Here is a 72,089-nt window from a genome sequence, read left to right as displayed (position 1 = left end):
CTAACTCAACAGTAAAAAAATATTTTTGCTAACGGAAAGTAACAGCGAAATTTTGCTAAGTGGAGCCCCGAAAGTTTTGTGTGTATACACCCAAAATAATCTGCACGTAGCGGCTACGTGAAAAACTACATAGTTTTTATCCAATTGATTTTCACGTAAATGCTACGAGATGATTATGTAAACGCACCCCTATAGGAATTGATGCTTGATGAAAATCACCTACAACTTACGTGAATTCCTAGTGAATTCAACTTGATGTGACAGTGGAACCTGTGTGAAACAAGGTTGCGAAATCTCATGAGATTGAGATTTTTTTGAGTGAGATTTTCCCTTTTTGAATCTCAGTGTGATGCTAGGTAATCTCATCGTGAGTATCACACACGGTTCTTGTCTTGAATGTCAACGCTTTCTCAGACTGAGAATCACGAGCAGAAAAACTACTTTTTGGAAGAGAGATGCCATGGAATAATATTTGTGCAAACTCTTGAACAATGAAACAAGTTTTATAGTTCAGAAAAAGCTGAACATACTACGACTTTTTAAAATCTGTCAGTTATACTTGATGAATGTTAAAGGCCAGTTATACTTTTTTTAAACATTTTTATAGAGAACATACTATTAATAGCTCAGTACAATCAGGTTGATAATAAGAATTTGTTTTATTTTATTTATGTCTTAAGCAAAGTTGCGAAATCTCGTTCAGTTAATATTTTATCGAGTGAGGTCCTTCTTTTTGAATCTCAGTGTGAAACGTTAACGTTGATTGTGAATTAAAGTTTTGATTTTAAAACATCTTTCTGAAGAATGTATTATCATGACTTGTAAGAATCTGATTATAATGTTTATGTCTTAGTTTAATGAAAGTTTTATAGAATGAGCAAAAAGTTTTTATGACCAAATATGTTGATGAGTCTCGCTCGTATTCAGAGGATATAAAATATGCAAGTTATGGAATCGCATTTCCTACAGTAATGTACTTTTAAATCTCTTAAAAACGTTGATGCAAAGTTTTGCAATCATGGAAAAGAACCGCAAACATTGAAATGCCCAGGCTCAAAATTCTTCAAAAAACCCCCAATGGCTTAATCTGCTTGCCAGAAAAAAACATCTCAAATCTTCTGGACATTACAAGAAACTATAAAAAATATAGCAAAATCTGAATAGCTAAATATTTGATTATTAAAAATATTAACACAAAAAGTACCGCAAAGACAACTAAGCTGGGAAACACTAAAATTCAGAATTAAAATTATAAGGATCCACCGGGCCTAATTTTACAAATTTAGTATCTTTAAATTACCGAAACTTTTTTTTGTCAATTTTGCAGAAAAAAGTTTGATGATTTTATTTATAGCATTCGAGCTATGCTTTTACTTGTAGCGGCAGCCTTAAAAACGAAGTTGAAATTTATAGGTAGCTTTGTAGAGTTTTAATATAAATGAAGCAAACAGTTTCCTAATCTTCCAAACAAATTAAATTTTAAAATATAAAAATTAAAAAAAGATTGTTACCAACGAAAAACCATTCCAATTAAAACGCATGGCATCCCAGCTTATGCAACCGGCTGGAATCGACCACATATGAAAAGCATTTATGAACCAAATAAAAAGTAATAAAGAAATATCAAAGTTTTCCCTTTCAAATGAAAGCGGCGGTTTGAAGCTTCTATCCCAATGGCTAATCTTTTTTATTTCAATTTAAAAAAGACATTTTAATGATTTTTTATGCATTTTAACGATTTTCTTTTTCAAGAGAAGGAAAGCCGGTTTTATTTGCACCGGCTCACAGATCTTTTTCAAATATTATCTCGACTCGCGTGATGTTTGAAATTCCCTGTGGGAAATTTCTGAGTAGAAAACATGATCGTTGCACCAAAAAGTAGGATATGATTCATACCAGCCTATCTAATGTCCGATAAATTCACTTATTCTATTAAGAGCGTTTCCAGAAGATTTATAGAATTCTAAATAGAAAAAAGAATATGACAGAAATAATAATGTGCCATTGAATATTAAGATTGATCAAATATTATTGTACTACCATTTGGAGTAATTGTAAAATCGCTTCTTTTGTTAAGCGGTCTTACTTCTAATTTTTTGATTATTATCTTATGACCTTTTAGACACATGCATCAGAAATGAATAGTTCCTTAATTATCATAGCTGGATTTTTTAACGATTTTTGAGTACGTTTAAAAATGCCCTTTAAAAGAGATTCGTGAAACCCTTGAAAAAAACACTGTTCAATTTTATTAAAATGGCTAATTTAGACTGTTAATTGATCATTCACAGCCTAGTAGATAATTTTGAAGTGGTTTTTGTGAAATCGGGAATGTGAGAGATTGGTTTCGAAAATTGGATTTCTCTACGGTTGTTCCGGATCTTTTACAGTATCCAAGTGACTATTACTGTCAAAAATTCGGCAGAAAATTGCACTACCAATGAGCAGTTTGGAACAGAGAAGGGATGTCAAGGACCAAGGACGTTTAAAAAAAGATCGTTTGAAAAAAAAATTAAATAAAAGTTGAAACAGAGGACAGCTTATCACTGACATCACGGCTTCTATTTTTGCATTTAGTTGATATAAAAAAGTCGGTTTTAATTCTGAATGTATAGATGCATATTTGTTAGAATACATGATCTTTATTAATATTTCCAAATTTAGATATCCTTCACTCGTACACAACATGCTCTGAAGAAGGGACCGCATGAAATTCGATGACTGTGATCATATTACAGTTCAACATATGTTTTTTTTTGTATGTCAACAGCCGAGAAAATACAAAAAAAAACCTAAAAAAATCTGAGTTTTGACCTTTTTTTGTAAAAATTTCAGCCCTTGAGAGTTAAAACAAATATCGATTTTTCTACTAATGTATTCTATGCTTAGCTAACTAAGCATATTTTATTGATTTCAAATAGCCAGAAAATCGATTAAAAATGTTGCTTTTAATCCCATATTATGTTGTTGCTTTTAATTTAAAAAAAAACCAACAAAACGTCAACGACTGAATTCTATATTTTTTTATTTAAGTCGTCTTGACTATGAAATTATGTTATAAATTATTTAGTACCAAAGCGCCGTATTTGCAAATAATATTATAAAATTAAAGTGTTGTTCTCAACATTTATAAGGTAGTGTGTTGTGTACATAGACACTTTTTAAAACATAGGTACAACGAGCTTTAACACTTTCGTTATTAAAAAGTTTCAATAAACTCCAATCATTAAAGCGCTCTTATTTTTTTTATATCAAAGCGTTTGGAGTCGTTCAACTTGGCGTGTCGCTAGTTTGAAAAGCTAATCACATTATATGATAAATTCAAATATTCCATAGATTCGTTACAAATGTAACTGTCGTCAAAAAATAGTAGGGGAAAAAGTGGGGAATAAAGCTGAAGATTTCTCTAATGGGATTCTGGATTTCTGATTTTTTTTCTAGATGTGATGCTCAGTGAATTTCGTTTGACATCGAAAGCTTTGAGCATCACAACGAAATTCATTGTGCTGCTTAATTGATACTCATCACGGTGAGTATCCATTTCAAATGATTATCTGAAATCTTGCAACTCTGGTGTGAAATATTGATCGATTTAAATTTTTCTTTTCCCTTTAGTTGTTTTATCAATAAAAATAAGACAATTTAGAAAAAAAAAAAGCAATTTTATTATACAATCAATCACACCACTACTTTAATCACTATCACTGGATAAATCACTTGAATTATAATCTAGAATAAAATAAATATGATTCCGGGTGGTTTAACGGCGCACTTAAGTTTTTACGATCCTGTAGAAATTAGAAAATATTAATTAATTACAATTCAATAGTTTAGTGATCAACAATTTACCTTGTCTGTAGACAGCTTGTTCCTTGTTGCGGGGAAGGTTCAGAACGAGAGAAAACATTCTTCTGCCTTTCATATTGTTTTAGTCGTGGTGTAGCACTCACTCGTAGCCTACCGGGCGTCCCTGCGGGATCATAAGTTCGACCCAGTTAACACTTTTAGCTTGCTTTTTAGTAACGGTCACCTTGCCTGAAAAATTATCATCAAATTAGAACACATTGAACAGATTTCAAAGATACTATTTTAAATTAATCTCACCAGAACGGAAAAACTTGATCAGTTTGCTCTCCAGCTCTCCAGAATTTCAGTTGATTAGGGCCACTCTTGGTGTGCCGGAACTTGTTGAATAGTACTTTTTCCGACTGGTGTGGAAGAATTGATTTTCTTTCTTCCGCGCAATACTCGGGTACATTTTAAATTTTAAACATCAAAACAGACACCGCGACCTCAAAAATCTTCACAGCAGCAAACAAAACCAGCTGATTGACTGCCAACTCCCTTTTCTTATAAGAATTTGCGAATGATGCGACAAAACGGATTTTGAGTCATCCACCGTGAATTTACGTGAAATTCATGCGCAAGTTATTTGGAAGTAAAATACTTACCACCGGGCGTTCTTGAAACACTGCGTGGTTACTACAGAATTCACGTAGAATCGATATCATGCAACTAAATCTAGTTTTACGTGAAAAATCCCGTAGAAAAAATTTCTAAATTATTTTGGGTGTACAGAACCAGAAATTACTGCAATTGGTGTTTTTATGCGTAATGGCCTCAATGGCATCACCTTTCATTCCATCCCAGTCGCTTGGCAAGTGCGGATGTATTTTCGTTTCGCTACATATCGGTGCTTAATACACGCAGAAGTGAAAAAAAGTTTTAAGTTCCCACAAGCAGTTATCCTGCATCATTCGGTCGTCAATTGCCGAATCCATTCAGCAACGGAAGTGACAAGCTGTGTTTCCCCCGGCAGCGCTGGTGCGCAATCCCCACATCTGGCTGGAACATCAGGCTGCCTTGTCGTCACCATCAGCACCAGGACCATCAGCAGAGGAGTGCAAATAGTTTCCTCCCAATCCAGGTTTGATTACTGTATGGGCGGTTGTCCGATAATCCGGTATTAATTGCCGTGTTCGGATAACGGAAGCATTGCACAAGTCTGAATTCGATTGGTCATTCCCTCCCGCTGAATCGAATCATCATCAATCAACCGAGGAAAAAAACATCATTGCCGTCGTCATCGCCAGGGCCAGCTGCGATCGACAGAAGAACACGTGGTTGTGTACCAGGAAAAAAACACTCAAGAAAATTAGCTTACTAAGAAGTGCTTGAAAAAAATTGTAAGTTCTTTTTCATTCTTTTTCACTTTTTCTTTTTACTATCTATTTCTCTTTATTTCGACCATTGTTTGCTTCGTTCATATTTTTAACATTGGACATTCGTGTTCGTGTGAAGAAATATGAGCGAAGGCGGGGGGTTGATCCCCTCAACTGAGGATGACGAAGACAGCGTCTATGAGGATGAGGAGCATTTAGAGGATTCGGTTGTTGCGGGTCCTTCTAATGATTTTCATTCTCCAATGGATGATAATTCTGAGTCATCCTCAGTTGAAAGTAAAGCATCCCGACTCCGTCTACACAGTCTACACAGAGAGCACAACTTTCACTGGTCCTTGGGTGGTTTTCATCCGGCCCAAAAAGAATGGTAAGCAATTAAATGTGGTTCAGATCACAAGAGATCTGGCAAGGTGGTCCTCCGTAACCTGCATTAAAAAGGTGAGACCAAACAAATTGCGAGTTGAAGTGGCCAACCGGAAAGCCGCAAATGAAATCGCTATCAGCAATTTTATAAACTTAGAGTACCACGTGTACATTCCGTCTCGAGACGTAGAGATCGAGGGCGTGATTACAGAAATGAGTTTGAAGGCAGATTACGTGAAATCCAACGGCGTTGGTAAGTTTAAGAGCCTCGATTCGGCTTCGGTCGAAATCTTGGATTGCCGCCAACTCAGAACTGCCACCGTCGTAAATGGAGTCAAAGGGTACTCACCTTCAGGCTCATTTCGAGTGACCTTTGCGGGAACCGCCCTCCCTCATTACGTCTTGATTGACGGAATTTTGAGGCTGCCTGTGCGACTCTTTGTTCCTCGCCCCATGGATTGCAAGAATTGCAATAAGTTGGGACACACTGCGTCGCACTGCTGTAACAAGCCACGGTGTCCCAAATGCGGGGAGAATCATGGGGCTGGAGCGTGCTCAGCAATAGAGCAGAAATGTGTCTATTGCGGGGGCTCACCCCATGAAATCTCCTCGTGCGAGGCATATAAGAGTCGCTGGGATAGCCAAAAGCGCTCTTTGAAGGAACGCTCAAAACGGTCTTATGCCGCCATTTTGAAGAGCGCGGCGCCTCCGATCCAACCTCATTCAAGTAACATTTTTACTGCGCTGTCAGTTGTAGACAATGTAGAAGCAGATTCTACCGACGAAGAACACCCGGTCATCTTTGTAGCCAACTCGCGAAAACGCTCAAAACCAGCACCGAAGACCCCCAAAATTCCAGCGAAAATCCCAACATTTAGTCCCTCAATTGGTATTAAGCAAAAACCGACACCTATAGTGAAAGAAAAACAAGTCCCTCCTGGATTCCGTATGAATATGACATCTCAGAATACACCACACATTGCGGAAACTGCTAAGTCTTTCGTTCCTAACGTTGTTTCGCCAGAATCAACTTCACAATCTGGAATTTTTAAATTGTCCGACATTTTAAATGGGGTCTTTACTTTTTTTAACGTCTCGGAATCGATCAGGAGTATTGTTACCTCTATGCTTCCTGTAGTAAAGACATTTTTGAAGCAATTGATGCAAACTTGGCCCCTTCTTTCAGTGTTTATCTCTCTCGATGGCTAATTTAAGCCGAGAGGTCGGAGATATCACTGTGTTACAGTGGAATTGTCGTAGCCTAATCCCTAAACTGGATCCGTTCAAATTTCTTCTTCATGAAACTAGTTGCGATATTTTTGCCCTTTCTGAAACATGGCTTTCTTCTCAATCAAACATCTCATTCCACGATTTTAACATCATTCGTTTCGATCGCAATGATTCTTATGGAGGGGTGCTTTTAGGGATCAATAAGCGCCACTCTTTCTATAGAATCCACCTCCCTTTGTCAGGAGGAATTGAAGCTGTTGCTTGTCATACAACTATAAGGGGTAAGGACTTATGTGTTGTCAGTTTGTACTGGCCTCAGAGAGTTGCAGTGAACCAAAGCCACCTAGAGGACCTGTGCTCAGTGCTACCTGAACCAAGGTTGATCCTGGGTGACTTTAATTCACATGGGACTGTCTGGGGGGAGCAAACTGACGATAGTCGTTCTACTCTTATCTATGACATTTGCGACAGTTTCAATTTAACAGTTTTGAACACGGGTGATAAAACACGGGTACCTAAACCTCCTGCTAGACAAAGTGCAATTGACCTCTCACTCTGCTCAAACTCACTATCATTGGATTGCCAGTGGAAGGTAATCCCTGATCCCAATGGTAGTGATCACCTGCCTATCAAAATTACAATCACCAATGGGGTGAACGCTTCAAATTCAACAAATATGGTATATGACCTCACAAGACACATCGACTGGAAAAAGTACTCGGACGCAATTGTTTCAGCCATCCATTCTGTGGAAGTGTTACCTCCGTTGGAGGAATATACCTTCCTTGCTTGCTTGATCCATGATAGCGCAGTTAAATCTCAAACGAAACCCATCCCAGATCCATCTGTTCGCCGAAGGCCTCCCAATCCATGGTGGGACAGTCAGTGTACTAAACTTTACGTGGACAAATCGAACGCTTTTAAAGTTTTTCGGAAACACGGAACCCTGGATAACTTCAACGCGTATTTTTCTCTTGAGCAGCAATTTAAAAATCTGATCAAGGGGAAAAAACGTGCGCATTGGCGTAATTTTGTGGGAGGTTTGTCGCGGGAAACATCCTTAAGCACTTTGTGGAATGTGGCACGCAGCATGCGTAATCGTTCTCACACGAACGAAAGTGAAGAACATTCGCATAAATGGATTTTCAATTTCGCACGGAAAATCTGTCCAGATTCCACACCAGTGCAAAAAATCATCCGAAGTGTGTCTCCGAACAGATGCGATCTGGATTCCAGCTTTTCAATGATGGAACTCTCACTTGCTCTCCTCTCTTGTAACAATTCAGCTCCGGGAGTTGATAAAATCAAATTTAACTTGTTGAAAAACCTTCCGGATGCCGCCAAATTTCGCTTGTTGAATTTATTTAATCAATTCTTGGAGCATAACATTGTTCCCGAAGATTGGAGACAAGTGAGAGTTATTGCCATCCAAAAGCCTGGGAAACCAGCTTCCGATTTTAATTCGTACCGTCCAATAGCGATGTTGTCTTGCATTCGGAAATTGATGGAGAAAATGATTTTGTTCCGATTGGATAAATGGGTGGAAACAAATGGTCTCCTTTCAGATACTCAATTTGGGTTTCGAAGGGGCAAAGGGACAAACGATTGTCTTGCTTTGCTGTCTTCAGAGATACAAATGGCGTACGCAAAACGTGAGCAAATGGCTTCGGTGTTTCTAGACATAAAGGGAGCTTTTGATGCAGTCTCAATAGAGGTTTTGTCTGACAAGTTGCACTCCCGGGGTCTGCCTCCCCTATTGAACAACATCTTATACAGCTTGCTTTGTGAGAAACATCTGAACTTTGCTCATGGAGATATTTCAATTAGAAGGACCTCTTACATGGGCCTCCCGCAAGGTTCATGTTTGAGTCCTCTTTTGTACAACTTTTACGTAAGTGACATCGACAGTTGTATCTCCGAAGGTTGCACACTAAGACAACTTGCAGATGACGGTGTAGTGTCTGTCACAGGATCTACTGAGTCTCATCTGCACAGACCTTTACAAGATACTTTAGACAGATTGTCAACCTGGGCTTTGGGGCTTGGGATTGAGTTTTCTCCACAGAAAACGGAGATGGTTGTTTTCTCTAAGAAGCGTAGACCTGCTCAACCTAAGCTTCATCTCCTAGGCAGAACGATCACTCAATCGAGGTGTTTTAAGTATCTTGGGGTTTGGTTTGATTCCAAATGTACCTGGAGAGCCCACATTGAGTATCTGAAAGGAAAATGCCAACAAAGAATCAATTTTCTCCGATCAATCACTGGCACTTGGTGGGGAGCTCACCCAGAAGATCTTTTAAAATTGTATCGAACAACAATTCTCTCAGTTATGGAATATGGTAGCTTCTGTTTCCAGTCAGCTGCTAAAACTCATCTCATCAAACTCGAGCGTATCCAATATCGTTGTCTCCGCATCGCTTTGGGCTGTATGCCTTCTACGCATAATATGAGTCTTGAAGTTTTGGCAGGCATACTCCCATTAAAAGATCGATTCAATTTGTTATCACTCCGGTTCCTCATCAGGTGTGAGGTCATGAACCCATTGGTGACCGCAAATTTTGAAAGGCTTCTTGAGCAAAATCTTCAAACCAGATTTATGTCTATATACCATGTCTTCATGTCCATGCAGGTTAATCCTTCTTCATATTCTCCAACTCGTGTTTACATCCCAGACTACGACAACTCTTCTGTCCAGTTTGATTTGTCTATGCAGCAAGAAATTCGTGGAATCCCTGATTCGCACCGTCCACTTCTGATTCCAAGAATTTTCGATGCTAAATATAGACACGTCGATGCTGACAAAATGTACTTTACAGATGGGTCGCTTATAGAGGAATCAACGGGATTTGCAGTTTTTAACGAAATAGCTACTGCCTCATATAACCTCCATCCACCATGCTCGGTATACATCCCAGAATTAGGAGCCATTTACTGGGCGTTGGACAGCGTCGTTTCAAGGCCAGTAGGACACTACTATATTATAACGGACAGCCTCAGTTCTGTTGAAGCAATCCGTTCAATAAAACCAGGAAAGAACTCACCGTATTTCCTCGGGAAGATACGGGAGACTCTGAGTGCTTTATCAAGACGTTGCTTTGCCATCACCTTCGTTTGGGTCCCCTCACATTGCTCGATATTGGGTAATGAGAGGGCGGACTCTCTGGCAAAGGTGGGGGCGATGGAAGGCGTCACATATCACCGTGAAATCGTCTTCAACGAATTTTACTTCATAGTTCGAAGGAACTCTCTTGTCAACTGGCAGCGCAAATGGGACGAGGATGAGTTGGGTCGATGGCTCCACTCGATTATCCCAAAGGTAAGCCTCAAACCCTGGTTTAATAGATTGGACCTGAGTCGAGATTTTATTCGTATATTTTCCCGTCTCATGTCCAATCATTATTCCTTAGACGCGGTACTCTATCGTTTGAATATTGCTAGCAGCAATTTGTGTAGTTGCGGCCAAGGTTACCACGACATCGAGCATATTGTTTGGTCGTGCGAGGTCCATCTTGTCGCTAGAACGAATTTGATAGACTCCCTTCGGGCCCGAGTAAAACCACCCTATGTTCCAGTGAGAGATGTGCTGGGTGTGAGAGACTTGGACTACATGTTCGAAATATATCTTTTCCTAAAAGCTATTGATCTTCGTCTATAATTTCTTCTTATTTTCATATTTCCCTATCTATCTTCTTTTTTCTTTAAAAGTGAACTAGATATAAGCACACAATTGTTATCAAACAAAACGAGTTTGGCTCCTTAAAGCCTAAAGGTATGAGCCGTTTCAAATAAAGAATTTACAAAAAAAAAAAAAAGGCATCACCTTTTTCTAAATATAGTCAAAATCGCATGTTTTTATAAAACAAAAAATAGCTGAAGAAACCTATATTTTTTTCTGACTACGTCAATTTGATGTCCAAATAATCTTAAAACTTTTGATGATTAAAGGGTTTGTTTATCTGTGGACGTGAGTTTTCTAGAAGCCATTGAAGTTGAAATGTATTTCTATTTTGTTCATTTCATGCATTTTTCAGTCATTTACAGCATTTTAAGTTAAGCGGAAGCCGCCATCTTGGATTTCAAAATGGTGTCGGACAGCGAAACTTTACTGCTACACGTCGAGCCCTTTCACCAAATTTCCACATTGTGTGGGTTTCATACATTGCATTGAACTTCGGAGTTCCATCTTTAAGTAAAAACGCGACTTTTGGTTGCTTGGGTAGTGAGCTTTCATTACGTCGCATCGTATGGAACATCTTAAAAATTCACAGAAAACTGCTGCAAAAGTTATCAAAACAATTTTAAATTTGTGTTCCACTTATAGAACATGTTGTCCAGACTACAAATGGAAAGATTTCGCGACAAGTCAGTTTTTGTATTTTTTCGCAAAAATACTGTTTGTTTACATTTTGTTTCATACGAACGTAATGAAAGCTCACGCGAGATTGTTAAGTCATTTACAGCATTTCGAAGTGAAGCGGAAGCCGCCATTTTAGATTTCAAGAAGACGTCGGACAGTGAAATTTGACTGCTACTCGTTGCGCCCTTCCACACAATATCCATCATACCATACGTTGCTTACACACAAAACTTTCGGGGCTCCACTTAGCAAAATTTCGCTGTTACTTTCCGTTAGCAAAAATATTTTTTTACTGTTGAGTTAGTAAAAAGCTAAATTTAATTGATTTTAGCAATTACAAAGTTTATTTTGCTTGATTTTAGCAAAACGAAGGTTTTCTAGCCGCTTTGTGCACAGACAACAGCCGCCGCGGGTTGGAAGAAAAAAAAACAAACAGACATGATTGTGCGCGGTTCCGAAAGTTCGATGCTAGTGGTTCTAGTGGTGGCTAAGTCAACAACAAAATACTAGCCAAATCGATACCGGATGCGTACAGGTAAGGGCCGATTATAAATTGTACAAATTTTCCGATTTTTAAATCCAAAATTGTTTGTTTTTCTTTCAGGTTACAACTGCAACACGAAACCCCCATCAGACCGGAAATAAAGGGGGACCACAGCTGGAATTTCAACGAGCTGCATCCGGCACACACTCTGGTACATTCGTCGATGAAGATGGCTTGGAATTTCGCCCGCTGGAACCGGAATTTCCGTTAAACGAAAAGTGTGAAATTAAATTTAATAAAAAATTTAAAAATTATATTGAAAGTGAAGTAAATTTGTGAATTCTATTTCATATTCAAACGTTCTCCCTGATTCTCCAGCGAAAAAACAATAAATTTTGAAATTTCAGATCCGGGCTATCTTTTCCTCCGGTTTTTGCTAGAAAAGTGAGCAAAAACTGCGGCGGCTAAATTTTCTCTCGTTTGCTAAAATTTTAGTTCGAAAAAATTGCTAAATTGATTGCTAAGATTTTAGCTGGTCAAATTTGAGCAAAATTTTGCTAATTTCCGGCCTCGAAAGTTTTGTGTGTAGACATTCACACTCTGCTCAAGAATGATTCGGAATAGTTTTCGTTTTGATCCAGTCGGGCATCTAGCTAGCGACTCGATGTTTAACCTCTTAGTCAAAATTATTAGTCAAAAAGTCAATTTCCTGCAAACACCGTCCTAACTAAGGGTTTTATTTTTTGTTTATACTTTTTAGGATGCGACCAACCCCCTGGCAACTTGACGTTTCCCATACAAATCGCGTGTGCCAGTTTTTTCTGGTTCTCTGGTTCTGTCAAATCGAAAATCGAGCTACTCAACATGTCGGAAGGACCCATATTGAAATATGTTTTCTGTTACTGGTTCAATAACTAAAAAACAGTTTTGAATTTGGAACTTTTTGTTATGTTTTATGTGAATTAAGTGAATCTGTTTTCAAAAGTTTAGTCTAAGAAAACGAGTAGAGCGTTAATTTGTGTGTCCTACATAAGGTATAAAATTTCTGGACTGCTTCAAAATAAATTACTGATATCCAGTAGTTTTTTGGGACAAGTTTACCTTCCACCGAAACTGTTGAAGACACTCAAGCACAGTAAATGTAAAATACAACATAACCCTATCAATCATTAAGAGATTGCCATAAGTTGCGATGCATATGAACATTTTAAAATAACAAAACAATCACATTATAGCAGAACTTTTGCCATTTTATAGAAAAACTGTTTTTACACAATATATAAATCGGTAGAATATTGAACAAGATTAACAATTTTGGTTAAAACTTTTTTTTATTCCTTCGAAAGTTATGAATTTGCCTGATTCGCACTACATTTAATAGTGTGCCCTTTCCATATGCATGACTCGGAAAGTATGTTAGCAAGCGACACACATGCGACATCTGCGATTTTGAAACAGACACACGAAACTCGACCGAACTGTCAAGTTGCCAGGGGGTTGGATGCGACTGAATGCGATATGATCGTGAAAAAGCACACTTTTGTATAGATATTCGTTAACCTCAAGATAAAAACAGCTTTTCACTTTCGGAGCATTCGGATGAATCACAAGGCACTCACTCGAGAGTATCGTCCATTTCCGGCGATTGGACAGTCTAGAATGCGGTTCGCATTTTCGCTTTGAACTTATTTCGCTGTGAAGCGAAACATTCATTCCCAAAATTACGGAGAAATCTGAATACTAGTTTTTTATTCTAAATTCTGATCTTGAGCCCCATCATGAACTCTAAAAATATTGTTTTACAAATCTCATTTTTCGTTAATTTTGGCTTGAAGCGAAGATGTTGAAAAACATGGAAAGCGGTTGATCGAATAAAATGTTAGTATATTTGGAACATGAAACTCGTTAATCGAATATATCTTAAACTTTAATGAATATCTAAACTGCTAAATTTCAACTGCAATCTTATCGGAAAAAGGTTATTGGCCGTTTCTCAGATAGATAAATCGTGGAAAGTTTCTATTTACGAGGCCTTAAAATATTTATTTACAGTCATCTACGTAAATGACATTTTTTATTATTCTATAGTGAACGGTACGAATCAAACTCAAACCCTTCTGCTTTTTCATTTTTCTTTGTCCTTCGTAAGAGTCGGATTTCCAACCTAGGGTCTAATGAAGCCATTTAAGCTGTTCACACATTCACCATTGAGACTCGGGATTTGGCCGGATAAACATTTCATTGGAACATCTACGACGTTTGCCTTAAAAAAACATGAATTTTAAAGTGAAAATTGAATTTAAAAATTCCAAGCTTACCGGAGCAAGGCCCGCCAGAGGTTCGATTCTGTTTTTAATTTCTGCGGCCATGTTGAAACGATCTTGGTCATTGTCAGCGTCTTTCGGGCGTGCTTCAATCAAGACCGCAAGCAGCACCAAGCTAAGGAAACGGAACCAGAAACTCATGTTGTTAAAAAAATTTCTTCGGTAGACACACTGAATGTTCAAAGGGTAATTGTTGACTTCTCCAATCGAACGTTGGACTATTAATCGTGTCCGCTTATTGCCCGCTGGAAAAAGGTTTAACCAAAAGTCATGTTCTAACAGAAGTCATGTGGAGTAAGTGTAGATAGCATAATGTATTTCTCATATGGTTCACTGAATTCGAACCGACAAGTTCCAAATTTTTAACTACAATTCTTATATTACATTTCCTTTCCTTAAAAATTATCGGCCAAATGGCCACCTAGTCTCCGGGTTTTAAAATTTAAATCAAAACATTTGTTTAGTAGATAATTTTTCGAAACATGCTGACTGATCGCATTTATTTAATTATCAATAGTTTGTGATATTTGCATTTTTTTAAATGTGAATAGATTCTGGGAAATGTTTTCTGTCTTAGGGTATGATTTTTCTATACTTAACTGAACTCTTCTTTCATGTAAAGGAGAGAAAATGTTCAAACAAACGAAAATTCCACCAGAACACTAAAAGTGTCGAAGAAACGAAGCGGAAAAAATAAGTGATCCTCAATTCTAATATTATTCTTATTTGGTTTTAAAAGTGAAAGATATGGACATTAGACAGCTACAAAAAAATATTTTCTGCTCCCATCGTGTTTTTTGATACCTTTTGGATCACCAAGCATCAGTGTAATGTTTGAGATGATTTGGTTGATTCCTGAGTTAGCGCAACGCGTTTCAATTTTGTATGGAAATTTGTATGCCAGGAGAAATTTTTGCACATTAAATCATCCAGAAAATTTAAATAAGCTCGGAATGAAGTTGGTCTGTAATTTTTGGTTTTGACTATTATTAAGCTTCATTTTTTGCCAACATGACAAGCAGCTAAGCATTTGACTGAAAAAGTTATAAAAAAATAAAAAAATAAAAAATCTGAATCTATTGAAAAGTATTTGAAAATGGAAGACTTTGCTTGCTAGAGCTTTTAATTTCATGAAATGTGTTTCAAAAGTTACCAATCAATCAATTTTATGGCAATGCAAAGTAGTTTTTTGAGATTTTTTATTCTCATCCTACGGTTACACAGCTTTCAAATAAGCACTGAACGCAAAAATTGAAAAAAATAATGAAAAATAATTATTAAAAAATTATGAAAAAAAATTAAATAACATCGAATATCTTTTCAGAATCAAGGAATATTTTTCATCCCCAGTTAAATTTCTTGAAACTTTCAGTACATTTCTGGCGATTTTTAAATGAAAATTTTTATGGATTTAATGAATATATTCATACATTATATTCTTTTTTTTGGACAAGACAAGAACATCATATAAAATTTTGAACAAGAGCACTTAAGTGATTAATTATAATATATCCTTAATTTTTACTAATAATTGGAAATAAGCATACTTAGTCCAATCATTTTATCATCTTTTATTATAGAAAACTTATTTTTTTAAATTTTTGGTTTATTTCCTCAAGCATATGTGTCTGCTGAATTCACACATTATAAAAATTTATGTATTTTCAGTCCGAATAGATTATTTAATTTATTGCATTCAATGGATTAAAAAAATTCAACACATGGCCCATTATTCCTTCATTTATTCCTTTATATCTTCTGCAACTGAGAATAGAAAAATATCGGGTTTTAATAAAAATAAATCTGTTATTCTGGTAAGTTCGTGAATTTAGTAGAGAATACGAAGCGAATGATAAATGATGATTACGTCCAAAGTATTAAGCTGGCATGATTAGTATTTGGACATTTTCCTAAATCAAGGACCACAATGAAAGATGGAAGAATTCAGAAAGAGTTAATAAAAAAGATGATAAAAGAAATATGAGTTAATTTGAGACATGAAATAAATACATAATTTGTTAAGTCCGTGACTATACTTTATTCAAATTGTTTGTGATTTTGATAATTTTTGCTACGGGATCAAACTCAAAACCCAAATAAAAAAAATTCAATATTTTGTAATAAGATTTTAAAAAATTAAAAAAAAAACCAGCCTCTATTTTAGAGAAATCAATTGATTTTCGAAAACTAATAATAACGGATTTAGCATTTAAAATGGTTTTGATATTTCTTTTGTTTTCGAATATCAAGTTCATCACGTAAAACGGATTTCCAACGATCACTATCATTATGTTCTGTTATAAAAAGAATGTTAATTAATTAATATTTTTATTTAAGCTGATTCTGTTCTAAACTCAGAATTTGAAGCTTATTTACATTCCAGTTACAGTTCATTTCTCTTAATGCAATTCAAAGATATATTTAACTGGATCATTTCTCCAGTCGTTCTTGTATCTTCGCATTCTTATTTGTTAAATTTGAGCATTTAAAAAACACTTTATTTTATAAAATCAATTTTTTTTTATTTGACAACATGAATTTAAATTTCAATTTTTCATTAAAATTGCACAATTTTAAAAAGTTTATCTTTATTTGAAAATCCGTCAAAAAATGTTAATTATGAATCTTTAATTTTAATTAAATTGTTTCTCTCGTGAAATGAATTTGGTTTTATTCATTTCATGAGTTGAATTAAAGTAACTTATTTTTTCACAATATTTGTATGATATTTATAAATGATTATATCAAGTTCTGTTAAAATAACACAATAGAATATAATTGAGGTCATAATCATCCGTTTAAAAGCCATTGATCGTCAAAGTTCAAAAAACTATTTTTATTTATAGATTTAATTCAAAACGATTTAGCACCAAACCAAATCGCGGAGTTTGAAAAACTTTACAATAGTTCTGAATAAAGCGAATGTAGAAATGATTTTAACAAAATAAAAAAAAAAAAGTGATGTACACATCTTGATAAAAGCTTGGTGAACATAAGCGTTTAATTGAAAAATCCATTATCTAAAAAAAATAATTGAGGTTTCCTAATTAGTTTTCCAAACAATAAGTCGAATTTCTCATACAAGCATATATCATCCATTTCAACTTTCGTGTTGGAAAGAATTAAAAATATCATTACGTTTTGGAGATAATTTGATTAAATCTAGCTTTGTTTTGAAACAGTTTTATGCAATAAAAGGTTAAGGAAAATGAAGCCATTAATTTTGATGTTTATTACGAACGATACTTCATAAAGCGTCAAACAAAAAAAAAGATAAAATTTAGCTTTAAAAAATCTGAGATATTTGCCAATTTAACGTTCCGGCCTGTTAAATATTTGGCTTAGTTTTCAAAATTCAAATATCGTTTAAGCATTTTTTAAATATTTTTTTCAACGCAATGAATAATATTTGAGCTGTGAGCTTAAGAGCCGCAGCCTGACATCCGAAGAGCCGAATGCGGCTTGCGAGCCACAGGTTGCCGACCACTAGGCTAGATAACTCAAGAAATTCAAAAGTATGTATTTTTATTTTTAATTAATCAAAAATAATTTTCCCAGCATTAGAAAGGTTATTTCTTGAGCTTCATTTTCCATCAAAAGAGAATATCTTTTTCTAGAATTGAGTGTGTTGTCGTTAAAATTTAAAAATTTTAGTATGAAAATAAATTGGTTTTAACAATTATTCTTTATTTCAAACATAACTCAATCAAAAATCTAGCTATATAAACAAAATATTTCATAATGATTCTAAAAAAGACACTTTTTTAAACATGATATAAGATTAAGAATAATCACAGCAAGTTTACGCTTTAGAATCTACTTTTAAGCGTTGTGACGTCACGAGAATTCTACTGTATTTCAGTTCATGATTCCTTTAAACGTCACATATTGTCGGAAATTGTGGATCTCTTCAAACTTTTTGAGAGGAATTCAATGCTATTTTCAGAATTAAAATCGGTTCAGAAGGTTGTGAGTTGCACCCGAGTAAATAATGGACGTCACGAAAATTGATTAACTTTTTTCCGGAAACGTTCATGACTTATAACTTCAACACTATTATAGTATTTCTTCAAAACAAGCTTTACATAACAATGCGCTTCAATAAAGGAATTCAATTATCAAGTTTTTTTTTCGAATTTTTGTTCGAATAAACGCGGTTATTTTAAAACGTCACTAAGAAAAAAAAGTATAAAATTGCGCTTGTTGAATATTTGATTCGAGAATAAACAAACAATCATAAACATGAAATCTTCTTCAATTTTTTAAAGGAATATTTTCAAATCATACATCAGTTAGTTATCTGTGGTTTGAATAAAAATCTTGCAAAAAGATCAAGTTCTTCTATATTAGAATGAAAAGCTGATATAATAGCTGCTATTACTTGCTGGCATTATGTTTAAACAAAATAAAAAAATTTCTGTGGAATAATTGTAAGAGATAAAAAAAATCTTTAAATGTGGTGAATTTAATAGATAAACTTTCTCTTTCAAACAAATTCATAAGACCAGATTAGTGATTTGCCAATCGTTATCCTCAGCCCCATCGTTGCACAGTGTAGGAGATCGAGTTAAATAAAATAAGACACCAAATTCATTTAATAGTTTAATATGCATTTTGTTCAGTGTAGCTAAAATTCATGAACACACACATATTTGAATAATTCATGCAGAAGAGAGAGCGGGTAAAGCACGAACATTCGAGCGGTTCTCTGCGGGAAATTGCGGAGAAATGTGCATCAGATCGGGATTCAGAAAACTATTCTCATCGCGTAAAGACGTGAATCAAGATTTATCGTAATCGAAAAAGTTAAAAGTTTTATATAAAATTAACGAAATCAAATCGTGAAAGAAAGTTCACTACACACAGGATGACTAAAATTGTCAGTATTCCAGCCGTCTTTCATATTTTACCCAAAAATAATACTGAATCATGTTTATTGGAATGTTTACTGATATAATGAGGCTTTTTACGATATTTTCTGCTGTAAATTAGGCGTATAACGGCAGTTTTACTTTTTCTTTTTTTTCGCCGGTTTTTGTGCAAATTGTTAACCAAAACCTTAAGATTCCTTCAACGACAAATAAGGTTTCACGTCAGGAAAAAAAAACCTTTATCGTATCGGTTTTCTTTATTAATCGTTTGTTAGACTATTTTGAAACCATGATTTCTGAAAAAAATCCCTACACTGTAAATTTTTGCTTCGGTTTCCAGCAAAAAAAAATGGCTGGAAACGTTCAGCAATCCAAATTTTTGCTGGAAACCAGCAATCGATTTTCTTATTGCTGGATTTTTCAGCATTCGGTTGTGTTCTTGTCATTTTTGCTGGAAAATCAGCAATCGAGTTGTCAAATTGGAGCCTGTTTGTTCTCGTACGCTGAAGCAAGGTGAGACTCTTTTTCACGATTTTTTTTTATGTTAATACTATTTTTTTTTATTTTCCTCTATACTCTAGCAACCAGACATCAAGTCAAGGGTGAGTTTGTATTGGAAAATGGATTTATTAGATTCATCAAAGGTATTAATCAAATCTCTATTTCACGTGGCGGATGATTATCACATTGGCACAAAGCTGCCACCCCGGAGGCGGTGTTGGTATATTGACAAAACATATATCTCTTTTAATTCATTTAATTCATAATAAAAAAAAATGGAAGAAAACAAATGTTGTTTATTACTTATCATGTGCACAGCCAGTTTCAATATTTAAATTTGAATTGAAATATAAATTTGATACCAAATACAGCCAAATGCTTCGATAGAAATAGCTGGTTTTCCAGCAATTTGAATTGCTGGAAACCAGCATTGATGTTTGCTGATTTTTCCAGCAATCCATATTGCTGGAAATTTTGCTGGAAAGTCAGCGGGACAAAAACCAGCAAAATTTTGCTGGTTTCCAGCAAAAAAAAATTGCTGTGTACACAGCAAATTTTTTTTTTGTTGGAAACCAGCAAAATTTTGCTGGTTTTTGTCCCGCTGACTTTCCAGCAAAATTTCCAGCAATTTCAATTGCTGGAAAAAACAGCAAACGTTAATGCTGGTTTCCAGCAATTCAAATTGCTGGAAAATCAGCAATCCAGATTGCTGGAAACCAGCTATTTCTTTCAACACAACCGGCAGTATTTAGTATGAAATTTATATTTCAATTCAAACTTAAAGTTTAATATTGGTTGTGCATAGAATAAGCAATGAAAACAATTATTTTCTCCCATTTTCAATAAGGGATTAATTTATTTTCCAAAAAAACTTTTTTTTCCACAACTTTCTAACACCGGCTCTGGCGTGGCCGCTTTGTGCCAAAATGTTGATCATCCGCCACCTGTAAAAATAGTTTTGATTAGTATCTTCTATGGAATATCTACCTGTACAATAAAAACTTACCTTGACTTGATGCCTGGTTGCTAGAATATAGAGGAAAATAAAATAATTATATTAATTTAACCTTAATTCGTAAAATAGAATCTCACCTTACTCCAGCGTACGAAACAAAAACAAACTCCAAATTGACAACTCGATTGCTGATTTTCCAGCAAACTGGATCAATTGCTGGAAAGTCCAGCAATTTGAAAACCGATTGCTGATTTTTCAGCAAAAATGACAAGCACATAACCGAATGCTGAAAAATCCAGCAATTCGAAAACCGATTGCTGGTTTCCAGCAAAAATTTGGATTGCTGAACGTTTCCAGCATTTTTTTTTGCTGGAAATCGAGGCAAAAATTTACAGTGTATAGAACTAGAGAAAATATCTGATTGTGCAACAAAAATTGTCCGCTCAATCTTCTCTTGCCCAATTATTGTACATCAATTTATTCTCTAGCTGGCTGCATAACTAATACGCTTGATAAGATTCAATTTTATTACATGCAACTGATAAAACTCGAATTGTCTTTTAGGGATTCGAGGGGGTCTTTTAGGGATCCTGGGGGGAGGGGTGGTAGGTAAGGTGAATAATAGCTTGCAACTATTCGTTGATTTTGGTTATAAAATCTCATACGGTTTTGTTACGTAGGTAGGAAGGGGATCGAAAATTATCGAGAATTGCGTTACGTAATATTTGAACGGCCCCTTAGACCAGGCCCACCAATAGTTGCTAAACCTCGAATCGAGTACATTTAGCAACATATCTATCAACCCATCATTGCACCAACAGTCGCTAACTTGATTCGAGAAATAGCATTCGAGCAGTAGGTTGTTACAGGATGCGTTTATGTAGCAACCCAGTAGCAACGCAGCGAAAATAAACAAACACAAATACCAACCCCCTGGCAACTTGACGTTTCCCATACAAATCGCGTGTGCCAGTTTTTTCTGGTTCTCTGGTTCTGTCAAATCGAAAATCAAGCGACTTAACATGTCGGAAGGACGCATATTGAAATATATTCTCTTTCAATTGATTCAACAAATGAAAAAATGATTCGAATTTAAAAATTTTTAGCTCAGTTATGTAAAAACGATCTGTTTTCAAAAGTTAAGTCGATGCAAACTACTCACAGACGTAAATGTTTGTGTCATTTATTAGGTCTAAAACTTCTGGACTGATCAAAATAATCCACTGATAATCGGCAGTTTTTCGGAACAAGTATCCCTTCCACCGAAACTATTGTAGACCAGAGGTGAGCAACACGCGGCCCGCGGGCCGCATGCGGCCCTCGAGAGATGTTTGTGCGGCCCGCGAAGCATGTTTCAAATTAATTTTTTTTTCTGTTTTTGTTAATTATCACAAACTAGCAGTCACAACAAACCAAAAAAAAACGCAAAAGGAAACCCAAAAAAAACAGAATATTCATCCGTCCCATTATTATCCAGATTGTTAACTTTTTTGTAGGATTTTCATTGAGTTCTTATGAAGGCATGGATGCAATATTACTTAATGGAAAAAACGTAATATAGGTGTTGGTCAAGTCTTTCTAGCAAAGTTAAAATTGTATGAAAAAGTGAAATATTTTTGTTCTTAATTATTGACGGAAATACGGAAAGTTTTATAATAAAGACTGGGTGAACGATTATAGATTTCTTATCGACTTGACTCAGAAATTCTGATTTCTCGACTACAATAATATCTGCAATTATGTGGTTCAACCAAAAAAACTTGTATAATTACACAGGAGGGCTGCATTTTTGGTGCCTATGATTCAATAACTGATATTATAAGATTTTGATGTCTTGAGTTCAAAACATTTAACAGATACTGTCTATGACTTGCGTGTGAAAGTTTTAAAATTGATCAGTTTTAAGTAAAATCTGTCTTTTATAAATGATAAACCAATTAACCTCCATAAAAATCAAAAGCTGACTTTCATTAATTTACTACTCTTCATTCTATCAAGGACTCAGATATTGCCCAGATAATCTTGTATCAAAGATATACTGCTTTCAAAAATTTAATTCTACTCACAATTTATAGAAATTCAAAAAAAAAATAGATTAAACTACTTCTGACATCATTAAATAAGGTCATTGAATATTGGATATTAAAATTTTAATTCATTCAACAATTTAGTTTTTTTTCTCGAGGGATTTCAACCGTCTTTATGGCTTATTCATCCCGAAGTAAGTTGAAGACTGCGAAATGATTTGACTTACGGTTTTAAGATATCAAACATTCAATTTAGATTAATTTATCTATAAAACTTCGTCAAAATTCCTTTTTTTGCAGGATTGAAAAAAAATAACAAAATGAAAAACTGTTTTCTCAGAATTCAAAATTACTCGCACTCTCTGAGAAAGTTGATCACTGAGTAAATAAGTATTTGTATTTTACAGTTTTGCCAAAAGAGAACGACTACTTTTTTTTAACCTAGTTTTTAAAGTCATCTCGAAATCTAGTGCTGACAAAAAAAAATTAATATATGGACCCAGCATCTCCGAATAAGTCAAAATCAGTTTTGAGATTTCTTGCACCTCGAAAAATGAGAATTTTGTTGTATTGTGTAACGCTATTTTCAGAAATTTCATAGGCAAATAAAGCCAAACATTGATTAAATTAAATTGGTTGAATTGAGTCATTTTACTTCAAAATTAGCAACCCACATTACCAAGATTTTCATGGTTCAGTCTTAGAAAGCCCATACCATAGGTATCTGAATTAAATTAAGAAAAATTATGAAATTTGTAAAAAAAATTCTAAAATCAAAAATGTAAACTGTACCATTGGGTAATCTAGTTTAAAAACTGTGAAATTCTGATTTTTTTATGAATTTGAAGCCATGCTCACCATCTCAATACAATGATTTCATACGGAACTTCAAATTATAAAAAAATCCGTTGATAGGAAAAAGGAGGCTTTGCGAAAAAAAATTAAATAAATTGTAAAGAAAACTTTTTCGAAAATGGGCACAGAAAAAAAATCGCTATGATTAAGTTCCATGAAACTTTTCAATGGAGGTCATGACGAAAAATACCATCGCATCGGTTCGAACAAAAAAAGGGTGTTTTTTCAGAAAACGGTTCTAATCTTTTTACGAACCTTCGAAAGACTTTCGAAAATTTTCGTTTTTAACAAGTTCGTCGCCACGCTCATTTTGACAGTTTTACTAGCCAGCCCCAAAAAATTTTCGGAACGGGGAAGTAAAGAGAGAAAACTCCAACATTTGAAACGTTTTGATAAACTGAGCGGATATCTGGTGTCAGAGAGCGTCATCCGTTTTTTTTTATAAATGAAAGGGAAGCAAATGATGTTTGCATGTTGTAAAAATAGAATCTTCGCTAAACATTTCAAATCTTTAAAAACATTCAAATTATTGAAAAATGACCCGGTTTCAGTGATGAAACTAAAAAATACGTTCAATTTTGCAAACTATAATTAACTAAATTTTATTTTAAATGCGGCCCGCCGAAAGAATTTCATATTAAAAGTGGCCCGTTGCTTCAAAAGGTTGCTCACCCCTGTTGTAGACAATCGTACACAATAAATGTAAAACAAAACATTACCACAACAATCATCAAGTGATTTTCATAAACTGTGATACATATGAAAATTTTAGAATGGCAAAACTTTCACATTATAGCAGAACATTTCTTGTTTTATGGAAAAACTGTTTCTATACAATAAATGAATAGGTAGATTATTGAATGTGTATAATAGTTTCGGTTGAATCTTTTCTTCATTCATTCGAAAGTTATGAATTTGCCTGATTCGCACCACATTTGATGATGGGCCCTTTCCATACGCATGGCTCGAAAACTACGTAAACAAGCGGTACACATGCGACATCTGCGATTTTGAATCAGGCACACGAAACTCGCCAGAACTGTCAAGTTGCCAGGGGGTTGACAAATACTAACCTGGATGACAACTATGGGTGCGAAAATCAGTCAGTAGATAAAAAAAGCAATCAATCAAAGCATCTAAAATATCGACCAAAATAGCAACGCCCGGTGGGCTTGGTCTTAATATGACATGTTTCCTTTTTCTGCCGAATAAGACGTTTAAGAAGTGATTTTAGTGATTTCCGAGCTCTGGTCAACTGTTTTTCACTCAGAATTTTTATATTATTTTCACGTAATATTGATTTTTAATACTTAAACTTTAATTTAAAGACACTTTAAATATGATTAAAAAAAAAGAATAATGTTTTAAGCCTTTTGTGCCTTCCTTTTTCTACAAATACTATTATTTTAAAATTAATTATGACGAAAATTTTACATATCGCCAAATCTTTAAATGGAAGTATTGAGTTTAATCAACTACATGACAAATTTAGAAGTAGCCTTAAGCCAATTAAACTGCCTTCGTTTTGAAAGACTACTTCCTTCGTCCAGACCATAAACTCAAAATTGTTTGCAAATAATTTATAAATTGTTCTGAATAACCAATTTTTCTCACACTGCAGAGTTTTTTCTGCTGCAGATACGCAGATTGGAAGATCTTGAATACTTTTTATCTCATGGCATATTTTCTTAGAAGTTCAAATCTGTCGTTGGGTTAGAATCACTACTCAAAAACACAGTCATAACTTCGAGAAACTAAATTTGATCAAAACAGTTTCTCAGCTGAAATGTTATTGAAAATTATTTCAAAGAGATGTGAATGTTTCATGAAGATTGATGAAAAGCTACAAGAGTTACATTCATTACAAATTATCCCATTTTCAGGTTTAAAATATTTTAATCAATTAAATTTTTCTTATACAAAACTGCAAATCTTGAGCATAAATCAGTCGAATGGTTTAAAGCTTTGGGCCGTGCTGAGAGCATTCTTTAGCTTTAAATTGATATTCAGTATGTCAAAATAAATCAACTTCTAAGTGAGACAAAAAGCAATTATTAAAAAAATGACATCTTTTTCATAAGGGTAAAGGGGGGCAAAACATATCTTGTCCTTTTATCCTTTCATCAGCAAATAGTGCCTTTAAAATATTTTACGCGTTCAAAAACTTTTTGGTTCGTTTTATGAGATGATTGCAAAATGCAAAATTTTATGTTGCAAGGACATATAAAGAAATAGCTGATTACTGGGTAAACAAGGTCAAATAACACTCTACTCAGATAGGTATGGTCTAGTCTGACGACAGATTTGAATTTATGAGAAAATTTCACGTAAGATAGTTGCTATTCTAGGCTCTGAAAATCGTGGCTTCGATTTTTTTTGGGATTATGAGTCAACATTTTCCCAGTGGGCATTGGACGGTTCATATGGATGACCTCCTTCAAAAGGGGACATCTCCAAATTGGACTGCATTTGAACTAGAAGTTCTCATAATAAGCTTCCGTTATAAATATCAGCTACTTACCAGCTTACAACCATTGGAAAAAATCGGACAACATTAGGAACGACATTAAATTTGCCTGTGCAACTATTGGACAAAAAGAGCCTGTTTTAAATGATTATTCAAATTTCAGATGATCGAACAAATAAATTCTAAATAAAATTGATTTGCGCAGTGTTGCAAACCTTATTTGCTTATATTAAGGTTGCCAGAATTTTTTCAGCACATAGACGGGCCGGACAGATCCAGGCTATTTCATCCAAAAAGCTGGCAATATCCGGGCATTTGATTCCGAAATTTCGACTAAAAATCCGGGAAATATTCGGACAAATTTTGTCAAAGCCCAAAAATTACTCAACACAAATCAAGGAAAAAAAAGTTGAAAAATTTTTTTTTCGTAAGCAGTTTCTTAATGGTATTTAAGGCTTTCGAAAAACTTTTCATGATTATTTTTATAAAACTTGCTTAAAAAATTTTGTTTTGGACGCATAAATGAAAAACTTTATAACACGATTTGTTTTTTTCTGTTTGTTTTGGCAAATAAAGTGAATAAATCCGGGCAAAATCCGGGCTTTTTTCAATGAAATCCGGGCAACCGGACCGGACCGGACTTTTGTCAAATTTTGTATTAAATATCCGAGCAAATCCGGATAAAACCGGGCAATCTGGCAACCTTAGCTTATATGGGCCTTCTAGATTCAATACCCTTAATTTTTCGGGAATAAATGGATCGATTTCATCACCAAATCACATTATTTGTATACTTCGATTTATTTCATGAAGCGTACAATAAAATTTCGTGATGTCACAACGCTTTGCAAAACCGTGCTAAAAAAAAAAAATGGCGCGTTGTGACGCCTCGAAACTGAATCGCTCTAAAGCAGAAAATACGGTTTTGTAAAAAAAATAATAGAAAAGTGGAAAAAGTGGCGCGTTGTGACGTCACGATTTCTTTTGCTTATATTTTGATAAATATTTGTTAAAAAAAAAATACTTTTAATTCCAAACTGTAGCGATTTAAATTCTGAACTCAGGAATATCATTTTTTTTCCAATATGCGACATGGACTGTAAAATTTACATACAATATACTTAAAAATTGTTTTGCAAACGTTGTGACGTCACGCTGGAATGGGTCAGTATTATTTTGCCCGAATAAAGGTGATATTACAATGCCAAAATTTGGGTCTAACTTCTCATATTAGAATACCACGATTATGCCGAATAATAGTACCTCGTTTAGCATACGTTTTAGAACGAGTTTTGAGGTAACAATACCACTTTTTGGTGTTCAATAGAACCTAAATTTGGCATCGTTGTGTTTAAATGTTTAAACTTCTTTCAAAAGGCTGGCTCAACGAGGTACCAAAAAACGTTCAGTGAAACCAAAATTATTAGATTGATTTTAATTGTTAATTTCTTATCGCTATCACTATGCCAAAAATGCGCCGAAACAAGTATTATACCAAAGATGATATGATTAGAAAAGCACTACTGGAATAAAGACTAAATAAAAAGAGTTCAGGGACAGCTTTAATCTGAAATTCTTTCCACGTTTTCATGAAACTTGGAAATCGATTTTAAATACGGTTTATAAAACTGTTCCAACTTTGCATTATGTTTAAGATGCCTCATTATCATTCAAATGGTTAATATGTCACTCGAAGCGCTTTGTGATTTATTTTAAAAGGCAACTCCGAGACATTCCATATAAAGGCTACGGCAGAAAGTCAATTTTTGGCGAAAAATTCATTTCAAGATAACACCAGATTACGATGTTTTCTCGTTGCATTTGAAAAAAACATAAAAATTTTGCTTTCCTCGATTTCTTTTGTACCTCTTGGACAAAAAAAAACGAAACTTGAGGCTCTTTACGGCACTCCCAATCGTTCTGCAGTCTTCAAAGTTCTTGAATGAATTTAAATCTTCAATGAGAAATACTCGAAGACTTTCTTCATCAATGTCAGAAATGGTTGTAATCTTATCTATTATAATGTTTAAAAATGTTAGAATTTTATATTATTAAAGCTATACATCTTTAAATCAGGCAAAATCTTAACGCTTGATTGAATGGAGGATAATAAATATAGATTCAAAATCAGCTTTTGTTTTTTATGTTGGTTTGTTGGTTCAATGACCGATTATACTTAAAATCGATCAGTTTTAAATTTCCACACCCTGTAACACTAACTCTTGTTTTAGATGATAGACAAAAACTGGCGAATGATTCGAAATCAGGCACGAAAACTGCTGTTCCCTGATGAAAATTGAAATGGAAAAGAAACCTTCAACGATCTCTTCTCTGGCTGCAGTTTAACTTGTCTGAAGTTTAATGATGAGTCAACACACTACACGAGAAGGCTGTCATCCACCATATATTCATCAACATAGAGTTCAAGGTTCATCGAAGGAGTTGTTTAAGAGTATTTTTATTTTTAACGATTGTTCTTATTTAGTATGATCATTTTTTTTTCATTTGGCATATTCTCAAATAACTTAACGAATATATACATTGAAAAGCACGTTTTTGTCAATTCAAGCGACAGGTATTCATACATCAGAGCGCAGCTACCAAGCCTTTCGACATTTACCGCGATGATCCAACATATAACCTTCAGGGCACACGATTGGCGCATTGATGATTGATTTCCGTTTGGCGGGAGGCCTAGCATCTAAGGCATTTTCGTCGTCCGTAGATTCCACTGAAGATGGTATGGTTTCTGGGTTGATCGTAGTTCCTTCGAGCTCCGTTGAAGTATCCATCCAATTGGGATCTTCAATTTCAGTGTCTGGCGATATGAGGGGGTCACAATTCCTCGGTGGATAGCCTAGACTTCCACCAACACTAAACACTATCAGTATCAAGGTGAAGAGTTGAATATTGAAACACATTTTTATTGATACGCACCAATTTAATGAGACAATTTAATAACGCGCTCAAAACCACGATCGTACTACACTGGAATAATTTAGCACATGGTATCGTACACTATTTTATTTCCGCCTTTCAACGTGTCGAGCAGCAGGAAAATCCAGATAAGATGACAGGGAATCTCTCAAACAGGTCTTGTTGAATGCAGCATGTTTACTCTCGTGGTGTGCAAAATTCTCTTTATTTCAGTTTTATTGATGGCGAAACTATACTCACTTCACACTACCTGTCTCGTCCGATTGGCGAATACTTAAATACTGATTGCAACCTCGGAGCTTCCTGTCAATCTTCCACGTCTCCACGTTTAAGAGGACTCTTCAGCTGGGACATTCTTGGACCACACGTCACGGCATTTGTTGTTATGATCCGGCTTCTGTCCTGGCGGGCATTGGACTGGAGCATCGATCACGTTGTTCTGTAACAGTGAAATTAAATGGGTCGTTATTTAAATTTGAATGCACACCTTTGATTTTTTTTATCTAGAACGCATTGAAAGACAAAAACCTCTCATTTTATACCAAAATTAGTATCGATTATGATCTTACAGGCTGTACCACAATCGGGGCCGGTTCAGCGTCCATTTTGGCTCTAACTTCAGCGATAAAGTTTTCCAGTTTTTCGACGATCGTATCAGGGACGGCAACCGGAACCTGGTTCTGCTAGATTAAACAAAAATACAAAACTTTAATATTAAGTAAAAATAGTTGACTTCAAACACTACTGAAGTGTTATCGATATTGAACTTACAGGTTTGGCAACCGGTGCTTCTTCGACGTCAGTTTTGGTGCTCACTTTCCTGATCAGTTTATTTAGCCTGGCAGTAATCTCATGGGGGAAGTCCGGAACCTGGTTCTGAAAGATATGATAAGATCACGAGATATCCCTAATGATAAACCTCGACATTGGACATAATTGGCCGGTGACTAATGAGAATCGATATCAACTTACAGATTTCACAACAGGTGCTTCTTCTGCATTAATTTTGGATCTCACTTTTGTGATCAAATTCTCTAGCTTTGCGACAACTTCGGCTACCGGAGCCTGGTCTTCTGTGGCGTGAACAGCCACGGTCAGCAGCAACACTCCACAAATAGCAAAAATAACCTTCATTCTGATATCGTTCACAAAATTTAAATCCCAATTAAAGGTCTTCCCTATTCAGTGGCACAAATCAATCTAATCCATACTGTGTCTGCGGAAGAACGATCTATCCGGACGAGTTAGTTATCAATTCGAATGCGATTGGCCGGGGTTCGACTAGATTAGTGATAAGAAATGATATTAGAACGCCATTCAAAACCACATCAATGTCAAATTGAAGGAAAAGCGCCCTGAGTTGACCAATTGAAAAAGAACAGTGTTCTCCCCCGAACCTTATCTTATCGTGTTATCGATGAAACCGTTGCGAAAAAATGTTTCCGATAGAGTGACTACCGGAGAAACAAAAGTTGTCCTAGAATTTGGTTCACGTACACACGCATGGAAATAGATTTATTTTTGCCAACTGTCTGATACCTATGACAAAGAAAGCACTTAATTGACATCTTTTCTAGATAAAAAAAACTGAAACCCATACAATCGGTTTGAAAGCAAATGATGATGATGATTTTAGAACTAATTAATCTAAATATTCAATGCATGTGAGCACATACTTAGACAGAAACTGAGATGAATCCGTGCACCCATGGTGGTTTTTTGTACTGGAAATGTGTTTAAAGGATTGATTTTGACGATCATTGTTTAGTAACGAAATTTTCTAGCGCCTTACAAGTTTCTACAGAACTCAAATCGAGCTTTTCTTTTCAGTTCTAGAATTGGTGTAATAAAAAAAAACTCATATTTAGTCCTCAATATGTTTAGATTCTACGATGATACATTTTAACTTTTCCTGAGATATCGCAATCTAGAAGAAAGGTGAAATAAAATATTGAAATCAAAGCCATACGGGTGGGAATAGGTATACTTGATCCTACTTTGTCATTTTCAGACAGCGTGTAACTTTAAGTTGATATGCTCAAAAAATGAGAACAACTTAAATGAACTAGAAGCCGTGGGACATAAAAAAGTTATATTTTTTAAGTTAAAGGATACTTGATTATTCACTAAAGGAAGATTGTCCCTTTATTCAAGGAACTCTAAGCCTTGGCAGAAATCAAACTAAATCTTAAAATGAAAGGTACCGTCGTGTAGGATGGCAACCCAAGCAACCAATTGTCGTAAAATTTATTTAACAATCTTTGCAGATGCTTCAAATTATTTACAGAGATTAAACTAACTTATCCTAGATTTAAACACAGATTTCGACAAATTAAAATCAAATTCACTAGCAATTTCGTTAAATTTTGCACAACATACATCTAAAGGATTGTTCTGACCATATAGAGTTCGTCGGTGAGAAAGTCTTAATAATTCCTGCGACCGGGTCGTTCTTAAAGGAGCATTAAACGGCAGGAGCGACAACAATTCCGGACAATCCACGTTATTCTGAATGATGTCGAAAATGAAGAGGCGTTGTAGGAAAACGCGCCTTGATTCCAGCGTCGGTAGATTTAGTAGTAAGCACCGTTGTTCGTAAGGCGGGAGCTCAAATCCGTTGTTCCATGGTAGCTGACGTAATGCGTATCTGACGAAGCATCGTTGTACTTTCTCGATTTTCTTTGATTGTACCGCCTGATATGGTGCCCAAATTTGCACACCAAATTCTAGAATGCTGCGCACAAGAGCACAATACAACGATTTCAGACTATAGAAATCACTGAAATACTGCGTGTTCCGTCGTATGAAGCCAAGAACCGAAAAACCTTTGGCTACTGTCGTGGAAATATGCTGAGATAAACTGAGCTTGCTGTCCAAAGTAATACCAAGGTCCTTGACGACCGATGTGCGATTCAGGATAGTCGTTGACATGTTGTACTCAAAACTAATAGGCCTTCGTTGTCGAGTGAACGTAATGGTAGTACATTTGGTTATGTTGGGAGCCATACCGTTCTGATTACACCAAGTGAGAAGACAGTCAATGTCCTTTTGGAGAGCGCAGCAATCGACTAACGAGGAGATTGTTCGGAAAATTTTGAGATCATCGGCGTACATCAGTTTTTCCGACTCAAGAATAGTATTCAAATCGTTGATGAAGAGGAGAAATATCAGAGGTCCCAGATGACTTCCCTGGGGCACTCCCGAGGTTATTTGAAACGGAGACGAGTTAACAGAGCCCAGTCGTACGAAAGCAGTTCGACCTACGAGGTACGAGTTAATCCAGTTGCAGAGCCAGTCCGGAAACCCCAACCGCCGCATTTTTTCTACAGCCAAATCATGCGGTACCTTATCGAAGGCTTTACTCAGGTCTACATATACGGCATCGACTTGTTTACGTTTATCTAACCTGCCAACTAATTTCGAAACGTACGTCATGAGATTGGTGGTCGTTGATCTACGTTTCATGAACCCATGTTGATCTTCAGAGATGGTATGTTGCACAGTTTGATACAACACATCGTAAACGAGGCTCTCAAAAACTTTCGGAAAACAGCTCAGAATTGAAATTCCTCGATAGTTTTCTGCTCTATTCATGTTTCCTGCTTTATGAATTGGGGTTATCGAGGCAATTTTCCAGGTCCCAGGAAATACAGCCTCCTCCAACGATTTGTTGAAGATGATCGAAATCGGTGCGGAAAGAGAATGTAACCTTTAGGTTATCTTGCCCCGTTAAACCCCCACAGAGCAAGCCATTTTGGAGTGTTCCTTTCGATCACTCAAAGCGTTCAAGCTGTTAATCGACAATTTTCCGATGGAACTCAGCTTCACAGGGACAAAATTTGTAAAAGGTTAGATTAGAAAGGTTCAGTTAGTTAAAAATATAAATAAATTAGACACTCCAAATTAAAATGATATCAGGGAAAACATTCAGCAGATTTAAATTTAAAATACAAAAACACACACATAGAAAGCGCTAACTTAACGAACGGGAATGACAGTACCAAAATGTCATTGGAAAGTGAAACGGAAATTGGGTTAAGAAGAGGCTGCCAACTCCTTGACACTGAGTAAGAAGACTTCCTTTCCACCTGTGGCCACGCAAGCGCAAACAACTCTTGAGCGCAAAGTTAACAAAGTTACAGTAAAAGTTAACATAAGTATTTTAGAAGTGGAAAGTTCAAGTGAGCTTCAAGAGTTTTTAAGTCAAGTGAGTTTGTAAACCATTCCATAGCAAGCACCTCTCCTAACCATAATTCCCATCCAGGACCCCTTTACATTTTGCCTGATGATTCTGGCTAAAGAAATCTGGCCATAGAATCCCGCCATAGTGGGTTCAGCAAAGCTTCCGTTCGTATGAGGCAAACGGGCCAGTGAATCACCGCTTTTTAGTCCACCACTCTGCCATCGCCATCCTGAGTCAGGAGGATTCCAGGCAACGGATTCTACCAAGGCGACTCGACCAACTTCGGTTACACGTGGCAACTGGGCAGGTGAGCCGAAGCACTGGTCGGAAGGTCCCGACCATCCCGTGTCCATCCGCTAGTTGGATCCACCGAATTGCCATACCAAGAGGCAAAGGATCCAACGAACAAAGTGGACAACAATTGCGGAAAATACCCATCAACCCAGCCTGTAACAATCTATCGGGTTTCGTTGCTCTGTCGAGGAGCCTGCGGAGCGTAAGCGCTGCGGGCACCATCCAGAGCACCAGCTGGAATTTGGCATCCACCACAAGGACAACAATAACCGCCAAACCGACGCAGCTCGAACTGGTTCCAGAGGGTGTTGTTTGATCCCTTCAAACGGGTTCGTGAAAATTCATCCAACTACCCTCCGGTTCCATAGCTTCGACAGGTCAGTTGATGACCACGATTGGAAGCGCGACGAAGAAGACCCGTTACGGCCGGCCGGTACCAGCAGCAGCAGCGAAGCAGAACACACCCTACACACCCACACTACACGAAAGAGTAAGTTGTAATACATAACATTTTGCTTTTTAAAATCATTTGCGTGTCATTTCTTGATTATCCGACCAGTTCCTTAAAAGCGAGAGCCGACCTTGAGCTCAAAGCGTTTCTCAAACTCTAGCTGACCCAGCAAAAGAGGCGTTTGTAGCCCACCCCAGACGGTTGCCGTGGCTTGACCAGCAACTAGGGGCTATTGGTGACCTCCTTCCGAGTGAGCAAGTAATAAGAAGCAGCACATTTTTTAACCAAGAGTGGTGGAATGCCGTCCGGTCCAGGTCCTTTCGATTCATCCAGTGCAGCCATCTTACGAAAAACATCATTCGAGGAAAATCTCAGCATCCCCAGGTTGAAATCGTGACTCTGCAAACTACTCAAGTATGATTCAGACAAAGGTGGTGAGTTATTACTTAACACGCTCTGAAAGAAAGACGAGAATAGATTTGCAGCAGCATACGGTGTCTCGGCGGTGGTATCGTTGAAGCTGATGACTTGAGGTACTCCCTGGTTACCCTTCCGTTGTCTTATATAAGACCAAAACGATGCGGGGTCGGAGCGAGCGTTGTCTTGAATGCGATTCATGTATTCGCAAAAACTCGTCACATGCAAAGAGTTATAGGCGCTCTCTAAGTCACGTAATTCGTTTAAGCGATCCATGCTATCGCCGTTGTTGATCCTTTTCCTTGCCTTTCGAAGCCGGTTACGCAGGTTACGGAGTTCAGGATTCGACCAAGGTTGACGGGATGCAGAACGAGTACTCCGTTTTTTCATTGGAATAACATCTCGGAAAATTCCGTTCAATGTGTCGTAAAAAATTCCCACCACGTGATCGGTTGAGCCAACTAAAATGTTTTGCCAATTTATTGTAGCCAAGGATTCGTTGAGCAACGTTTGAAGTCAAAATAAAATTCATCCGGTGGTCGGGATTGAGAGTCTGATTCGCATAAAATCGACATCATAATAGGAGGATGATACATATCGACGTCAAGTAAAGGCATCGGTGGCTCAAAAATGTTAATATTTTTAACGTCATTCGTGAAAACTAAATCGAGCATTCGCATGTTATTGTTTGCAATGTGATTCATTTGGTGTAGTCCTGAAGATAGGACAGATTCGACGAGGATAAGTTCTTGTTCACTCGATGCGTTCACGGGTAGATATGCGCACAGATCGTCATCGAATTGCCAACTAAGGTTTGGTAAGTTATAGTCTCCAACCACAATAAGACTGTCATGTTCCCTTGAAAGTGCACAAATTTCATAGAGGCAGTCAGCATGACGTTCGTAGACCCATTGCGGTGAATTCGGTGGCAAATAAATAGCGCACACAAAAATCGAAGCCTTATCATTGAGTAATATGCGAACGACAATTTGTTCGATATTCTCTGCGTCCTTAATTACAACTTCGGTGCTGGTAAATTGCTGTTTAATTGCAATAAGTACACCCCCACCACGTTCACATTGGCTTGTGTGAGAATTACGATCGCATCGATAGAAAATATAACTGTCTGACAACTCAGAATTTGAAATTTTGTCATTCAGCCAGGTTTCAGTGAAAATAATAATATCGTACTCACATGAAGCTAGGGAGAGAAACATTCTGTTTGTTTTTGTTCTCAATCCTCGAACGTTCTGGTAGTACACGCTGACGGGACGATTCAAATCAGGCTGGGCGGGTGAGGTGGTAGGCGGGGTACGGTGTTCCAACGGGCTATTAGTTCGGCATTGTTCCAAAGATTCGTCACTTGGGCTGAAACTCGAACGAAAAAGGAGCTTCCTTGTTGCGATCAAACTGGAACTCGCGGAAAGAAATTCCCTTCTGCCATGATGAGCTAACGAGAGCGGCATTCCTCAACTGCACATCAAGACCAACCTTGAACGAGACAAACGAAAGTTCGGCAAGATTTCTACCTTTGGGAACTAACTTTGTTACGTCGACAGTATCGGTCTTAAGATTCATCTTCACCAGCTCAGCAACTTGTTCCTTGGTTGAACTCGGGTCGAAACCAGATAGATATAACCAAAATCTATTTTCGGCAGGTACAAAGAAGTTTACTCAGCCCCATCATTGATCTGAACGTAATGCTGCTCAAAATTTCAGTTCTTATTGATCCTTTCAAGTTCTAAAACAAGTCTTAATAATCTTCTATTCAGCTTCCAGTGATCTTTTTACGCGATGTCAAATCCGCCGTTTGCATGTTGAACTTGACATATTTTTCTCACATAACAGGTTACTGCAAAAAAAGACGCGACGCATTAAAAAAAAGCTCAATGTACTTTCTATGAATAACTTTGACTGATGGTATACATAAGTTTGACAATACAATGAAACTTTTTTGAGTTTCTCAAAAGTCCCGCTTATTGCGGCTGTGTTCCGCTTATTTGTTGTGAAAGGTCTCGCTTTTTTCTGAAAGTATCTGGCAAGCAGTGCTCAAAACTGTTGACATGATCGGATGAATGTGAAATAAATTTTCATTAAATGTATTCATTTATACACTTTATTTTAAAATCATTGCCCTCATTCGTTCAACGTAGCAATCTCTGACTGACTGTTGATAAAAAGTCATTTCAATTGCAATCCCGTGAATAAGCTTTGTTAAAATTTTTGTCGTTCAAATTTTGAATGAGTTTTGATATTTTGAGCGGTTTGTAGTTTTTCGCAATCAAATGTTGCAGGTGACTGGTAAAACCAAAAGCGCATTTGCAACAGATGATTATTTTACGAAAATTGATGAGAAATTTACACCACGAAATGAAGAAATCGCTTGTTCTGGAAGAAATCCTGATAGTGGCTGCCTCTGAAATTTCCTAACTGTTACGACTTTGTGAAATCAATGAGTGTGTAGTGAAAAGCTATGCTTATGATACGTACACAGCAAGATCTTGTCAGCATCCCGGCGAACAGTAAAAATACATTCACTATTCATCTTATCAAGGCCGGGCCACTGTGCAGTATTGGACGCAGAGACGACTTGAACCAGGGGAAGAAGAAACGTGGACAACAGTACCATACGTTCTCATGTTTATTTGATATTAATTCGTTGGGAGCATAGATGCTAAGATATTTCTATGCTCCTTGGTGTTGGGCCTTGCGATTCTTCCTTCAGGGGATGGAAATGAGGTTTTTCTACATAAAGTTCAAAACTCAACATTACAATAATTAAAGACTTTCTTCTTTAACCATCATACACTGTTTAATTTTGGATCCCTGAACCTTCATCTCAGGTCATCGACCATAGTTATAGCGCCATTGCTCGCTTTTGGAAAGATTTGAAAAAGCAGAGAAATTATTAATACAGCACCGAAATCCTTAGAATTTTTCCATTCTAAAAGATTTCAGCGCCAAAAAGAATACATACACATATGGACACACATTGATATGATAGAAATATTTTGCTCCATACATTTGTCATCATTAACAAAAATAGTTCCTAATTGATCATTATTCATAAAAAGTTGAATAATACTAAATGAGGCCCTTGGTATAAGCACAGATGAACAGATGTACAAGCTCGAACAAAAAATCTTCAGAAACTTGTGTAAAATTTCCAGTGCTCTCTTTTAAAAAAACCATTAAAAAGTGACGAAAAACAGCAACCATTTATTGCTTGATTTGTAACTTTTGAATGGTGCAATAGATGGCACTGTTTCTAGATAGCTCTTTTGAAAATAAGAACTTTTTATATTGGTATTTGAACTCATTAATAAATAAATTTAAACACAATTAGATGAATTGCTCTTTATAATTAGATGAACCACGAATAAGTTTCAGCTGAGAAAAATAGCATCATCATAATGTTTTCACTAGAGAGACTGACGAAATGACAGATGTACAAGTTTGAATTATATAATTCCAGAAACCTGTGCAAAATTTCAAATGCTATCATTTAAACAAACCGAATCAACTTACTTCATTCTTGGAAAAGCGCTATTGTATATGATCTCAAAAATTAATAAAGTAACATCGTAGAAGAATGGACGGCTTCAATATATTCACAACAAGGTAAATTCATCTGGTTCATTTTACCTTGATTATTTTAAGTAAAGAGACTAACTAACAACTTTGAACAAGCCAGACGAACCAGTTAGATTATCCATGTTGACCTTAAAATTAACTTAATTCAACGAAGAAATACAGGTTCTAGGCTTCTCTGAGCGGGCATTTTCACGCATCATATCTGTTTATATTAAGTGTTTCATGCTAGTTTGAAGCAATTCGAAAAACAGCTTTAAGCTAAAAATTTTGATAACGCAAATCATAAATGTGTAACGAATCTTCATCATCAATTTGCTCGAAATTCGTCAAATAGTAATACGACCTTTTCATAATTGACTAAAAGTTTGCTATTTTGTTTTGTTTACATTTCATTTTCTTCTTGACAGTTCTCTCTGGTGTCCTTGGAGACATCTGGTGGCTCAACCAAAAAAAAACATAAAATTGATTCAAAACGGTCGTCGGGACTTTAAAAACTTTTCAAGGCTTAGTTTGTACATCAGTTCATCAGTGGTATAAGTTACAAAACTAAAATGAGCATCTAGCACAAATCCTTGACCGCCAAACATCATATGCTATTTAAATCATCATTTTGTTCAACTATTTTCTTATGAAAAAATTTTACTAACTGAAAGCCCAATGTTATTTGCAGACAAAGGGGTATACTGCCCCTATTCGCATATGAGTCCCATGGGTAAGAATGAGTGTGTAGTGAAAAATGAAACAAAACGAGTACATTCACGGTCAACACAAAGTTTATCTTGGCCAACCTGATATTTTTACAAAGCTTTACAGAATAGAAGAGGAAGAAAGCTTCTTTCTATCATTAAGGCCCCCTTGTTGTCAATGAGTTTGTTTCTTTTTAGCTCTGCTGGCAAGTCTACACGGAAAATAAAAAAAGGTTAAATTTACCTTTCTGCGAGGTGATTTTTTTCCACCCCTCTTTCGAGGTAAATTTTACCTTTTTTTCATTCACCTAGCAAAAAGGTTAGTTTTACCTTTTTTCAATTCACCTAGCAAAATGGTAAATTTTACCGTTTTCGCATACACCTAGCAAAATAGTAAATAATATCGTTTTCCCATTCACTGATTTGAAAGGTAAATGCTAGTTGGTTTGGTTGGTTTCTTCAATAAAAATGAAAACAAAATTCATTCAAAAATTTATATATTTTTTTAAAATAAATAAGGACAATTAATTATATTATTTTTTAAATATATCACCTTGTTTTAAAAAAATTATTGAGGTAAGTCCTTTTTTCGCCAGGCTCGTGGCAATTAGGCTTCGCGTTCTTCCGCGCCATAATGGCGACTTATCCAGTCAGGTCCAACTTTTCCTCAAATGATATCTGGAAGATGACGTGGAATACACCTCGAAGCTGGGCTGATCTGAAACGAAAGCAAATTATTATGATGAGAACCAGCACAACTAAATAATAGCTAAGAAGACACTCACCATTCTGTTCCAATTTTCCCATATTGGCACGAAACAAAACTTCCCTTCTGAACGACATAACAGCTTAACCCCAATAAACGTATTCGGCAAATAGTTCTTTTGTTCGAGATAATTGTACCGTTTTGTTTAGCTGAATCCAGTTCAATTTCATCTCGCTACGAGGTAAGTTTTATCTTATTTGGATTTACCTTTTTTTCTAGGTGAACTATACTTTTTTATTGAGCTCAATTCAGGTGAACTTCACCTCGCTACGAGGTGAGATTTACCTTTTTTCTCGGTGAATTGTACCTTTTTTCCAACCTCGATTCAGGTCAATTTTACCTCGCTGTGAGGTGAGTTTCACCTCGAAGTTTTTTTTTTTTTTTTATTTCGTTGGATTTAACTTCTTCAAGTCATTCATCCTAGCACCTTTCACCTCGAAGAGGTAGAAGTTACCTTTTTGGCTTTCACGAGTGTTCACCTTGCTATCTCGGTAAATTTTACCTTTTTTTTTTTATTTTCCGTGTACCTTAACACCTTGTATATTAACCATGAAACATAACATAAACGGCCTCAGACTTATTGATTTCGCCGCCTCCAAACGAATGGCCGTACGTAGTACCTTTTTTCAGCACCGCCTCCCACACAAGTACACCTGGAGATCACCGTACCAAACGCAATCACAGATCGACCACGTTTTGATTGACAGCCGGCACTCTCGGACATCATCGACGTCAGATCCTGTCGGGGCGCCAACATCGAGTCGGACCATTATCTGGTGATGGTGAAGATGCGCCCAAAACTCTCCGTAGTGAACAACACACGAAACCGGCGCCCGCCTCGGTTAAATATAGCACGACTGAAGCAACCTGAGGTCGCAGCAGACTACGCGCAATCGATCGAAGCAGCGCTGCCGGCAGAGGGCGAGCTTGGCGAAGCCCCTCTCGAGGACTGTTGGGATACCATCAAGACAGCCATCAACAGTGCTGCGGAGAACGTCATCGGTTATGTGGAGCGACCTCGACGGAACGACTGGTTCGACGAGGAGTGTAGGAGGGTGATGGACGAAGAGAATGCCGCGCGGCGGCAGTAGTGCAAAGAGGCACCCGTCGAAATGTGGAAAATCACCGACAGCGGAAGAGGCAGCGAATCCGACTTTTCCAGGAGAAAAAGCGCCGCCTGGAGGAGGAGGAGCTCGAGGAGCTGGAGCAGCTGCATCGTTCCCAAGAAACACGAAAGTTCTATCAGAAACTCAACGCATCCCACAAAGGCTTCGTGCCGCAAGCCGAAATGTGCCGGGATAAGGACGGGGGTATCCTGACGGACAATCGTGAGGTGATCAAAAGGTGGAAGCAGCACTTCGATGAACATCTGAACAGCGCACATGCAGGAGATCAAGACGGTGGGGGAAGGTACATCGCCGGCGTAGCCAACGACGAAGAGGAGCCACTCCCAACGATGAGTGAAGTTAAGGAAGCCATTCGTCAGCTGAATAGAAACAAGTCGGCTGGGAAGGATGGCATCGCAGCTGAACTCATCAAAATGGGCCCGGACAGGTTGGCCGATTGCCTACACCGGTTGATAATCCGGATCTGGGACATAGAACAGCTACCGGAGGAGTGGAAGGAGGGGGTAATATGCCCCATCTACAAGAAGGGCGACAAATTGGACTGTGAGAACTACCGAGCGATCACTGTCCTCAATGCCGCCTACAAAGTGCTGTCCCGAATCCTACTCCGCCGCCTAACGCCACAAGCAAACAGATTCGTGGGAAGTCATCAGGCCGGCTTCATGGAGGGACGGTCAACGACGGACCAGATATTCACATTACGGAAAATCCTCCAAAAATGCCGGGAACACCAAGTCCCTACGCACCATCTATTCATCGACTTCAAAGCCGCATACGACACGATCGACCGTAACGAGCTATGGAAAATCATGGACGAGAACGGCTTTTCCGGGAAGCTGATCAGACTGATCAAGGCGACGATGGATGGAACGCAGTGCTGTGTGCGGATCTCGGGTGAATTGTCGAGTTCATTCGAATCGCGCAGGGGGCTTCGACAAGATGATGGTCTATCCTGCATGATGTTCAACGTGGCGCTAGAAGGTGTTATTCGACGAGCGGTGGGCGAAATGTGGGGCACGATTTTCAACAGATCCAGTCAACTTATCTGCTTTGCCGATGACATTGATATAGTCGGCAGATCATCTGCGGCGGTGGAAGACATCTACCGCAAACTGAAACGCGAAGCAGGAAGGATTGGATTGATGATTAATACGTCCAAGACGAAGCACATGCTGGCCTGCGGATCCGAGACCGACCGAACCCGCTTGTCCAGTAATAACAAGGTCACGATCGACGGCGACGAGCTGGAGATAGTCGAAGACTTTGTCTATCTCGGCTTACTGGTGACCGCAGACAATGACACCAGCCGTGAGATCCGGAGGCGAATTATCAGCAGAAGTCGTGCCTACTATGGACTCCACAAGCAACTGCAGTCGAGAAGACTTAGCCCTCGCACGAAGTGTAACCTGTATATGACGCTCATTAGACCGGTTGTTCTCTACGGGCACGAGACATGGATATTGCTCGAGGAGGACCTGCGTACACTCGGAGTATTCGAGCGACGAGTGTTAAGAACCATCTTTGGCGGCGTACATGAGAACGGAGTGTGGAGGCGAAGGATGAACCACGAGCTCGCACGACTCTACGGCGAACCCAGTATCCAGAAGGTGGTGAAAGCTAGCCGGATACGCTGGGCGGGACATGTTGCGAGAATGCCGGACGACTGTCCTGCAAAACAGGTGTTCGCTACGAATCCGGTAGGAACAAGACGAGGTGGTTAGACCAAGTGGAGCGTGATCTGGCGAACGTGGGGTGCCCGAGAAATTGGAGAAAGGTTGCCATGGACCGAGTAAATTATAGGAATTATGTTCGTCAAGTTATGTCGTGAGACGGTATACTATGTAAATAAATAAAGATTTTTGATACAACGAAAAAAGAAATTACTACAATTTTTCAAAGATGACTACTTTACGTTATTTTTTTGAACTCCTAAATGCAGTTATCAGAAAAAGAAACATACTTTTGGAAAAATATCGTGAATTCCACATTTTAAGTTTAATCTTTTAACGATTTTTGATTGCATCTGTTAGTTTTTCGCTCAGGAAAACATTCTCTCCATCTTATTGGCCTGCCTTTGAAAGCTAGTGTGCATAATTAAACATCAAGTGAGTTGAATCTTTTTTTTAATGATTCAAAGCAATAAATTAAAGAATTTTTCGCCGTAAAAAACATTTAAGAGTAACTAAATCCGTGATATTTCACATATGGGACTGCTAGTAGCTTTAGGTACATATAATGTTCTAAATTTTACTGACATTACAAGGTTTCTATTGATATAAGTTGTATATGAAATTATTTATAAATTAAACGACTTAGATAGATTTTTCTTTTGGAGTGTCAAATTGATACTCTATGTCGGAAAAGGGAGTTTTTTTGTCCAGGCTTCCAGGGTTCGTCTATAAAAAAAAAGTAAAGATGCAATATTAAAGAACTTTTGAATTCATTTAGGGTCCCCGAAGAAATTTTTGTTTTTTGAGGCTTCTGAAAAAAGTTACAAGCATTCAAACTCGCAATAGTGTCAAATTGACACTCTAATGCGGATGAGGGTTAAAAAAACTGATGGCCAACTTTACGGTATTTTTTTTATCAATATGAATTGAAGAGATCAAAAAGCAAGCAAGTGGCTATCGCACCGAAACCTTAACCTTCGATTAAGATTCAGACAAAGTGGGTTGGATTGTTTTCGTCAATTTATATGACGTAAATAGCAGTTCCTTAATATATCTACCATGATGCAAAAACTTAATTCCAAATTGTTTGCTAAACAACAACGAATGAAAATTAAAATCATAAAAATAAGTAAACACTCTGTACCGGTTCATTAAAAACAGAAACACGAAAACAGTTCTAAATATTTGCATTTAAGATGCAACAGATAACATTGTTGACGCGTGCTAAGCGACAGGAATTCATCTTAAACCGCCACTGTTACTGTGAGATACTTTAGAAGACTACCGCAATAAATCTTTACAGGGGATTGAGATATACATATCTAAACTCGTTACTGACTGAGCTGAAGAAGAATTTGAGCTTACCAGCATTATTTTGAATCTTAACGTTCAATCTTAACGAACTGAATTAAAAATTAATTCATCGTTTTTAAGCTCTCTATAAACAGAACATTGCATAATTTACACGCTGTTCCACGATCTTGTCACTTCTGCTAAATTATCAACCCTATCGAGCTTCTTCAGAACGATTAGAGCAATCTACTGAAAGTCGTAGCATCTTCTAGTCGACTCAACTTCTTATGTAGGTATGAATCGTTAGTGACATTAAAGCCCCTCCGGGTTTTCTACGAGAGAAGGGCAACACCTACCAATTAACTCATTCACCGGATTCGATTCTCCCCAGCAGCAGAGCTTGCGAAGGGGGATTTACCAGTGATGACGAATGATCAGATAAAGTGCATTATAATTTCCGATCGTGGCTAGAGAGCCTCACGTTCTCACAGGTATGCACTAAGGTAATGTAACTATAGAACTAAATTTTGTTAACCTTTACTACGAGACGACAAAATGACATTTTATAAGGGGCTCACAAAATTTAAGGAAAAATAAATTTAGAAGCATTTTTTTTTAATATTTTTAATATTCTTATTTTAAGAATTCTGAAACTGGCGTTGAAAACATTTTAAAAAGGAATGTTTGCATATAGGTCACTCTAATGAGTGTGATTAGATATATGTTGGTATAAAGTTTACACGATAGACTTATTCGTCGAGAGAGTTTGTTTGCTGACGCCGGATATCACATTACAGAACTATCTTCATTGAGTAGTTCTAAAGCTGACCTCATCATATTCAGCTGCGGTTTTTTTGTAGTAACAAAATCATTGATACTTGTAATTCTGTAAGAGCCATAAAAGTTGAGTGCTGCATTAAATACAAACAATGAAGAATCTTACAATTATTGTAACGATCCTCTTCGTGCAAAGCATAATCGATGCTAAGCCATGTGAAAGTACCGAAGAATCTGTCACGTCACAACCTGTAACTATTCGGGAGACGAAAGATGGCAACGATGACGACAAGGCATCGGTGGAGGATGAAATAGAGAGAATTTTCAAAAATATTCCTCAAGAGTTCAGTAATGTTTTTCTGTTCAAACCAGTAAGAATTCTAAAGTCATACAAAATCGAAAAACTCATTATAAATTCACTTTCAGAATAACATCATTGTTGCCCCAGTTGTGTGCCCTGGGAATAAGAAACCAGATAAAAATGGAAAATGTCGGGAAGTGTGGAGCAGAGCTGGGTTCGATGATGATGATGAGGAAAATTCAACGTAATTATTTTTATCATTTGTTTTTTGTGTTCATCTCCCCATCCCCATATATGTCGAAACTTTTGAGCAAGTGTCTGAATGGAATAAGATAAAACCGAGTTCAAAATTGGATGTTTCAATAGGAGGATTCTCTCCACTGCATAGAAGTTCGTTGAAAAAGTACAACTGTACTTCTTGAGTAGTACTGAAGGGCTGCTGAAGTAAGACTCTTCGGTGAAATGTATTAACTTGAAAACTGTCATAGTTGTTGTTCAAATAAGAATTTAATTTTCGAGTTCAAACTATCCCAGAAATTCAAAGCTGCATAAAAAAATTAAAAATGTTAAGATATTGCTAAATGTATTCACTTAAAATAAGATTCTTTTGAATATGGGAATTTTTTTATTAGTCGAACTTCCAGTCTCCAGTATGAATTCGTGATCAGTTGGCAAGTAGTAATTTGAAAATCATGTAAGCAAAATAAGCCTATAATTTAAATGAGGTACCCAAACACGGGCCGTTTCGAAACAACAAACAACAGGTGTATGATAATTGTAATGGATCGAAGTATAGAACCTGAATGGTCAAATAGTATTGGACAAATACAGATAAAGTAAATAATTTAAATTCAAAATGCATCACGAAACATGGGTTTTAAATTGCAAAACAAAAATGTTGACAAAGTTATTCCCAAAGACTTGTCATGGCAATGACAGATTATAGATCACAATTCGAAAAAAAGTTTCGTGAAAAATTTACCAATTCTTTGGATTTTTACAAAAATTAAACCGCTTCTCAGACAGAGTCTGGCAAAAATGTTGATATATTGAGTTTTTTTTTAAATTTATGATAGTGATTCCATTGCTTATTTTTTATAAAAGGACTGTACAACAAGAAGTCATAAATGGACAGCCCAATTGAAATTGATGATAGACAACCCTTTAGCTGTTTAAATCTATTCCTATTGTTTAAAGAGTCTTTAAACATGTTGACATAGAGAACAGAACCAAAACAAACTGTTCTGGTTCTTCGATGGCGGTTGCTGCCGATCCACAACCGGGAGAAAAAACGTAAGTTTCAACAAAGCATTTTTTTTTCACTGCTCTGGCGGTTCGTGTTCGTAGTTAGAAAAATATGTGTAGGATAACAAAATTTAAGTTATTCATAACGTTGATCGCGATCCACCGGGCGTAAAATTCAATATTTTTTTGTAAGATTTACTAAGCGTTCACTTTAGAGCTTGAACATTGAGCCACAAAACAGTGCTAAGGATTTGGCGATGTGGCCTGTATTTTATTTTACAAGGGATCAGATGTCGTATCTCTTGTATGCAGGTTCACTAATTTAAAATCAATGGAAATAGCATCATAAAACATCATCAAAATAATATAAATTTGACTGATTTTTTTCCATGATTTTTTTTTTCTCAAACCATGCATGAATTAAAACAAGCTTTAAAAAAATATATTTTTACTGTTTGATTTTTCACTTTTAATTTCTTTAACATGCAACAAGTCGTGTATTTAAAAAAAAAACTTACCCCCTCCTATCCCGTAAGCTAAATTTGTATGATAAAGTCTGAAGTAACGTAAAAGGGAAGTATGGGAACTAGGTACAAAATGCGCCACCATCAGTATTTGTAACCAAACATTGTTCAACATTTCTGAAAATGCCAGTTTGTTCTGTTTATACTTTTATGCGTTCCTGAACATTTGTGGACCTTCTAAGTTTTTTATACCACGTAAAATTGACGAAAAACGAAAACAAAATTTTTTAGGAGTTTTTCTTGCAATTTTTCAACTTTGATCGTAAGGAATTACGGCATCTAAAAGCAAAAAATAAACACCTGTCATCTGTTCTAATGATTCATCAGAAAGCAAACAAACATTCATCAGAAAGCAAACAAATTCCTTATTCGATAGTTAATTATTTATGTTATTTGATTTTAAATAAATATGTCGAGACGGGGCAAAGCGCGCGATGTCCGCTTATCTTTATGCATGTTTCATATTTGTTTAAATGTATGTACAATTTTCATCACAATACTTCAAAAGAAATTTCTATGTTAAATTGGAAAACATAACTATAATATAAACGGAAATATTTGAAATTCCTGAATTTCATAATGATTTAATTAACTTTTTACAAGAATGTCAGTATATCTGGCAACACTGCGCGTGGCAATACATTTTTCAATCTGTGAAGTAAACTACAAGGGTTTCTTCCTGTCAAACACTTTCGGGGGCTTAAATCAATATAGGGTAAATGATCTTTATTTATTTATTTGTTTGTTTGTTTGTGTAAAAACATCAACGGATCACCTGTTGATCCTAATGATAGCTTAATAAAATAATGAGTTACAAACAAGTTGAAAACTACCTTAGTCTACACATTCCTCGATACCATTAAAAATTTTCTTCGGAAAGTGGCTCTTGAAACGTCGAAATCGAAGTACTCGGCGAAGCGGTTAAAAGTTCTTAAAATTCCTATAAGAGCGCTGTTGGCTCCGTAGTTGTTCAGCCGGATTGGAACATAGAGCTGCAGATTTTGGTTCCTTAGTCCTCGGGGTCGCACACTGAGAGGAATGGCTTCCAGCAACACGGGAGAGTCAATTCTCGACGCGAGAAGATCCGCTACGACTAAAACACGTGCAGCATTTCGGCGGACATGAAGTGTGTCCAAATCAATAAGGCGGCAACGGCTTTCGTAATTGGGTAAACGAAACGGATCTAGCCAGTTCAAGTGTCTCAGGGCATACAGCATGAAGCGCCGCTGGATAGCCTCAATTCGTTCGGCTCCATTCTGGTAAAATGAGCACCAAACTGCTGATGCATATTCGAGAGTTGAACGAACGATGCTGCAGTACAAGCTTTTTAGGCAGTACACATCTTTGAACTCCTCGGTTACGCGAAATAAGAAGCCAAGCCTTCTAGATGCTTTATCAACGATGTAATTCGTATGAGTCTTAAACACCAGCCGATGGTCTAGGATCACGCCCAGATCGTTGATGTGGTTCACCCGGGCGATGGTTTCGTTACCAAGAGTGTACTCCGCGTGTAAAGAGTTCCGCTTGCGAGAAAATGAAATGACAGCTCATTTACTCTGGTTCAGAGGCAGGCAGTTGGTGTCACACCAGTGAGCGAAGGTATTAAACTGCCTTTGCAAGAAATCGATGTCCTCTTGGCTATGGATGGTGTGGAAAAGTTTGAGGTCGTCAGCATACGCAAGTTTAGGTCCATGAAGGACAGTGAGTACATCGTTAAAATAGATGACAAAAATTATCGGTCCCAAGTGGCTTCCCTGAGGCACGCCTGAACAAGCGGAGAATTGTCTTGAGAAAAAATTTCCTGTTTGAACTGATAATTTTCGTCCCGTTAAGTAGCTTCGAAACCAGTCCAGTAAAGATCCACAGAATCCTAAGCGTTCGAGTTTAACGATTGCAATATCGTGATTTACTTTATCGAAGGCAGCAGACAAATCAGTATAGATGGCGTCAGTTTGAGACTTCATGGCAAAGCTATCTTGCACGAACGATGTGAAAGTCAGCATATTTGTAGTCGTGGATCGTTTTGGTGAAAATCCGTGTTGATCGTTGGAAAAGTATTGCTTCGTGGACGAAAAAATTGGATCCAGAACAACCAAGTTGTTTATATCTTTCTTATCTCCTTTTTTGTGAACAGGAAACATGTAAGCTTCTTTCCAGAGCGAGGGAAAGATTACGAAGTTCAGCGAAGCTCGAAAAATGTGCCTAATGGGGGTCAGTAGGTGTGGCATGAAACGTTTCAAGAAGATGGCTGGTATCCCGTCCGGACCCGTAGAAGATGAATTTTTAAGCTTAGCTGTCGCCTTCAAAATGGCTGCGTCATCGAATGTGATACCGTTCAAGGAAGAATCTAGAGGTGAAATATTTCTTACAGCCATATCCAGTTGCTCTGAGGAAATGGACCCCGTTGTGAAAACGCTTGAAAACTTCTCAGATTACATATTTCAGGATCGGTGTTTGCTGAGTTTCCGTTCAAGAACATTTGAGACGATAGTCCGGATTCTCTCCGCTGATTTTTGACGTACTTCCAGAAAGATTTCGGATTGGTTTTAAAATTGCGTTGTAGCCGGTGAAGATAGTTCTGGTAGCAACGCCTGCTGCTTTTTTGTACGCTGTGTTTAGTTTGCGGAATTTCTTCTTTTGTGTAGAGGGACACTTGTGCTTGCTGTAGTATCGAAGAGCACGGTTTTTAGCCGTCTTCAATTGTCGCAGCTGGTTAGTGATCCAGGGAGCTCGAGGGTTGGAAGGTAAGCTGCGTTTCGGAGCATGACGATCGATTATGTAGTTCAGTATGTTTGAGAAAGTCGCAGCGGCAGCATTGGGGTTAGAGAGATCGAGCTCGTTCTCCCATTCGATGGAACCTAGGACGCGAGAGATAGCTTCGTAATCGGCGTTTTTGAAGTCCTGGTAGAAGGAAGCAGTTTCCTCTAAGGGGGCGTTAATGTTAGTGACATCGAGTGAGACCACTAAAGCTGGATGATGAAAAACAACTTTGACGAGAGGAGCGGGAGCTAAATCAATTGTCGGATTCCTGAAGCCTTCGTTTATAAAGCAGAGGTCTAGCATACGGCCGTTTTAGTTTTCGAAGCTGTTGATCTGGCGAAGAGTCGCGGTGCTCAATGAGTCCAGGAAGATGTTGGAAGGAGCCGAGAAATAGGAGCGCATAGGATCTGGGAACAAAAAGGCACCGTGGGATGGGCACCATTTCAAGCCAGGCATGTTAAAATCACCGATAACAAGAATATCATCTACGGGAGAGCAGATTGAGCTAACTTTGGAGAGGCAGCGCGAGAAAGACTCAGCTACAACCAGATCACTAGAGCGATCAGGAGGCACGTACACAACGCATAAGTACAGTTTCCGGTCCCCGAGATCAATGCGGGCCCAAAGAAGTTCCAAATCGTTCCAGGAACTGTCTTCGATCAGCTGAGCCGTGAGTCTGGACTTTACGGCATCTTGAGCGGAAGTAGTCGAAATCTGATCTTGAGCGGAACCATTTACTTTTCCTGAGATCTAGGCAATGATTATTTATGAATCTTATCGAAATGTTGAAAAAAAAAAACACTTTTTCAAGATCTTTTCATACAAGCTTTGTCATTTTTGCTGAAATTAATAAAATGAAATAATGTTATTAGAAGCTTTAAAAACATACGCACTTCTGCTGCAATTTTCACCAATCTATGATGACTTTTAACGTCAATTTCTGTAACCCTTGGCCGTTATAAACTGATTTTAATGACTAAAATGGTAGCAAAATTCTTAAAAAAGCATTATTCGGGTTTTTGTAACAAGTTTTCCATCAAAATATCAATGAAAAGCGTAGTTTTTAAAAGTAAAATATGATCTTGAGTGGAATCATCTTTGATCTTGAGCGGAACTACTAGCTTCCAAAATAATCCGCTAGGTGCGCCGCCTTATGCCTCATGTCTCACACGCAAGTTTTACCACCCCTGAATGTATGCAACACCTTTGTATTTTTCTTATTATATCAGCTTTAGGGATAGAAAAGATGTAAAATTGAGTTCGTCTCTTTCTGAATTTTTCTTCAAAAGATTTGAAATTTTACACCTTTCATACGTTTTTAAATTCCTACATAAATATGATTTAGAACATCATATCGAATATCATTTCGAACTTTGAATTATGTGAGCAACAACTATTATAGGTACAGATAAAGATGGATATCAAGTGTATACGATTGACTTCGAATGTATTTTAGATCACCATTCAAAATTGTTGTTTCTTATTTCGCTCAAATGTTCTAATAAATAAAAATATATTTCAGGAGAAAAAATTGCTGATAGCCACTGCTGAACACTAGTCAAAAGTGTTTCCTTATTATTTCCTTTCCCCCACATTCCCAACCAAATTTTTTGCAAGGATGCAGAGGTGACCTCGGTCCTTAAGCACAAAGTTGTTCTTTCATCCCTTTCTAATTTTTTCTAACCTATCTATTGACTACTAGGACGTGGCCGGCGCCGTTATTAATGTTCAAAGAGAGAGCATCAGTTTTGTGCATTGTGAATGTGTAGCCAATCCCAGGTTCCGTTCATTTGACCTCTGAACAAAATTGATGGCCTCGGTCAATCACGGAGTAGCAACCATTGGCGATGTGGAACTCGTTCTACTGAGCCACGCCTGCGATCATGGAATCCGAAATGTATTGACTTGTATTTGAACCAAATTTAGAAATCAATCAACGAGTATACTAAAATACTTTGAAATTCTTTATCAAAACATCTTAAGGTGCATTTCGGGTTCAATGATTCAAGGTGGATGTGAGTAGTCAATCAAGCTAAGCTAAGCTAAGCTAAGAAAAGATGTAAAATTGAGTTCGAATAGAACCAAAAATTACAATATTTGGTGTCATTGCGTACCAAACCAGCCACACAAAATGTTTAATTTTTTGGGGTACAATAAATGTTTTTCGATTGTTTCTTTCAGACGGACGACGATCAGGAGGAGGAAGCCTTTCTGTCACGTCCTGTGACCTTTAACTTTCACTAGGTCAACTAGGTACATATTTTTTGGCATAATTCGAGAACTTATGAAGCCAATAAAGTAAAGTCATTATTTCAGAAAAAGAATCAATCTTCATTGCCATTACTATTCGAACTTTAAGAAGCAGCTTTCGTTTAAAGAGGTTGTTCTTGATGTTGAAATTCCAGTTAAAAACGATATTCCAATAAGCAAAAATTCAAATTATTTTTAACACAAATTCTTTCAGTTCTACAATGTGTAGCAAGGCACACCGGGTAAACTATTATATAATACATAACGATTCAATTGGTAGCCTGAACCTATCCGATTCCCTAGTTTGTGATGTTTACACTTGAGCTCGAACTCATGGAAATCGGAAAATGTTTTATAAATTGAGCTAAATACTTAATGTTTCCATACTTTTTCAATATAAATAAATTTTATCGTGATTCTTAAGAAACTGAAATTTATCATAAAATTTATTCTATGAATGAGTTGTTTAGAGCAAGGTTGCCGAAATCACAGAAAAATATGCAATTATACCGAATTTTGAGAAAATTTTTATCACAGAATATGTGTCACAGAACACAGAATTTCGAAATATTCACAGATTTCACCGAACTTTTGAATTTCGATTGGATTTCCATAGATTTTTTTGTTCAATAAAAAATTTAGAATTCTTACTTTGAATTAGAAAAGTATGATGAGATTTTAAATGTAAACTGATTTTTCTCAACTAAAACATAAAATAGACCCAATTTATTATGATTTTTCAACGAATTTAAAGGAGTTAGCATCAGCGAGATCTATCACAGAATTTGTTCAAATCACAAAAAACAGATTTTTTTTATTCTCAAAAAAATACCTTGAATAGGAGCAATGTACTTTTTTTTGCCAAATGTTTAACTTAGGGCATCTTCTTTTGTATAAGTGACTTTGTCGTTACCTTCAAAATTTGTTCGGTGCAATATGACCCTACACACGCACATTCAAATAATCAATCAAATATACTCAGGAATTTAATTATTGGGATAAAATAACTAAAATTTGAGTTAAGAGAATCGATTCTTTCAAAATAAGATACACTGAATGAAAGTGAAAACTGGATATCTTTTTTGAAGTAAGAAATAAATATGAACGGATATTTTGAGATCAACTTTGTATGGCTAAGTTTTTGTTACTTACGTAAAAACATCAATTTTTGAACTTTAAAACCTTTAAAGATGAAATTTATTTGAATTGTTCACAGTTACACAAACATTTGGAATGATAGCTATTAAAGATGCTGACAGTAAAAAATGGTTCCGCTCAAGATCAGAATTCTTTCTTCAGTAAAACAGCTCTAGAGTTATTAGGATTTACTCTAAAATATTCTACAAATCATCATTAGAAAGCAGAAACCAAGATCTATCTGCTGAACTAAAAAAATATTCGTTCGGATATAACCCCTATCCATACCGGTTGGTCAACTGTTCCGAGTTGCGTCGAAATGAGCCAATTAGTTCCGCTCAAGATCATTTACCCTACACGTAATAAACGTTTAATGACGCGTTTGGGTACACACATATGCGCACTTTGCCCCTAACGAAATGGAAATCATACTTTAGAAAGCCTTCCATAATTTAACGAAAGACTTTATATAATTGGTTAAAGTGTTCCAGTTTATATATTTATGGTGAAGAACAGTCCTCTTTTCAAAAGTTTTGTCGAATTTACTGGATTGCATTCTTCATTTACGAGTTATAAAAGATTCCTCCTGACGTGGGCGTTTTACCCCCAGTTCCCCTTACTTTCATTATGGTTGAAATCTTATTGGAAATTTGATCAAGAGTCTGGAAGATATAGTTTATTTGATTTGAGCATAGAATGATTTGCTTAGGAAAAAAATTTCTATGCTTAAATCAATTTAGCAAAAACTATCAAACATTTGAGCAAATTCAAATATTTTAATCGTCGATGACATTAAATGAAATGTTCAAACTTCAAAATAAGGGAACGAAATTATGCAGATCAAATCTGATCCAAATTTATAACTCTAGTTTGGAAATTAAATTTCGGTAAACTGCAGTATTAATAATGTTGAACAATACACCGTGAAAATATAAAATTCTCTGCATATTTTTCTAAGGTTTCTTACATTATTTTCATGTTTCTTCATCAGAATATATTTTTTATTAAAAATCAATTCCTCAATTATCACATTGCGGATCATATACGAAAAATCTTGTTTTTTCGTTTGCGACAAATGTGCCACTTTTAGCAGCATAACTCAAATGTCATGAATTTATTAATGTAACTCTGTTCTACGAAACAGAACACAGCATTTTCGGTGACTCATAAATACTAAATTTAAGCTAATTTTAAGATATTTTTTAAATTAAATTCTTCAACGAAATAGTCATCTTGATTTTCATCTTGATTGTTATCAAATTTCAATACGATTTCTGTATTTAAATTCATCAGATTACAATATTAAATGTTAGCCAAACAGTGAAATTTGTTTCATTTAATTTAAATTTTGAAGTTTTGGGTTTTGGGATTCATAATTTCAAACATTTATTTTAAATCCTTGTAAACCTGAATTAAAATATGATCTTCGAATGGTGATGCTAAATTTTTAATTCCTGACCGCATTTTTGAATCTTTATTATGTTTGAGTTCAGCTTTAGAATTGAGTTTAAGAACTTCGAACATGAAAAGAATATAAGCATCTTTTTAAAATTTCCAAATTTGCAACAAACATTTAACTTTGATTCGTTTGTTTTTATATGTTTTTATATATAAAAAATTTAGAAGACTTTTTGAATTTCTCATCTCGCTCTTCGAGGTAGTTTTAAACTCTGGGTTTTGGTAAAATTTGTAAAATAAATTTCAATTTAGAGGCTTAATTGAAGAGAGATCAGAGTAGCTAATAAATTTTAAAACTTATGGACATTCTTCTTACACATTTTTCATCTATTCAACTCTGTCTTGGAAATTTAAATTATAATTCTGAATTTTGAATTTTGGATTGAATCCCTGATCTTTCCTTTTTTCAATTTTCCCGGTTTTGGGTCTAAATTCACAGTTTTTTCCCGGTTTTCCCGGTTCGTTTTTCAATTCTTGGTTTTTCCCGGTTTTCCCGGTTCTGTGGGAACCCTGAATGAACATGAAAAAAAAAGTTTGGAAGGATTTTATTTTTCTTTCATGTACGGGAAAATATTATCTAAAAGTTTAAAATGCATATGAGTTTCGAATATCATTGATTAAATTTTCTTTGAAATGCAAAACCAAATTTGATCCAGCACCTCGAAATAGCTTTTCATTTCTAGTTTAAATAATAATAATTCTGACTTTCATGATTTTTCATTGAAATCAATGGAAATAGCATCACAAAAATGAATCACTTAATTTTTGGGTAAAATCACAGGAAATCAGATTTTTTTTTCGCAAAAAACACAGATAATTTTCGGCAATCTTGGTTTAAAGTTGAAAATTTTGAGCATTCATATCTTTGTGAATCTATCTGCGCAATCTCTGTTTAAAATTCTGATGTAAGCTTGCAATGCTCATAGCATTGGTGCTATTTAACAATTTTTAATAATGTATTTTTACATCGAAATTACAAGAATGTTGTATGTTTTATATGACATGTCATACTCATGTCTATCAATTTTTTTCAGCCTCAATACACTCGATCAGTTATCAATTTATTTTTTAAAATTCTTATCAGGGCCAGGTTACACCACCCTTAGTAGTTTTAGAAAAGAAATTTGAACTTGAGAAACTTGAAGAACAAATAAAAACCAATTTTTTTTATTCTCAGAAGATCTGGAAATTTTTTTTTGTGATGTGAAGAGAATTTCTGGTTTTTTAGCTTCAAAAGGAAAAAAAATCATAGCACTGTTTGTCTAGTTTAGAACGATTTCAAGAAAAAAAAATCGGCATCTCTGAAAATTTACCACGTTATAGAGGAGACTATCTAACGCTATCTAACGCACTATTCATGGAAAAAATGATTGTCTAATAATTGTTCCTGAAAACTTCAAGTTTTACATTCTCTAGCTAAGATGTATGAAAATTCTTAAAAAATAAATAATATCTTCAATCATTTTGATGAAAAAGTTTTTAATCAAACATATTGTTAAAAAAAAAAATGTATAAGTTTGTAAGAAAATTTTAAAATTATCTATAAAAAATCTAAAATTTTCTGTTTAAAATAACTGCCAACACTGAGGAGAATTTACAAAAACACTGTTAAGAAGGTGTATTCTCTATGATTATTTCCATTGAGAACAGAAAGTAGATTTTAGTTGAGGCCAGAATGTTACAATTTAATCATTCAACATCATATTGTTTCTCTCTAAAAATTCTTTTGTACTTTGAAAATATTTGGGTGTTTTTCTTAAAATAAAAATATTAAAATTAACTGTTTCAATAATTTTAGTAGAGTCTCGTCCCATTTTCTGAAACTTTGGAAATCTAGTTTGAAAATCATTTCACGGTTTTGTAAGACAGAAACAATAAAATGTTGAAAAATTTACTTCAAAATCAATAACTTTTTGCCAAAATGGTTGACCAAAAACTAACCTTATTATTTATTTTTGAAAGAGTTTTTATGTATATATGCTTAGAAATGTATAATTAAAAAGTTTTGGGGAAAAAGTTATAAGTGAAATTTCTAAAATTTTACTCGTGTATTCTGTTTGCTAAACTTAAAAAAAAGGATATTTTAGACCCTTAGATAGCTTTTTTTTCGTGAATAGGGCCTAGAATAGGAGAGAATCTCTTCTATCATGTGGAAAATTCCCAACAAAAAACACCGTGAGCAGCATTGGCATTGTCTTTGAAATCGACATTCTGAATCCAAGTTCGGAGTCTTAATTATGAGCTTTATATCTGAACTCTGATTCTAAATTTCTCTTTTAATGTGAAATCTCATTCAAAATACCGGTAATAAAATTTCAATATGCATTTCTGAGTAGTTTTTAAATTTGGATTCTGAATTCTCGCTTTCCAAGCTGATTCAGCTTTCACATTCTAAATGCTCTCTTTGTTTTATTTAAATATTAAATATAGCCGGAACAAATTTGAAAACTTGTCACTTGGTTGGCGCATCACAAGGGGGGTAATAAAAAATAATCAAAATTTTCAATAAATTGGAACAAGTTGGACAAAAGCTTCCATGCAATATATTTGTATTCAAGAATTTATCAGTTTTTTTTAAATAAAATACGGTGAATTTTAACTATTCCTTCGGAAAAAACTTAACCTTCCGACCTTATTTGATTGAGAAAATTGAAATATTTTAATTCTATTTTCGGATTTTAATTTATGCTAAAATTTGATAGAAAAAACAATGATTTAAATTTTCACAAACTTGATTCTCTTCGATCCACGCATAATTAATCTGGAAATGTGTCCCTTTCTTAGCAACGTGTATTAATTCTTTAAAAAAAAATCTAGTTTTCGTAGAATCAGACTGATTCATCAAGCTCCTATATCCCATTTCAAAACTAGTTTTTAAAGCAAATCGTCATTCGCTTTCCAAATAGTTCCGCCGGGTTCCTTTCCTTTGGCTTCTTTTCTTCGGAAGTGATGGAGTAATTACCTAAATATGAACGTCTGTTCCAATGAGGGCTCTTCCATAAATTCCGACCAACTTCAAAAAGTTATTGAGGCATAGGGATTTCTATTTGTTCGATAGTCATCATCTGAGTCTGTACATGACAAAGACAGTTTTTGAAACGTATTCTCTGTACTGCCTCTAAGCTGCGCTCACAGAAATTGTCTTTAAAACGACAAACTCCATGCGGTCAATATTTGCTTAAATTTATTCAAACAAAACGATGATCGATGGAATAAGGAAGTCATTTAATATAAAGCAGGTGGTTGGGTCGATAAATCGGTCAGTCTTTGCCAATACCCATTCATAACTTTAAACATTAGATCTCGAAGGAGAGAAAAAAGTCTCAAACAAAATGACCAAAATTGTGATATTTGCAATGATCGTCGCTCACGTTCTGTTTTGTTGCGATAGTTTCGCGATAATTCCAGCATCCAGTAATGGTGTTCCAGCCCCGGTTCCTCAACAATATCATCACTACAGCCGACCGATGGTGTACCAGATAAGCTTCTTCTACAATTATTACCCGGAGAAACCTAGTGAAGACCGGAAGCAGATGGAGAGCCAAAAAACGAAAGAAAATTGCGCGGAATCTACTCCTTCACCGATACCGGAACCGGAAAATTCAGCCGTTTTTTCGCTGCTAGACGCCCCGATAGTGTGTCCTCAAGGACAAGCAGCAGATCCCAAAGGCAAATGCCGGAATATAGTTTAGTAAGCCTAGTCTGACGAAAGAATAATGAAAAAAAAAAACCAAAATTCATGTCACCAGTGACAAAGTATTCAAAACAATTTTTTTATTTGCTCACAATGGTCCCAATCAAAAATTATGTGTGCTCGTCTAAGCGCATTCCACTGTTATTTGTTGTTTGCTGCGCGCGTCGCTGTCTAATAATCAAAACAAATTTCGACTCAAGCGTAACCGTTCTATACTCTCTGGAGGAGGGAGGTCAAGGGCATCCGGTCGGAAGAAGTCTGACTCTACCAGGAACCACGACATTTTCCCCTGTGGTCTAGCTTCTGATTTCCGGGACAAACTTTGGGGGCTATTAATATATTGGTTCCCTAAAAAAATACAGGTAAAATTACATAGAACTTTTATTCATAAAACATTCAAAAACTTACGCCTATCGGCAAGGGGCCAAGAGGAGGTAATTGTTCCGTGTTTTGTCCCAAGTCTTGCGCTTCAACTTCCGGATCTGGTTGGATCATTTCCTCCACTGTTTCTTCTTCTCCAACGATTGCCACCTCTGCTTGTTCTTCATTGGAATCTTGCGAAGATACATGACCGATTAATGTCACCCATAAGAGACACAACGTTAGTAGAGCTAGCACTGATTTAGTCCTGTTTGCCATTTTCAACTGCTGCTGAATAAATTCGGGTTGAATGTGATCGATGCAACTGATTTTTGGTGTTTGGCTTCGAGAAGAGAGATGCTCGAAATTTTTTGTGCGTGGTACATAAAGCATACGTTTAAAGCGTCCACTATCGATAGAAAAATTCGTTGAATGAAACTAATGGGGGATAAAGCGTGCAAACATGTTTTTCAGCAGAATGCTGAATTTGTACACTTTTTTAGTAAACACGACAGGTAATATCTAGGTGAATTTAGGAAATATTTAATATTGACTTTTTAGCGTCTCAATGCTCTGGCTCATGTTAAATAATTTGAAACTTAATTATATTGCAACTCTCTGAAGAACTCTGTTGAAAGCTCTTGAAACTAGTTAAAGATCCGTAGAGGTTTTTTCTAATAATTTCTAGAAAACATGAATAAAACTTAGGCCACACTAGGCAACATGAGATTTTGAATACTTAGACTTGCTTATATTTACACATAGGTCTTGACGATGAACTGCATGTCTCAAGTCTCCCGACAAGAATGAAGACTTAGATGTTAAAATAACACGTTTAAACAACCAAGCAATCAATGTAAATTTGTAAGTTTCTTTCGTATCAAATGTAGAAGAAATGATTTTTTTCCCAACTTTGAGCACGAAAAATGAAACTTTTCAGGGGTGCCATTCACCATTTCGCAATTATGCTTAAGCCTAATCCGCTCTTGAGTGTCAATATGACTTTATTCGGGTGCATTAGACTGCCCCAAATATGTATGGGAAATTTCGAACTTGTGAAATGTTATGCGCTGCTGACTTAAATTGATCCTAGGCTTAGTAAAAGGTCTCATGCCGAATTTGGGCTAGATCGGATCACGGGAAGGGGTCGCTCAACGAGCCTAAAGTTTATATAAGATTTTGGGACATTTTGTTCGGGAGGATAATGAAAATCCAGCTTTTCATGAATAACTTTGGTCCTCTTCTGCCGATTTCTTTCGAAAACGGTTTTTCTTAAAGTCTAAACAATGACAAATATTTCATCCGAAGGCACCATTTCGATACGACTTATGATAAAAAAGTTAATAACTTTTTTATCTTAACTCGAATCGAAATGCAGTCTTCGGGTGAAATATTTGTCATAATTAAGGTTTACAGAAAAAATTTCAAAAGAAGTCGGCCGAAGGGGAACAAAGTTGATAATAAAAAACTGGATTTTCATGTTTCTCCCGAACAAAATGTCCCAAAATCCCATACAAACTTCAGGCGACGTAGAGCGACCCCTTCCCGTGATCCGATCTAGCCCAAATTCGGCATGAAACCTTTTACTACACGGAAAATAATAAAAAGGTAAAATTTACCGAGTTAGCAAAGGTGAACGCTCGTGAAAGCCAAAAAGGTAACTTCTACCTCTTCGAGGTGAAACTCACCTCACAGTTGGGTAAAATTTACCTGAATCGAGGTTGGAAAAAAGGTACAATTCACCGAGAAAAAAGGTGAATCCAAATAAGGTAAAACTTACCTCGTAGCGAGGTGTAATTGACCTGGATTGAGCTAAACAAAACGGTACAATTCTTCTTAAAAAAAAATAACTGTTCGCCGAACCCGTTCATTGAGGTTAAGCTGTTTTGTCATTCTAGGAACAAGTTTTGCTTTGTGCCTTATATGTGAAAATCGAAATAGAATGGTAAGTGCTCTTAAATATCATTTAGTTGTGCTGGTTCTCGTCATAATACTATTGATTTTGTTTCAGATCGGCCCATAGAGCTTTGAGGTGTATTCCACGTCATCCTCCAACCGGAAAAGCCGAACCTGACCGGATTAGTCGAACGGAGGAGGCCATGAATGTACGCAACGCAGGTGGATTCAGCGGCCATAGTGGCTCAGAAGAACGCGAAGCCGAATTACCAGTCCCTATTTATCTCCAATAAATATCATTTTTGAACGAATTTTGTATTTTTTTAATTTTTATTGAAGAAAACAATCAAACCAACCAGCATTTACATTTTAAATCAGTAAATGGGAAAACGGTATTATTTACTATTTTGCTAAATGAATGCGAAAAAGGTAAAATTTACCTTTTTGCTAGGTGAATGAAAAAAAATGTAAAATTTACCTCGAAAGAGGGTCGGAAAAAAATCACCTCGCAAAAAGGTAAATTTTACCTTTTTTTTATTTTCCGTGTAGGTCTAGGATCAATTTAAGTCAGCACTCTAGGGTGCACCCACTTAAAAAAAAAATTTGGGTACTCTCAATCGATTCTTGAAATTTTAAATTTTGCATCATTACTTTTTTATGGACGCACTCTGAAGGCCAAGAAAAAAAACTCGCTAATCACACCTTGAGTGTTAATTTGACATTCCTCGCTTAAAACGCTCAATCTCTCTTGTTTCTCAACCGATTTTTACAAATTTTATTTTTTTTCTCAAACATTATTCACATACATCACTATAGTCTTTGTAGATCAGCTACGGAATGCTCGAAAAAAATTTCGCTTAGTTAACAAGAAAACTGAAGTTAGAACCTTTAACGGGTGACAACTAAAATTTTGTAATTTCTCTTTCAAGCTGTGGAAAATAGTTAAGTGTATTTGAAGAAAATTTGATTTATTGGAATCAAAGGAACATTGTCCATTGCACAGTGGTCCAGAAATGAAATAAGATAATCTTTAAGATATCTGAGATCCGAAAATTATTTCCATACTGTGATAAAATAGAGGTCTACATCAGGGATGAGCAAGACGCGGCCCTCGAGGCTCTTTCGTGCGGCCCGCGAAGCTTATTTCAAATTTAATTTATTTCACGATTATTTCTACGATAAATAAGGTAATGACGATAATTACGCTAATAATAATTCATAAATAAACATAATCATGAAGAAGCAACTAAACCAAAGAAATGATATATAGATAACTTGATATGCTCGACACTTATTTGCAGTTGCATTTGTCTCATAAAGCATGGATCACTACAAATCTGGACGCATTAAAACGGGTCTATCTCGGAGCTATATAAACGAAATAAAAATGTTTTGTACTTGAAATGTAGGGTTTTTTTTGCACTTTAAAGGAAAAATAATGAAAAAACCATTCCGATGTTGTTTTGATGAATTTTCGAACTTTTGGTTGAGTATCACTCATTATAGTTTGAACACCCTATTTGCTGACCTCAGCGGCCATTTTGTTCCACAATCTCTTCATCTCTGTTGCTTCCCGAGTCGTCCTACCATTCTTCTTCATCTTCTGCTTGACAATTGCCCAAAATTTTTCGATAGAGCGGAATTGAGGGCAGTTGGGTGGGTTGATGTCCTTTTCGACAAAATCCACCCGTTGGCCCAATACCACTGTAGAACCTCCTAGCTGTAGTGGCAGCTTGCCAAATCTGGCGAAAACTTAACTAGTCCTTTGTGAGATTTAATGTACGAAAAAAAAAGTTTTTCAGGCATTCCTCCTTGTAAATTTCGGAGTCCATGGTCTTGTTTTTCACAAAAACCGGAATTTTTCGTCCGCAGCTGCAAATACCTTGCCAGATCAAACACTTTCTTGCACACTTATCAGCAAAAACGAATTTGAAGTTGCCGGGGACATCACCATGACCAGTGCAGTGCACCACTGCAGTGGCTTTACATTATTTTTGGCCAGAAAGCTGCCCAAAATCCATCTTCACGTACGTTTCGTCATCCATGAGGATGCATCCGTCGAACTTCGTTGGAATCTTCTTGTATAACTTGCGGGCACGTCCTTTGGCTACTAAATTCTGCTGCAATGTCCGGTTTGGTTGCTTACTGGCTCGATAAGATCGTATTTCTTCGCGCAGACGAATCCTTCTGACGGTGCACCGGTCGGCATTGAATTTCTTGGCAATGTCATAGTCCGACTACCCTGTGTTTTCCTTGATCGTTCTCAACACCTTCAAATGCAGTTTCTGATTCTTAGGTCCACTATAACGCATGGTATGAACCTGCCGATCTATAGTATGCATCTCACGGAAACGTTTGAGAACGCTACACACGATTGATTTGACCATTTTTAACGATTTCGCGATTTTTGAACCCGGTTTTTGACGTGGGTGTTCAAAATTTATTTTCATCTCGCGGCTTCCATCACGTGTAACTTTTTTGAAACAAAACGAATCGTAATGAAATTTTCAGCACTGGTAGAAGAAACATTCCTCTACAAAGTGCTGCCAAAACATTCCAGATCCGACAACTAGGAGCACTATGGTAAAATAAATAGTGCGTCCAGATTTGTAGTGATCCATGCTTTAATCATTAAGATTGTTGACTTTTTCGTAGAATTTAAGCTTTTTATTGAGGCAAAGGTGCAGGTGGATGCAGTATTACTATCTCTTGAACTGAAAGTTTTATGACAACTTGTTTTCATGAAGTTAGGGTGATCCTATAAAAATCAGTTTTTTTTATATCTTTTCATGGTGATATTCTATCAAATTCATTTATTCAGCAACATTTTAGATAATTATAATGCGGATGATTAAGGTAATATTAATAATAAGGTTTTTCTCGTTTTTTCTTTATATTAGAAGGGGACCCCCCCCCCCCTGCCCTCAAATGTACAAATTCTCGCTATTTGTATAGAGATTTTGACGATTTCATAAAACGATTAAACAAATTAATCACAAAATATATCTCCAGTTTTTTTATATTGTTAAGATTGGAACATGAACTTACAAATACAATCAAAGATAAAACTTTCGAGTTGCTCCATTTGGAGTTATTGAAGGTCTAAAAGAGTTATTTTTCAACACATATTGCCACCGTGAAAATATATCGAGAAAAAACTGTTTTTTGTAGGACCACCCTAACTTCATGAAAACAAGTTGTCATAAAATGGAATTCATGATTTTTTCTAATTTTTCTCATCAATGTTAAGATGGGGTGGTCGTTTAGCCTAATGGCGAACGTCTTTGGCTTATAAGTCAGAAGTTCAGGGATCGAATCCTGCCACCCTAAAATCTAGGTTAAGAAAATTTTGTAAGTCTTCGGACGTAAAAATGAATACTAATACCACGAAATGTAATAATGTAACGAAAATTGTAAACTCTACTGAGTATAAAAGAATGCAAAATATCTCTACGGAGTATAAAAAGATTGTAAACTCTACGGAGTATAAACGGATACGCTGGTCATATAGTCTCAGTAACTGGACCATAATAGGAGCTAGTCGATAAGGCAGTTCCGAGTCTTGCTAAAAATAGCATCGGCGACAAAAGAAGAAGAAGAAGAATGTTAAGATATTCGAATAAATTTTTGATGATGAGATTAATTATCATTATTTATATGGTGTACTGAAAGTCTTTTAACCCTTTCCTTCCCACGTTTTAAAAATAGAAATATTGATCTACAGCTTAAGTTCTAGAGCAAAAGATGCATAATTTAAGCCTATTTTAATGATCCATTTGATAAATTTGGGTTTTGAGGTGGATCATATTTGCTCCATTGGGAAGATAACAACACATAGGGTGCAAATAAAAAACAGGAAATAATTGCCAAAAAACATGGAATTTCATCACTTCATTGATGACAAACTAAAGCGATCCTATTTGATGAAAAACTTCTTTGGTATACGCATCCCTCGAAAGTCTATTTATTGAAATATTTGAAATTTTCATTTTTGCCTTGGAACAATGGCCGCCATGACACTTTTCGCAAGGAAAACAAAACATGCCGTTTTTCAAGAAAATTACGAATTTTTACAAATATTTCGAGACAGGTGGTCATTTAAGCAGATGAAATAACTATCCTGAAGCGATTTTTTTGTTGACGAAATGATTTTCATGAGTTTTGATAAGGAGCTTCACAAGTAGAAAAGTACGTTTTGTTCCCAGTGTATCACCAGTGATCCACTTTACTTACTCAAAAATTTACATGTTTTAGTTGAAATCTAAGTGAATCATCGTTTGATTCTGCTTGCATAAGCAACCTTCAGCACGTCAGTATTTTTATTTGAAGGAAATTATAAAAACTTGTCAAGTTATTGAACAACAAATGACAACTTGATTAAAATTCGAAAAAAATCCGACTTTTTTGCAGCTTTTGATCTGCCAAGCAAAACATAGCGAACCGATTTTCTTCAAATTTCGTGCAATGATTCTTCAATCATGTCTACACATTCGGTGAAAAAAATGGTGCTGATCCAAAGCGCCCAGTTCAAATGCGAGCTTTGCAAAGTTGTGGATCACCTGTGCTACCATGGGAAGGAAAGGGTTAAACGAAATAAGGAACAATCTACTGATTAACCCATTCAATCATCTCAATTGACATTATGTTTAAATACTAATTATTACAGTGGTAATAAACTATTGCTGGATTGGTCGAGAGATGGTGAGTGTCATTGCAACCTAGAGTGCAGCTGTTCAATTCTCTTGGCGCACAGTTGGCCAGGAGCCACACTTTTGCGGACAAAATTGACTGCAGGCCAGAGGCTTCGTTGTAGCTCATTGGTGTCTTCGACAAAGTTACTCGACTATATTTGCGCTATCTATTGATGGATTTGAATTAGTTCTATTTTTCTCCGCAAGGTGGCGCCAAAATCTAACTTTTTACAGAAGCAAGTTTCTTCTACAAAGTTGTTCATTATACCTTTCACATCAATGAAGTCGAATATTTGTCGTTTCATTATTGCTCCAGTCCATTACGATGCTTGATTAAGCGATAAAGCACATTTGGTCAAATTTATTTAAAAAAAAAAAAATAATTTAAAACTGTTGTATTTCAATTATTTTTGAAAATTTTTATTTTTACAAATTTGATTAAAAGTGCGAAAAATGTGCTGAATTATTTATTCAAGCACCGACTCAGCAAGCAACGGTGAAAATTCGACTTTTCTACGAGAAATGCGGATATTATTTTGAAAAAGGTCTTAAAATATGTGAATTTGTATTGAAAATTAATCAACTTAATTTAATCATTTGGCAAGGAACCCACGAGAATCCACCGACATTTATTAACATGCAATCAGATCATAATCACAACTGTCACTTCTCGAAAAATGAGGTGCGCCAAACTGCTCGCAAGCAAGTTATTGCAATTAGAAAAATGTATAATTTTGACCTATTTTTTGCGATTTTGACAGGAAAAATCTGCGAAGGTCCGAATACTGTGGAAATTTGAGGTATTGTATAGCTTAAAATAAAAATAGATGAAAAAAAAAATTTTGCAAGGTTTCCTAAAATTATTATTTTTGCAAGGTAAGTACACAACATAGAGCTTTACAATGTTCTACAAAGTTGATGTGAAAGGTATAATGAACAACTTTGTAGAAACTATGCCTGTATCTTGCCTCTGTAAAAAGTTAGATTTTGGCGGCATCTTGCGGAGAAAAATAGAACTAATTCAAATCCATCAATAGATAGCGCAAATATAGTCGAGTAACTTTGTCGAAGACACCAATGAGCTGCAACGAAGCCTCTGGCCTGCAGTCAATTTTGACCGCAAAAGTGTGGTTCCTGGCCCACTGTGCGGCGTAAGCAGCTTTTGTAATCAAAACAATATATGTAATTAAAATCAATGAAATAGACCATGATAGACCGGCAACCTATCAATCTGTTTTCTGGTTGTCAGAGCAATCTGTCAACCGATTTTTTTTTCGGCGCGTAGAAGTTTTTTGACATTCTCTTAGAAGCTGAACAGCATTCTCTTCAGCCACCTAAACGAACTTCAAAGTAGCTTTAAGAACTTGAATTTTGGGCTGAGTAGCATTCTTTTCAGACACAAACGAGAGCTAATTAAGCTTCTATGAAACCTTTCTAAGGAAATTCTGGTTGTTTGGGTATTCAGGAAGGATTGTGTTTTTTTGGCATAATGCGATGACGCTTTATCCGGCCAAAACACGTATTGTCCATCTGCATGATGTTTGTGTAGAAACAGCGTAAAAATTTTCTTCAAAAATTCATTCTGAAGCACATCTTGAACAATATAGCCAAACCAGACGGCTCTCGGAAATGGCGAAGTACAGCATCACTTTCTGTTCAAAATTATGTTTCAACTTGTATTTAATGTTCGGAGATGTATTAGAATTATCCTTGGGATAGTATCGATCGTTTTCGTGGATGTGCATCTTCGAAAGAGGGAAGTAAATTTCGTCGTACAAAACAAAAATTCTCCGAAATATTTTTTTTTATCATAAAGCGGAATTGCAGGGCTGGTAGCGGTTTGACAATGAAATAGTAGGGACTTTAGTGACCAAAATTTGAAAGAAAGTGACCAAATAGTGACTTTGAGGACCGAAAAAAGTGACCAAATAGTGACTATGTAGAACGGAAAAATAACTTTGAAGTACCAAAAATGTGTCCAGTCAGGCCCGTGCGATGGACCCTTCCGGGGGGGTTTTCAAAATTAAAATTTAGATAAAATTAATAACAATACCAAAAATAAACAATTGAAAAGGAAAGGGTTTTCTTACACCATTTGTCACTCATGTTCAACACAAAAACTAAAAAAATGACTGATAAACAAAATTTTGGAAACATATTACAATGAATGTTTCAAATTTTCGATAAGTCAAGAGAGTAAGAAATAAATTAGTTTCAAAAGAATTTCTTAGCAAATTTAAAATAAAAAAAATATCTGAATTTTAAAATAAATGTCAAATCTTGTACAAAACTTAGCATGAATAGATGTTAGGAAAATGATAATAATTATTAATTTTTATTCATCTAAATTTGGATTTCTTTTCCTCATTTTTAACTGGTGAGAAATTAGTGAGAAATTCCGCTGTATTTTTTTAATTTGAACAAAAAATATTTAATCACGATTTAAAATGTAAATTACCGATTACTGAATAAGAAATTAATTTTGAACAGAATTTATTCAATGTTTGATGTTTTAATTTAATTTTATAAAAAGAAAAATATATTTATAATTATTTTAAAAGTGCCAGATATAGAAGCCAGACATAAAACCTTTAATAAAGTAAAATCCTCCATGTTCAACTACACTGACAAAGAAATGTTAGAAAATGAGTAATTATGTAAATAATAAAGACTGATAAAAAATTTATTTATTTTGAAAGTTGCTACTTAGAACAATTTTTCAAACTTTTTAGATTAATTTAAAAATCACGATCGATCCAAAAATATGATTTCATATAAATAATATTAATAAAAAGTTTTTAATGTTTCAATCGCAGGTTTTTAAGCTTTGAATTACAAGCTCTGAGTATTTTGTCTCTTTTGATTAAAATATTGGGTCCTGAAAGAACAGAAGGTTGAAATTATGTTTTTTTTAATTAAAATTTGGAGTTAAAGGCTTTTGGTTGAAGAACACGAAAATTTAGAATTTAAAAACAAGGAAACAATTGTTAAAAATATGTCTTAAAAATTTAAAAAGTTTGATTAAAAAAAATCCGGCAGGTTGATTATAAAATTGAAAAAAAAACTGTACAATAAAATTCGGTAGATTTATTTGAAAAATTGAAAAAACAGTATGGAAATAAAAAATGATTAGTTTTTAAAAACATTTCAGGAAGAGTTTTTTCAATAAACATGTTTCATCATAACCATTTTGGTGCTTATTTTTTCAATTATTGATTTGGTAAAAAGTGTCCTCAACTAGAAATTTTGTCCAATTCGGCCATTTAGTTTTGGTAATAAAGAGTTTATTACTAGTAAAATTGATAGATAACTGATTATGGAAAAATGTCATTACAAGTATTTTTGACATCACAGCAGAAAGTGTAAAAAAAACTTGATTCTATTTAAAGCTCATTAATTCATATAAAACTTTTATTTCTAAATAATATGTTTTTGATTTGAGTTTTTGTAAAAAGAAAGTGCAGAAACTTCTCTAAAGATTTTAAATTATTTTCATTTCAATAACAAACCCACCGTACGAGGAAAGGTGTGCTCTGATATGTCTAACCTCACTCGCAAAGCGGCGCGTCGAACTACAGCAAGGTTTTATATTCGACACATTGACCAACCGTATTGACTGTGCTTACATTCTACAACTTGTTAACATTTATGTACCAACGAGAACACTTCGACAACGTCAGTTTCTTTCAATTCCTCGCCACCGTACTGCCTATGGCCAAAACCACCCTATTGACAAGTGTTGTGAACTTTTTAATTTAGTGTATAATTTGTTTAATTTTAATATGTGCAAACGTCGTTTTAAAATAGGCTTAAGAAGAATTTCCTAGTTTTTAAGTCATCAGTCTGTACGGTAATTAAACCAAAAACGAAATAAATAATAATAAATATAAAAGCTGATAGAAATATTGCATACATATTAAGATTCGGGGAACCCAAATTAGTTGAAATTACCGTTTAAATTCATTGCACCTAAACAAAATGTAATTATTGTGGCCTTGTGTAAATTTTTACAACTCTTTTTTTAAGTATTTAGAAGACCAAAAAACACGAAATAAAATTGAGTCTGAAATTGTTTTTTAAAGAATATTTCATATCATCATAACATTTGTTATGACATAAAAGATTTTTTTTCATAAAAAATGGTTCGTTTCAATCTCAATCTTAGTTACACTTCTTAATAAAAACCCATTCTAACTAAAGACGAGATAGGGTTTTTGTATATCAAGTTTTGAGTTCCAATACAAAAGGTTGATTGAACTAAAAACTAGAATCTACAATCAAAGTTAGTTTCAATTCACGAACGTCAAATAATGTCGTAGATCGAAATGTCTCAAGCCAAGGGTGATTCATGCCGAAATTCCGCCGGAGGCGAAAAAAATTTCTGACTGACTAATCAAGTAATTTACCGTCACTACTCTCAATATTAACACGCGCGTGAAAAAAGTGACTTTTGGTGATAAAAGTGACCATTTTTCGGAAAATAGTGACTTTAGTGACCAAATGATGAAAAAAGTGACTTTTTAGTGACTGACCCAAAAAAAGTGACCAAGTCACTAAAAAGTGACTCGCTACCAGCCCTGGAATTGGGAATTAAAAGTCGAAATCTGATCCTCAGTGTATTCTGGAGTTCTTGTCTTCTTTCGGCACTTAATTTAAACTTTATTCAATGTCTTGACAATGTACTGGTGAGAACAACTGAACTTTTTGGCGGCATCCTGTTAGCTCAGTGCATCCTTGTTGTTGAAGGCACCAGAAAGAGAACGAAGTCTTTTTGCGTCCAGAATTTTCGCTGGTCTGCCACTACCTTGCTTCCGAGTAGTTGTTGGGGATTTTAGGATTTGGTAAAGCCGCCACATTTTCACTTTTAAAATGTAGTTCTGTATACTTTTTGCCGAAATTTTCTTTTTTTTTTTTTGGTCGCCAGATCGCAATATTGAAGTCTAGCGAATAACACTCATTACTTGATAATAATCATATATTCTATACACTCTCAATGCTCAAGACCATTGTAATGGTATCGGCGGTACGTACGGTGGTACGTTTTATGGTTAACTTCCTGTTTTAATACCATCTTCGTGACATTCCTCACTCTTCAATTACTAATTCGATTCATTTCTTCAACTCAATAGTCTGGAAATGTCTGTAAAAATTGACAAAAGTCTGGAAGTCTTGAAACCTAAAAAAAATCTAGCAAAAGTCCAAAAAGTCAGGAAGATCCAGACAAAATCTGGAAGGTTGACTTCACTGGTTGTCACCCGTTACTTTCCCAGACAACCAGAAGTCGTATTTTCTTCTACAGATTACATCGTATAGAATGTCATTTATACTCATTTTCGTATATCTGCACCTACAATGTGCGGCCAAGCATATTCTTTATCGTATTTGAAAGCATTGCATGATTTTATTACGACAATAAGAGAGACTCGTATTTATGTACATATGAACTCGACCTTTGTGTACGACAATTCGCAAAAAATCCGTGAAACGACCGATATACGGTGATCAGCCGTGACTGAGAGATTTTGTCGTGCTATGCATAAAATAATTTGAAATAAAAAACGTATATAACTGCATTGATTCGTAATAATGTGCATGCAATCGTACACCTTTGCAAATTAATTCGCATGTCTGATTTTCGTGAAACGTATTTGCTGGCAATCGTAAAAGAATACAAAAAAGTTCAATAAAATCGTTTATGATAATGGGACATCGATGATTGGAATCGAATTAAAGGAGGCCTCAAAATATTGGTCTATTTTTAGATCATCGATGACGTGTTCTACGATTTAAAAGATTTTAGTTATAGAAATATACGATTTGCTTTTGGTTTAATGCCTTTGAAGCAAATCCCTTTAAATTTATATATTCCAGATAGCGTCGAGGAATCATCATGAGCTGCAGACCGTATGGTCAGGGGATCAAGTCCAGGTACTAACAATAAAATCAGCAATCGGGCAAATAATAAATTTGTACGATATAAACTTGAAATTGACAGCAAAAAACGCATTTCTTTGAAATAATCTTATTTTTATTATTTTTAGGGATGAATAAACTGATTGGTTTAAAGTATAAAAAAAATCTTATTTTTATTCAACTGACGGAAAATGAGAGCCCTGCACTCAAGTCGCAAAAGACGACCAAATAAGTCGTCAAACTTTCCATATTGTTACGAAAAATGTCGTATATTACAACCTCAATCATCTATATGGTGATGAAAATTGTCATAGTATATTCCAAAAAGAATCAGGGTAGTCGTAAATGATGCGCATGACAAGTCGTGCAAATCGTAATTTAATACAATTCAAATCAAGAATATGTTTGCTAATGTACCTATATGGCCTCCAAAATGATACGTCTATACTGGTTTTGCTACATTATATACGATATGTTTACAGGTATATTTGCATGTATATTTGCGTTGCAAATTCGAAATACCCACCAAATGGTTGTCTGGGTTGCACACAAGGATATTTTTTTAATTTTTTTTTTGTTTAAACGAACACAAACACATACCGGATCTCAATAAAAATTTGATGTTTCCTCGTATAGATTCCTTTTTCTCAACTCTAAGCCTACATGTTTCAAGGAAATGATGGCTAGCATCTGACAAATGCTAAAACCACCAACCCACAGAAAGTGTACTATGTATGCCGTGATCGGGATTCGATCTCATACCCGCTGGCTTAGAAGATTTGAAAGCTATCCTCTACGCCACGGGCTGCGGATGAAGATCTTTTTTTTTTTCGAAGAAGCTTTTCAAGATCATGACCACAAAGAATTTAAAAAATTGATGTGAAAACCGTACTTTTCAATTAATGGACCGTCAAAATTGTTTAGATCTCACCAGATAAATTTTGAAGAAAATATTTCAAAGTGTAAGTAATTTGGAACATTTTGGATATTTAGATTTTCAAAATAAAAAACACAGAATTTTTTACAAATTTCCAAAGATAGCTGTTTTTCAACATTTTTTCTCAATTGGGAATTTTTCATATTTTCTAAGATTAATATTAAACTTTGAACTCTATTATGAGTATATTAACGCACGATTTCCGCAAAAAATTCAAGTGGTGTAAATACATAAGCGCTGCGTTGTTTTACACAAATATGATTAATGAAAATCATAAATTACGGTTTTTGAAACTGTAAATTTTGTAAAAACCGGTTGGGAAACAAGCGAGATATATTGGTTTAATTCAGGAGTGTCAAAATGACACTCTAAGGACTGTAATGGGTAAACATTTCTGGGACGGATGAGAGTTTATCAGAAGTTCCGAATAATGGAAGTTTATAAGAAAAATTAAAAAAAAACAACCTCTCATTTCAATATATGTATATTCGCCATCATACATTGTACTTTCAACCCAGTTGAATCATAATCCATCCCAATGTTTTTCCCGGTAGAATTCTTGGATTGTCAATTTGACACTCCTAACTAATACCGCAATATCTCTCTTGTTGCTCTACCGATTTTTACTAAATTTATACTAAATTATAATTTAATTCAAATACTCACACAATATTCAGTTACAATTCATTTTTAAATTATTAAAAGTCTAAGAAAAGAGTGACAAGTTTGTAAAGGTTAGCAAATTTTTTGAGAAAATCAATTATAGTATGGTTAAGACCCCTGGAAATTGTTTTTGAATGTTCATTCCTTTCCCTGGCAATGATCAATACCTTCAATTAAACAAAGCTACAATTTTAAGTTTAAACAGCTACAGAAGGTCACCTCCAAACCATAATGGAAAGCCGATATAAAAAAATACCCCCCTATAAACCCCTTCCTTTCCCTTGTTCAAAGATTTGTCCAGTTGAGTCGCCGAGACTATTGAATAAAATAAAAGGCCTTTATAAGAGTTCTAAACATAAACAAAAATTTTGGCATGTGTGAAACATAGAGCTTTTTACAGTTGACTTTGTAAATATTTTGAAAACTTTTTTTATTGTTAACTGGCTGA

At 35.8% G+C, this 72,089-nt stretch overlaps 3 protein-coding genes across 6 annotated transcripts; 1 reads left to right on the top strand and 2 right to left on the bottom strand.

Moving 5' to 3' along the window:
• Positions 1 to 28,730: 28,730 nt before the first annotated feature.
• Positions 28,731 to 29,856, bottom strand: LOC129749099 (uncharacterized). Of its 4 annotated transcripts, none has more exons than XM_055743962.1 (4): positions 29,527 to 29,856; positions 29,326 to 29,424; positions 29,124 to 29,234; positions 28,731 to 28,993 (listed from the first exon to the last, which is right to left on the bottom strand). In XM_055743962.1, exons 1-4 carry the CDS (start codon positions 29,686 to 29,688, stop codon positions 28,883 to 28,885), a joined length of 483 nt encoding a protein of 160 aa, XP_055599937.1. In that variant the 5' UTR covers positions 29,689 to 29,856; the 3' UTR covers positions 28,731 to 28,882. The 4 variants fall into 4 exon arrangements, with proteins under 4 accessions (XP_055599937.1, XP_055599936.1, XP_055599935.1 ...); XM_055743961.1 differs by having other exon boundaries at positions 29,124 to 29,237; positions 29,527 to 29,855; XM_055743960.1 differs by having other exon boundaries at positions 29,326 to 29,430; positions 29,527 to 29,847.
• Positions 29,857 to 43,811: 13,955 nt separating this feature from the next.
• On the top strand, positions 43,812 to 58,532 carry LOC129748368 (uncharacterized). The gene is made up of 3 exons (XM_055742969.1): positions 43,812 to 44,183; positions 44,239 to 44,357; positions 56,879 to 58,532. The coding sequence occupies exons 1-3, from the start codon at positions 43,965 to 43,967 to the stop codon at positions 57,177 to 57,179; spliced, it is 639 nt and encodes a 212-aa protein (XP_055598944.1). The 5' UTR covers positions 43,812 to 43,964; the 3' UTR covers positions 57,180 to 58,532.
• LOC129748369 (uncharacterized) lies at positions 57,247 to 57,871 on the bottom strand. Its single transcript, XM_055742970.1, has 2 exons — positions 57,590 to 57,871; positions 57,247 to 57,529 (listed from the first exon to the last, which is right to left on the bottom strand). Exons 1-2 carry the CDS (start codon positions 57,818 to 57,820, stop codon positions 57,446 to 57,448), a joined length of 315 nt encoding a protein of 104 aa, XP_055598945.1. The 5' UTR covers positions 57,821 to 57,871; the 3' UTR covers positions 57,247 to 57,445.
• Positions 58,533 to 72,089: the final 13,557 nt, after the last annotated feature.

Source organism: Uranotaenia lowii, chromosome 2 (genome assembly GCF_029784155.1).
Source record: "Uranotaenia lowii strain MFRU-FL chromosome 2, ASM2978415v1, whole genome shotgun sequence".
Taxonomy (NCBI): Eukaryota; Metazoa; Arthropoda; class Insecta; order Diptera; family Culicidae; genus Uranotaenia; species Uranotaenia lowii.
The sequence above is the reverse complement of the archived record's forward strand: the minus strand, read 5'-3'. Positions and strand labels throughout refer to the sequence as shown.

Coding starts and splice junctions, on each gene's coding strand:
- LOC129749099 (XM_055743959.1), bottom strand. CDS start 29,688: ATGAAGGTTATTTTTGCTATTTGTGGAGTGTTGCTGCTGACCGTGGCT. Junction 29,431..29,526: donor AAGCACCTGTTGTGAAATCT/GTAAGTTGATAT, acceptor CATATCTTTCAG/AACCAGGTTCCGGACTTCCC. Junction 28,994..29,123: donor CCCCGATTGTGGTACAGCCT/GTAAGATCATAA, acceptor TCACTGTTACAG/AACAACGTGATCGATGCTCC.
- LOC129748368 (XM_055742969.1), top strand. CDS start 43,965: ATGAAGAATCTTACAATTATTGTAACGATCCTCTTCGTGCAAAGCATA. Junction 44,184..44,238: donor ATGTTTTTCTGTTCAAACCA/GTAAGAATTCTA, acceptor ATTCACTTTCAG/AATAACATCATTGTTGCCCC. Junction 44,358..56,878: donor GATGATGAGGAAAATTCAAC/GTAATTATTTTT, acceptor TTGTTGCGATAG/TTTCGCGATAATTCCAGCAT.
- LOC129748369 (XM_055742970.1), bottom strand. CDS start 57,820: ATGGCAAACAGGACTAAATCAGTGCTAGCTCTACTAACGTTGTGTCTC. Junction 57,530..57,589: donor TTGGCCCCTTGCCGATAGGC/GTAAGTTTTTGA, acceptor GTATTTTTTTAG/GGAACCAATATATTAATAGC.